The 70,168-nt window shown below is 52.6% G+C and overlaps 1 protein-coding gene across 7 annotated transcripts; it reads left to right on the top strand.

Moving 5' to 3' along the window:
* Positions 1–14,920: 14,920 nt before the first annotated feature.
* PDGFRA (platelet derived growth factor receptor alpha) lies at positions 14,921–66,311 on the top strand. 7 transcript variants are annotated; one of them, XM_075544305.1, is made up of 23 exons: positions 14,921–15,093; positions 26,214–26,274; positions 28,189–28,500; positions 31,137–31,397; positions 33,508–33,635; positions 36,004–36,175; positions 36,268–36,457; positions 39,550–39,665; positions 40,523–40,649; positions 43,634–43,827; positions 44,882–44,976; positions 45,213–45,345; positions 47,940–48,044; positions 49,053–49,163; positions 49,648–49,801; positions 51,773–51,939; positions 55,567–55,682; positions 56,044–56,166; positions 57,019–57,130; positions 57,949–58,048; positions 58,164–58,269; positions 60,843–61,084; positions 63,962–66,311. In XM_075544305.1, exons 2-23 carry the CDS (start codon positions 26,226–26,228, stop codon positions 64,107–64,109), a joined length of 3,261 nt encoding a protein of 1,086 aa, XP_075400420.1. In that variant the 5' UTR covers positions 14,921–15,093; positions 26,214–26,225; the 3' UTR covers positions 64,110–66,311. The 7 variants fall into 7 exon arrangements, with proteins under 7 accessions (XP_075400420.1, XP_075400419.1, XP_075400418.1 ...); XM_075544304.1 differs by lacking the exon at positions 14,921–15,093 and adding an exon at positions 15,123–15,149; XM_075544303.1 differs by lacking the exon at positions 14,921–15,093 and adding an exon at positions 15,453–15,592.
* The last annotated feature ends 3,857 nt before the right edge of the window (positions 66,312–70,168 follow it).

The following is a 70,168-nucleotide window of genomic DNA, read 5'->3' as shown; positions in this document are numbered from 1 at the left end:
GTTGAGCATACATAGAGCCATGTCCTGAGTTAACTCTTTGTCGTCTCGGGGGACCCGGGGTGACGTGAGATTCTCGCTCTGCTCTGGAATGCCGAGTGGCCAGGGTCAGCGCAGTCTTTTATGCCAACCTTGACAACACTTCCAGACTCCTTTCTCCCCATTCCTAACTCTGCCACCCCGACTCGCTTTTTCCCTCTGGTTGTTTCTAGCCACTTTTCAAAACGGAACTGTGTAGCCTTGTGTAGCTGCCTAGCTTGGGGGAAACGCCTGCCTGGGCTTTCCTGGGTTTAGGACAGAGCTTCTCTGTGCTTGCATTTTACCCTTAGCCATTTCACCAAGGTCTAGGCAGGGCGCTGCAAACCGGGGCTCTGGAGTCATATGCGGCTCTTTCTGGAGCAGTACGTGGTTCTTTCAGTTCGGAAGGAAAATTGAAAGTGAAAATAAAAGTGTCCATTTCATCTATAGGCCTTAAAAATTTCCTTATTTGTATAAACGTATTTATGACTCTCAAATAGTTTTTATATTGTTGGGAGGGACAGGATTGGCTCTGCTGTCTTAAAAGTTTACTTACCCCTGGTCTAGATGCTCCGAACAAAGGCTGAGAGGTCCAGGTTGACAGGATGATTGTTCAAATCCACCCAGCAGAACCTCAGAAGATAGGCCTGGCGATCTGTTCACTTCTGGAAGGTCATGACTTAAACACCCCGTGGGGCAGCTCGACTCTGCACACTTGGGGCCACAGCAGGCTGTGGACTGGTGTTAGGTGCTGTCCAGGTGCTTGGGACTCGTCGCAACCCTGTGTGCTCCGGAACAAAACCCTACCTAGGCCTGTGCCACTGTCACAACTGCTGCTACGTTTCTTTATTAAATCGTTTTATTGGGGCTCGTACAACTCTTATCACAACCCATAAATCCATCCATTGTGTCCAGCACATTTGTACATTTGCTGCCATCATCATTCTCAAAACATTTTCTTTCTACTTGAGCCCTTGATATCAACTCCTCATTTTCTGTCTACCCCCCTCCCGCATGAACCCTTGATAATTTATACATTATTGTTTTGTCATATCTTACACTGTCCGACATCTCCCTTCCCCCACTTCTCTGCTGTCCGTCCCCCAGGGAGGAGGTTATATGTAGATCCTTGTATTCAGTTCCCCCTTTCTCCCTCACCTTCCCTCCACCCTCCCAATATTGCCACTCTCACCACTGGACCTGAAGGGATCATCCATCCTGGATTCCCTGTGTTTCCAGTTCCTATTTGTACCAGTGTACATGCTCTGGTCTAGCAGATTTGTAAGGTAGAATTGATATTATGATAGTGGGGTGGGGTGGGGGTGAAGCATTTAAGAACTAGAGGAAAGTTGTATGTTTCATTGTTGCTACCCTGTACCCTGACTGGCTTGTCTCCTCCCTGAGACTCTTCTGTAAGGGGGTGTCCAGTTGCATACAGATGGGCTTTGAGTCTCCCACTTTGCACTCACCCTCATTAACAGTGATATGAATTTTTGTTTTCTGATGCCTGATACCTGATCCCTTCGACACCTCATAGTCACACAAGCTGGTGTGCTTCTTCCCTGCTGCTCCGTTTGAGCCCATGGCTGCCACCACTGTGCCAATTCGCCCAGCACGAGGTCCTTTCCCAGGGACTGGTCTCCCATAACAACTTGTCCCAAATATATGAGAGTGGTGGATCGAAGCTTAAATCCTAAGCACGGGGTTTAGGGAAGGCTGCAGTTTACCATGGGAGCCCTAAATCCATTTTGGGTGATTTGCCTTTGTCTTGTCCTTGTCCTCTTTTCAAGCCAATTCACTGCCGGCCACTCAATACTGACTCGTGGCAACCCTGTAGGAACAGGGGAGACCTGCCCCTGTAGGCTTAAAAGGCTGTAACTCTTGACAGGAGTAGAAAGCTTCAACTCTGGCCTGAGGAACAGCTGGTGGGTTCAAACGAGTGACATGGCAGTCAGCTGCCCCACTGGTCCACGATGCCACCTGGGTTCCTGCATTGAGACATAAGGAATGGGTCTCTGTAAATTTTATTTGCATTTGGGGTCTTGGAACAGTTTTTGTGTTTTTCTCCCTTAGAACCGTTGGAGCGGATTCAGTGGCCATAAACGGCCACCTAGTACAAAACAGGACAGTTCGTAGATGATGGGAACTGCCTGACTTAATTGCACCCTTCCCCACCCCTCCTCCCACGCATAACCCGACTCTTCAGGTCTGCTTGCAGGCACCTCCAGAAATGCCCGCCAGGGTTTCCAAGACTCCACAATGAACCGGACCTCAAGTGGGACTTCAGGCTTGGCTCCCTGAGGGCTGGCCTGGAACTGGATGGCCCGGGAGAGTTTGGGATGGGAGAAGCCCTGACCAGCCTCCGGAACCCTCGGCTGGACGTGGGGCCCGGATGGTGGGTGGTGGTGCGCAGGCGGGATGCAGATTCTGAGCTGGCCTCGCGCGCCCTCTAGTGATAGCAAATCGCAGCTCGCGCCGAGCGAGCAGGGCGCAGACAAGCGGGCTTTCCTCTGCAGGAGCAAGTTCTCCAGGCTGCCACCGCCCAGCCCAGTCCGCCTCTAAATCAACACCAGGAGAGAGGAGATCCCAACCCAAGGCGCACACAGTAAGGAACTGGCAACGTCCTGGGCCATCCTGGAACGGGCCTTTGGCTCTTTCTTCTGGAGACAATTGGAAATGGGCCCTGATCAAAGACAATCACTGCCTGTGGAACATTAGCTGGAGAGCAGGGCGGTGTACCTTCCCTTATCTCCCACAGATAACTCCACCTCCCAGGATGACACAAAAGCCAGACAGGAGCCTCCCATCCAGGACAGACTCGGCTGCGATCTGCATGCCTGGCCGTTTGAAACCACCAGCTGCTCCACGGGAGAAAGACCGGGCTTTCCACTCCGGTCAAAAGTGACCGTCTTGCATCGCTGTGAGTCAGCATTGACTCCGTGGCGGTGAGGTTTATAGGCCAGAGTGGAAATGCCCGCCGGGGTTTCCAAGGCTGTAAATCGTTAGAGGGAAACCGACTATCTCAACCCCCTTTGGCAGAGCAGGGCTAGTAGGCTCCAACCGCTGGCCTCTCCATGCGTGACCCAATGCTGGGCCCACTGCGTCACCAGGGCTCCTTTCTACCTAACCCATCAGTCACACTGATAGGTCGCGATTGCCAGGCCCAGGGGAACTGGCTTGTCTCTTTCGAATCAAGACAATTGTTTATCTTGGGTGTGTGTGTCGTATTGCGAATCAGTATCTGATGTTTGCATTTCCCTTGGAAATGCAAGGAGGAACCCCCAGTGGCCAGCCATTAAGCATGGTGGGGTTCCACCCTGTCCACTGAGGGTCACTATGAATCGGCCTCAGCTTGATGGCAATGAGTTGTTTTTTTTTTTTTTGGGGGGGGGTTTGAAACCCGAAGGGCTCCATTACCCAGGGTAGGCTCATTATTATTTTGCTTATTGTAAACAAACATGGCATTATGATGTTGGTGACCTTCCAGCCAATCCTGGCTGGTGGTGGTCCCGTGTGTGCGAGAGTACCTGCCCCCTGGGGGATGTGACCATTTGGCAGCAGGTCACCAGAACTCACTCTCCTAGAGCATCTGGGTGGGTTTGAACTGACAACCTTTCAACGAGTCCTTTAGAGGTTCACCACTGCGCCGAGACCAAGGCTTTCCGACGGACTGGAACACAGTCGCCCCACAGCTTCTTTGTTCCGTGTTACAGGCAAACTTCACCGCCATTGCCTCAGAGAGGCGTTGTCTAGCAGGAGGCCAGCTCAGATGCCTCACGCTATCTTTGCACAGCCCCGCCGCCCTGCCCTCTGTGTCTGCAGACCACGCATCACTTCTGCCATTTACTCAGGGTCTGGTTTGTTTTCCATCTGGCCATCCCGCCAGAAGCTCAGCCCTGCAGCCACACCCCTGTGGCACCCCATAGTCTAGCACAGTGCCCGGCACAAGAGGCGCACAATAAACATCTGTCAACTGAGGGTCACGATCAAGTGGGGTGACCGCTGAGGAGACAGGCCCCGGAGGAGAGCTGCTTCTGAATCTCAGAGCACGGCTGTGAGGGGATCTTCTAGGGGACAGTGGACTAGGTGATAGTCCTTGGTGAGAAGGGAGAAGCTCAGAGGGTTTGCAGTAAACACGCCAGTGGGGCAGGAATCACGATTCCCTTGTGGCTGCCCCCATCCACTGCTCTCAAGTCGACCCCTCATCATTGGAAGCCTGCGTAGGGTTCCTGAGACTTCTGTCCATCTTTTCAGGAGCAGACAGCCTTGTCTGTCTACCACGTGCTGGCTGGTAGGTTTGAACCACTGACATCACAGTTAGCACTCCAGTGCTGATTCCACAGTGCTACAAAGGTTTCTTGTCTCTAAGAACGGCATGTCTTTGCCAAGGGCTGCTTGGGAGGTGGCTTAAATTCTGTGGCATAACAGGTTTAGCAGAAAGGACCTATTACAACCTCAGAGTGTCGGGACCAAGTCTGCCTTTCTGCAGGCATCTTGAGCCAAACCAAACTCACTGCCATTGAGTCATTTCTTACTCATAATGACCCTATAGGCCTGGTAGAGCTGCTCCTGTGGGTTTCTTTGGCTGTACATTTTTACAGGAGCAGAAAAACCTCTTTCTCCCTTGGAGTAGCTGGTGGGTTTTAACTGCCAACCTTGTGGTTAGCAGTTCAACTCAAAGCCCACCACACCACTAGGGCTCCTACATTGTTTACCAAACCAAACTCATTGCCATCAGGTTGCTGTTAACTCACATGGACCCTGTAGGACAGGGTAGACCTGCCCCTGTGGGTTTCTGAGACTGTCACTCTTTACAGGAGTAGAAAGCTCCATCTTATCCCATGGAGCAGCGCATGGTTTCAAACTGCTGACTTTGAGGCTCAAAGCCTAACTCAGAACCACTACACTACCAGAGTAAGAATAGAAAAATGCCAAAAAATGTACATATATGCTTGACACAATGGATGGCTGTATGGATTGTGATAAGAACTGTACGAGCCCCCAATAAAATGATTAATAAATAAATTTGAAAAGTAAGTACATTAAAAAAAGAATAGACAAATAAAAATATAAGATCAGGTAGAAGGACATGCAAAAGAGAATGAACGCATATCTCCTTTGGGCTCTCTCAGATTTCCTGGTGAGTCACCGACTGTCCAAAGACAAAACAATTTGAATGTGCAGATTATCTGAACCAAGTGTTGTACAACACACGCAAGGAATGCTGGCCCCATGAGGAAAGTGGAAACTAGAGCCCGTCTCTAAGCATCCCTTCAGGCTCAGGAAGTTGCACGAGGCTATCAGGCAGTCTTTTCTGTCCCCAGACTGTTTTCATTGTAAGTGAGGTTGGTTGTATTGGTAGTTAGCGTGACTAAGTGCTTTCTGACTTTATGAGTTAGAATCAAGTTTGGCGGTAAGAAGCAGAAACATTTAAAATAATTGGCTTAACGAAATAGATTTTGGGTTCTCTCTCACTTTGAAGAAGGAAGGAGGTAGTTTGCCAGGGCTCGTTGGGTGTTTCATGTCAGGGTGCTTCTGTTTTATTGTAGCATGTGATTTCCATGTTTAAGATTGTCTTCTAGACTTGATGGCTGCAGAAGGACCAGTCATTGCCACTGCATCCAGCCCTTTACTGGCTATTTATTTTCTTCCCAACTTTTTTCTTATCTCACTTAAAGGACACATGTAAAACATACATAATAGTTACATATTTTTGCCTAGGAGCATACAGTGTATAAAGATGTAATTTATGTGAAAATGATAAGAAGAAAGAGAGGGATGTAAATGAAAAAATAATAAGACCAATTTTTGATACAATTGAATTCTAACTTATGTTAGTTTTTAAGGCCAGGGAAGAAATTTTTGTCATGGAACAAGCAAGAACTACTTACACCTAGAACAAATTCATGTTGGGTCAAGAGGGAGGTCAACTGACCAAGTATCAAGTTCAATCCAGTATAATGATGAGTCTGATAGCCAAGCTATTTTCAACTCTTGCCTGTGGCTAGAGGGGATCTGCCAAAGGCTTTATCTGAAGACCGGAGACACTATTCTGATTAACGGGGCACCGTCTGCTTTCTGCACCACATTTTGCTGTAGCACCCTTACCTTCTGTGATCATTTCATGAAGGTGAGTATTGAGCAGGGCCATGTGATCACAACTAACTATTCTTGGATTGGGGCTAGAGTTAAATGGGGGCCCAGAATCTGTCTGCTAGTCTGTGGGATGTGTATGACTCAGGTTTACTTTTGCAGTTGTATTATGACAAGATGAAAACCCCATAAGACCAACTACACCGCCAACAGCAACAAAGCAACCAGCAAACAAACAACCAAACCAAACACAAAAACAAAAACAAACTAAAGGCAGGAAAACAAAAGCCCATAGAAACAGAAAAGTAAAACGTCTTCATCAGTCATCCCTCTGGGGTTACGGCAATTGCACTGATAACATCATCGATTTCCCCAACGACACAGCACTGTGGACACTGTGGGTCTGAGGAGTTGATGGAAGCACTTTTCTACCGTGAGTCACAACCCATGAGTTGTTGCCCTACACAGTTCCATGTCCCATGTGACTGGGCTCAGTTGAGCCTAAATACAGGGACTGGTGCAGGGGGATCTTCCTGGATTCATTCTTCCTAGGGCAGATCTCTGTCCAACAGATCAAAACCTGCCATGTCACTGTGAGGGGGCAACAGGTACTAAATATATGGTGTGCCCTTTGCTATTACGGACACTTCTTGATAGTTTTGGAGCCCTGATGCCTGGCCTGGCGGGTTATACACTGGGCTGCTAACTGCAAGGTCAGTACTTCGAAACCACCAGTTGCTCTGTGGGAGAGAGATGAGGCTGCCGAGTTGTCTATTCCCATAAAGAATTACAGACTTGGGAACCCACAGTGGCAGAAACCCACAGTGACAGGCCCTTGTCCCACGTGGTTGCTATCAGTCAGAATCAACTTGGTGGCAGTGGGTTTTCTTGGGTGTCGTAGCCACAACTTCTGACTACACATTCTTCAACACCCTATCTAGCTGCATGCGAGCCTGTGAAATGAAGACCTCCTTCAAGGAAGGAAGGATGTGACCATCTAGCTCAGAAGCAACAAAGCCCACATGGAAGAAGCACACCAGCCTGTGTGACCACGAGCTGTCGGTGGGATCAGGTATCAAGCATCAAGGAACAAAAAAATCATATCATTGAAAATGTGGGTGAGTGTAGAGTGGAGACTCAAAGCCCATTGGTAGCCAACCGGACACCCTTTACTGAAGGGTTGTGGAGAGGAGATGAGCCAGTCAGGGTGCAGGGTAGCAATGATGAAACATATAACTTTCCTCTAGCTCTTAAATACTTCCTCCCCTCCACTATCATGATCCCAATTCTACCTTACAAATCTGGCTAGACCAGAGGATGTACATTGGTACAGATAGCAACTGGAAACACAGGGAATTCAGGACAGATGACTCCTGCAGGACCAGTGGTGAGAGTGGCGATGACTGGAGGGTGGAGAGAATGTGGGGTAGAAAGGGGGAACTGATTAGAAGAATCTACGTATAGCCTCCTCCCTGGGGGAGGGACAGCAGAGAAGAAGGCAGGGGGAGACGTTGGACAGTGTAATACATGACAAAATAATAATTTATGAATGATGAAGGGTTCATGAGGTAGAGGGAAGTGGGGAGGGAGGGGGAAAATGAGCAGCCGATATTAATGGTTCAAGCAGAAGGCAAATGTTTTGAGAACGATGATGGCAACAAATGCACATATGTTCCTGACACAATGGATGGATGTGTGGATTGTGATAAGAATTGTACAAGCCCCCAATAAAATGATTTAAAAAAGGAAGGAAGGATGGAAGGAAGGAAGAAAGGGTGATTAGTGGAGTGCAATGAGTGCTCTTTGTTCCTGGAACCAGGGACACTTGGTAATCCCTGAAAAGGAAGTCCTGCCTTGATCGCACTCTGGACAAAATGCATGGGGGGTGGGATGGAGGAGCAGTGGATGACCAAGAGCTGAGCACTGAGTATCCTCAGGACAAAGGTTTGGCTTTTACCTTCCTTCCGGTGTTTGCTGTTCCAAATTGCCAAATCACGGCCGACTTAGGTAATGATACTTAGGTATCGTTGCCCAGTCTTCTTTAATCTTTCTAACAGTTGGTGCACTTCAGTTCCTTGTTGCAGCCGCTGTGTGTTCTGTGCCGCCTTCCCACCCAGGGGGCTCCTCTTTCAGCACTGGATCAGACAGTATCGAGTGGTGGGTTTCCCCGAGCTCCAGCTTAGTTTGGAACAAGCCTGGGTGATGCTGGGACGACCTGGCCTACCAAGTGCATGACCTCAGCAAAGTACTGCAGACACTCCCTCCCCGATCTCCACTCCATGTCTTCTGACTCAGAGAGGGCCCAGCTGTCCTCCCTCAGGCTCTCTGTGCTGGAGTGGACTCCTCGAATTGCTCTTCTAGCCACAGTCTGTGTGCGTTCCAGCAAGTGACGGAGTGGGAGGAAGCAGATGGAGGCTGTAACCCTGGGAGTGGTCAGTTGCCATTCCAAGACTATCAAGTGAGTCATCTTGGAGGCAGCCACAGAGACTCACACCGCCATCAAGGAAGAAGAGCCACCAGCCGAGTGCAGGTGACGTCCTTGAGTGCAGTGATGGTAGTCGCCGAGTTTCAGTTGCAGAAACCCACAGTAGCAGTTGTACCCTGTCCTACAGGGTCATGAGTCAGCATCCACTCCATGGCAGTGAGTCTGGAGTTTGGGTAGCTTTGGACTCCAACCTAGAACTGGAGTTCAAGTTTTGGCTGGTGCTTCAGCCCTAATTTGAGCCCTGGCCGTTGTCTTAGGCCGGCAAAGTCCAAGACCCTGGGCAATGTGGGCACAAGCATGCTTCCCAAACTTGGGACGGTGTAGGCAAGCTCACTAAGGTTGCAGCTGATGGGTCTTGTGATCTTGGTTTTGACCTCATTGGGCCTTCCAAGAGCCTCCACCCATCTCTTCATGGACTTAGTGTTGCTGGGCCCTGCTTGTTGGGTTTCTTGGCAACCTTCCTCTGATTGGGGCTTTCTTTGGGGTGTGGCTGTGCATGCTGTGGTTATTAGACTTGGCCGTGCCTGCACCTTCACCCTAGTGCCTTGGAGTGCCTGGGTCTGGGAGAGGGCCAGAGACATTGGGAAGTAACAGCTGGGAACCAAGATCTTGCCCCACTCACCAATCCAGCCCTCTACTGGGGCATCTGAACTGGCAAAGCAGACCGTCCTTCACACAGTTCTGAGAGTCCATGGGGTCTGGGGCGAGGACTGGGGCTGAGTACTACCAAGCGCCAAAGAGAGGCAGAGAATTTATTTAGCCCTTCAAGGCAGACATTAGGCTCATTTGTACAGATGAGGAAACTGAATTCAGAGACGTGACCTGTGTCTTGAGCAGAGAAGTCAGTATTGGAACTTGGAAGACCGGGGTTAGGCAGATCTGGGAACGAATCCTTGCGCTGTTGTGGGCCCAGGACCCAGCTTCTCTGACTTGATTTTTGTGCCTATAAGTCAGTCTGTCTGTCAGTCAGGGAGCTCACGAACACTCTACAAGGTTGCCTTGAGGATTGACTGAGTGAAGGTCCCCAGCATATCATGTGATTCCCAGGTAAGTGCATGCTAGCCCTACGCTGTATATATTATTAAAGACCACACAATCTGCTTCTGTACAGACCCTCCTGGGAAGTTCCCCTTGGTCCTTGTGAGTGGAAAGTGGACACCAAGGCCCCTGACCACAACAACCTAATTATTGGAACTGTGGAATCCTAAGTCCACGAGCTTTAGATGGCCCAATGCCCGTCTATATGAGGACGTGTTTTTATTTTGTTTTGGCAACCACAGGGCCCCTGCCGTTCCCAGGGACAAGGTCCTGTCTTCAGTCAGGCTGACCCAAGCAGAGCAGCCCCCATCCCCTCCCGGCCACAGCAGTGTGCTGCAAAGCTGGCTGCGAGGCCCCTAATAAAGAGCAGACCTGCATCTCCTCCTTCCCCACCCCCACCCTCCACTCTCACATGCACTTTCAAATTAAAAGCAACTAAAAAGAACCAAGTTCTACCAGAAAGACAGGGCAGGAGGAGTCACAAAAGTATACATCTTCAGGCAAAAGAATCCAGGAAAGGGTATCAATCCCGACCCAGTGGAGGTCCGGTTCTGCCGCATCTGTCCCAGGGCTGAACTCAGCCTTTGGGTCAGTTAGTTGGTGGTGCTGGTGCTGGGAACCCCTCTGAGAAGGTGATGCTGGTCCTGCAGCGTACCCCTGGGTGCTGCAGTCTCTCTGCAGAGGGGCAGGGGCCCTTGGGGCCCTCCAGAGCTGTCTTCAGATCCAGCCGGCAGCCCTGCAGGGGCCAGGGCGTGGGTGGGAGGAGTGACAGCGGTGCTGAGTACCCAGAGAGCTAGGGAAGGGGGCGGTCGGGTGGGGGGCGGCTTACTCTTGCTTACTCATCTGCAGGGCACAGCCTCACAAGTAGTGAAAAAACGTGTGGGATGGTTCCCTACAGATTAGTAGGGAGGCTCAAGTAAGCGTCTGCTTACTTATCTGGCCTCCTGCTCTGTCCCAGTCAGGGACTGAACATTTGAAAGGGTTTGGGTTCTGCAGGAAGGTGCCCTGGTGTGCGTGGCCAGCGGTAGGGGAAGCAGAAAGACAGATGCCAGCCAGCCAGAGGAGCAGAATCCTTGACATGGTGGTGGTGGTGGGGGGGGAGTGGAATTGTTCACAAGATTAAAAAGTAAGCACAAATGAGCACACGCTTACCTTGCTTAGTGGGTAATTCCACTCTGCATCCCAGAGAGCGAAAAGAGAGGAGAGGGGGAAGAGATGGGGGAAGAGGAAGGGAGGAGGAGGAGGAGGAAGGGGAGGAAGAGGAGGAGGAGGAGGAAGGGGAGGAAGAGGTAGAAAGGAAACCCTAACTGCCACCCGGAATTACCCACCAGCCTGCACCCTTCTGGAGGTGGTTTCCCGGCTTTTCCTGGATGCGGGCCGCGCTCCCTTCTGAGCGACAGAGACACCGAGAAAGAGAGCGCGTTTAGGAATGGTAGCCGGGGGCTGACCCAACGCAAGGGCGGAGCCTCCCCCACCCCGGGGACCCTCACATCTGTGCGCCACATCCACAGTGACACTGGTTCTGAGGCTGGCGCAGGCTCCAGCAGCTGGTAACGGTTCTGTTGTCTATTTAGGGCTGCCCTTCGTGGCACTGAACCGTTAGCCAGCTTCTCAGAGCCTTCAGGCTGGGTCCACCGAGGTGGTTCCTTCAAGCGGCTGGCATGGGTTGGAGTGAGGAGTGGGGACAAGAAGAGAGGCAGTGTCGTTTGGGGGGGGGGGTGCAAGCCATCAACGCGTCCTTTATTTTCAAAGGGCCAACCCAGAATCTCGCTCAGGCCGGCAAGCACTTCTTTAAAAATAAATAAATAAACGTCAAGTTGGCTCAAATGTCAAATTCACAACGACTTTGAGAAAAGAGGACTTCCGGGTGGCAAGTTTAAGGGCTGGACCGCAGGGCTGGCGGCTGGAACGCACTCTGGGAGAAAGAGCTGGGGAAACTCGATGGGGACTCCTCTCGTCTGTCACAGGGGGTCTACGGAGCTGGAATCCACTAGTCTGCGCCTGCTGACAATAGCAATCCTAAGCAAAAGCACTTACCAACTCCGGAAGGGGTGGGGGTGATGTGTGTGTGTGTGTAGAACTGGGGGGGGGTGGCGGAGAGTGTGTGTGTGTGTGTGTGTAGAACTGGGGGGGCGGAGAGTGTGTGTGTGTGTGTGTGTGTGGTGTGTGTGTGAAGAACTGGAGGGCAGAGATGGGGCAAGGGGACGGGGAGGCACCAACGACTTGAAGAAGCCCCCCACCCCCAATAAAAAAAAACGAAAGAAAAGTGAACTTAGCGACAACGCCCAAGAAAGCCAAAGGTGGGGCGCTGCTAGGAGGAGGACCCTCGGGCCTAAGGAGGCAGGGCCGGGAGAGGCTTTGCTTGCTCAGAACCCATTTTCACCCTTTCCCCAATGTTTGCAGGGCTCTTTTTGGACGTTCACTCCGCTTCGACCTCTCTTTCTAACTGAGCGACTACTTTCAATCTAGCTTGAGCGCCAGAAGAGGGTGGGGGCGCCTTAGGGGCCGCCGCGCCCCGCCCCCACTCCTTCCCCCAACCCCCTCTCCGCTCCTTTCTGGAGCAGAGCCTCCTCCTCCTCCAGCCCCGTTCGTAGCCTGACTCCCAGTTTTCGGAGAAAAATTTCATTCTTAACCCTTTGCTTCTCTCTCGAAGGGGTGGGGGCGGTCAGCAAGAGGAAACCCGGCCGAGGCTGGGACTTTTACTCACCGTCCCAGGTCGGCTTCCCTCTCCCCAGCTCCCCTCCCCCGTGCCGAGCCGGGGCAGACCCCGCCGCGCGCCTCTGCCGCGCTCTCGGACCACCCGGGCGTCGGGGGAGCAATCTGGGCGGATCTTGGAACCCCTGGGGCCGAGCCCGCGGCTCGCCCACTTCCCAGGCGCACGGGCCCAAGTTACGAGTCCGGCGCGCGGACCCCACTTCTGTGCGAGCCGCCGGCCGGCCGCGTCGGGGGTGTGTGCGGGGACCCGGGCATTCAAACCTGCCCGGGACTCGAGGGAGGGGCGGAGAGCAAGGCTGCCCAGCAGGACTCGGTTTCAAGAACGGTCTGCCGGGTTCCAGGGCCTCCCGCCCCGCGGGGGCTCCTGCCCACTGGGTTTATTTTGCTTTGGCAGAAGAGACAGATGTTGACCCGCCGGTCTTTGCAGGGACCCAGCTCGGCAAAATCTGCCCCGCAACCATTTGCTTCCCTGCGCCACCCCCCTCCGGCGCGTTATCCTCGGAGTCAGCTCTCCAGGCCTTTAAACCTTGGAGAATGTCACACATGGAAACCTTTAGCAAATGTTTGTTAATGATCATAACAAAGGCATCATTCAAATTAGGCAGGTAATTACTACCAGAAGGACAACTGGGCGCTCGCAGGCTCATCCATTCTCTGAGCTTTCAACTCGGAGTTTACGGCCCGGGAGACACCCCAGCCCGGGCCGCTTTTCGGGCCCCTGTAAGTGTCTCTGAAGCCAACTGTGAAGTTACCGTTGGTGGGCGGGGAATCCCGGACCCCCGAGTACTGGAGGCCAGGCAGGGCCCTGCTGGAAGCTTCCTTAGCAGCAAAGCAGGGTCCGCTCCCCACCCCCCAAGGATAAGCTCCGGGCCTCGCCCCTGCCTCGGCCCTCCTGGACACCTGGAATAAAGACAACCCCTCCCCCCGTCTCCACGTGGAAGGGCTTGCAAGTCGGCCCCCACCTTTCTCCCTCCCCCCCCCCCGGCACTCAGATTTTGGGGAGGCCTCGTTCCTCTACTCATTATCTACAAACATTACGGTATCCGTCCGCATTCCGAACAAGGGGCTGTTCATATATTTGCCTTCAATGATTTCCTGAAGAAACATGTGGAAGTAATAGCGGGCCCCGCAGTCACGCGAGCAAAAGGGCCGGGGGAGTGGGGGCCCTAATCCGGTCCCAGGAACCCTCTTCCCTAGCCCGACACCCCGAAAGTCCCGCCGCTAAACTCAGCACCAAGCTCTCGGTTGTAGGTCTCCACCCCCAGCAGCTTGCCGCCGTCTAGGGCTCGCCCTCCCGGCCTGGGAAAAGGTGCCGGCTGTGCCAAATGCCAGCCTCAACCTGGTCGCTCTGAGGGCGTGCGCGCGCGTGTGCGCGCGTGTGCGTGTTGAAGTGGGAAGTGGCGGCCGGCGGGGGCATCAAGATCACCCCAACTCCTCCAACAAAAGAATTCAAAATTAGAGAAAGCGGGGAGGGGAAAGCGCTCCCCTCCCCCTCGCGGCCTCCACAGCATCCCTCCCTCCGCCCAGGCCTGGTTCCTGGAGCGTCAGCGCCCCCTTTCACTCGCGAGCAGAATCGTTCTGCTTCCTAGCGGTCTGTAGCCTCGCGCCGGGGGCGCAGGGGTTGGCTCGCGTCTCAATCGCCGGGCATTCGTAGGGTGCGACTCCTGAAGAGTAGCCCCCACGCCCCTGGTGGGGCCCCAAGCACACCCTCCGCCTGGATGCAGGGGAGCCAGGCTAGTTCGTGGTCCACAGCTTCCCCTTGGTCCAGCCTGTGGCTCTCTGTACGCAGAAAAAGACGCTTGGGTAACCTCACCCCTCACAACCCCGAACACAAAGGCAGGACAAGATAAAGTGGCTCCGTGGGCGTAGAGGTCGTGCTGCGGAACAATATCCAAGCCCACGCAGACCCTCGAGTCTTCCCACCCCTTTCACACCCAGGCTCTTAAACAAAAAACCCCATCGTTGTTACGTTGGTCTCTAGAGTTTGCCTAATCCCATTAAAGGATTATCAATCACTAGGCGCGTTTCCTAAAAAGACCCCAGGTTCAGAGCCTCGGGACCTCTAGGAGACACCCCCCACCCCCACCCCAGCTCTAGCTGGACCTGGAGTTTCTTGGGAAAGGACATCTGTAGATTTCCGATTTCTATTCTCTCAGGGTATTGACCGCACGGTTTTGTGGCCTCCACTTCAGTACAAACTCATAAAGCAACGGAGGTTCGCGTCTCCCAATTCGAAAGCCTAACTCTTACTGGAAATGATGGGCAGTTTGCAGTATCAGGAAACCTCCCCCCTCTCCCCCCTGCAGAGCACCGACACCTCCCCCTTCGACCACCTCCACTCCATCTGGTCCGCTCTTCTCCTCCTCAGCCCACGCCCCCCCCGCCACCCCAGCCCCCAGTTGTTGAAGTCTGGGGGTTGAGGCTGGATCCCCCTGATTGCGTAAGAGCGAAGGCGAAGGACTCGGTCTGGAGGTTGGGAGAGTCAGTGAGTCGGGAATTCGAGGGAACTTTTATTTTGAAGAGACCCAGGGTGGGGGAGGGGCCTTCATTTTCTGACAGCTATTTACTTAGAGCAAATGATTAGTTTGAGGATAGACTCTAACGTTGAATCAATTACAAAACGCGGTTTTTGAGCCCATTGCGATTGGAGCCAGGGAGAGCGAAACCAAGGCGGACACTGCGGGCCGTGGGCACCCTGCGGACTGGATGTGTAGGAGTTTCATTGCAGGCTGACTTGGGAGGAGAAGGTGAGAGAGGGAAACCAGAGTTCTGTTTCTCCGGGAAGTCCTGGATGAGCCTTCGGGTCTGTGAAGTGACTTCACTTAAACTTTGTGGGTCCAGCGGGTGGTGGTGGACGAGGGATGGGGTGGAATTCCCATTGCGCGTCCACAGAATAATTGATTCGGAATTGACTCTCCCTCGACGAGGGGCAGGACGGAGTGAGAGTGTAGAGAAAAGTAGGGTCTGAGACCTATTTTTAAAAGCAGTGTCTTGTTGGACTTCTCCGAGAACTTGCTTGGCTTACATTTTTGAGGTTTCTTTTGGGGGCGGGCGTTGTCGTCGCGGATACCGGGGCCAGCACTAAGTGACCCTGGGGCTGAGGGCAGAGGGTTTTTGCCCTTTTCCTGGCAACGAGTCCTGAAAGGAGACAGGTTTTTAATGAGTATTTTCATTCTTCGCCCGCGGTTTGGCAGGACTGCAGGGCACCCAGCGGCGTGCAGCGCGGCTGGGAGACGCAGGGGAGAGGTGAGGGGCGCGCGGAGGGGCTTCGGGCCCCGAGAGGCGTGAAGGGCTCAGCTGGCGGAGGGCGGACCTGGGATGCCGGCCGGCCGGGTGCACAGGGCCCCGCCGAGCGAGTGGAGTCCAGACTCAGCACAACTGCTGCGGTTAGCCAGACGAGCCGAGGGGGCGTGGGGATTGGGCGAAGGTTTTGGGGGGCGCTGGCCAGCCCTTCGCCCCGGCAAAGAGGTGCGAGGGAGAGCGAGCGCTGGCCCCGCGGCGCGCTCCGATCGCGGGGGCGGCGGCGGCGGCCGGGCGGTCTGCAGTAATGACAAACACATTTGGCCCCGAGTGAAGGAGTCGTCGCCGCCTCGCATTCCAGCAACTGGGATTTGAGGAATTCCGAGCTGCGCTCCGAGGGGCTCTTATTGTGTGCGGTGGTCTCCACCCCCTGCGCGCTCCCCTGCTCCAGTGGAACCGATTCTGCCCAACCTGGGTTTTGCGGCTGGCCGGTCCTGGCCCCGAGAAGTCGAGGGGAAGTTGCCAGAAAAGTACCGAATTTCTTGTGGGGAAGGAAGTTAGGCACGTCCCGGAACGGAAAAGCTGGGTTCCAGGTAAGCCCGAGCGCTGGGAGGCGACTCGCTCGCCTGCCGCCCCCCTGCCCTCGGGGCAGTGGATCCCTGGAGTGCACCCCCCACCCAGTGCTCCGCTGCGCGCCGGATGCGTGGCACTCGCCGCCTGCGCGCGCCCTGCGCGGCTTTCGCCTCGCCGGTCGCCTCCTTTCTTAGTCTCCCAGCCCGTATCGGGGCTTTGCGCCCCGTCGCCTGTAGTCGTCGATACCCGTGGAAAACCGACTTTCCCGTGACAGATGAATTTTTCTGGCCGCCGCAGGGGAGCGGGCGGCGCCCTCTTCGAGTGGAAATGATGGGCTCAACGGCTCGGTTCGGAAAGGGTCACGGCCGGTTTGGGGGAGATAGAGGGAGTGTGACCGGAACCCCACCCCGCGTCGGGCTGCCCGAGGGAGCTGGAGGCCGGGAGGCCTAGCCAGGTGTCGGTTCGCCTGGTTCTGAGTCTCCGTCTGTCTGTCCACTGCCCCATCCCTCCCGCAGCCGGAGCGCGCGCCCCCCACGCCTCGCTTCCCCAGCCCCGCTAAGCCTTCAGGATTTGCCAAAAAGAGTGCCGTCTACAAAAAACTTGCCACCTAACTTCATCTCCCAGGGAGGGAGGCAAACGCGGGCTAAGGAGGGCGCGTGGATTGGCCCCCGTTAGCCCGGGTCGCTGCGCGCGCGGCCCAGATCCTTGGAAAAGCCCTGGGCTGGACGGTATGGGAAACAGCTTTTTTGGCGCTGTGGCCGAATTGCTCAATGTTTTGGACCGGCCCACTTCGCCTCGGTCCTTCCCGATCGCACTAAGCAGCTTTATGGAGCAGTGGGGGGCATCCAGGGTATTTGGAGCACAGCGGTTCTCAGCGCGCGGACCAACAGCCTGGGACCAGGCTGGCCCCGGGGCCCGCAGGAGGGGCCCGAAGGGCGCGGGGGTTTTTGCTCCAAACCCGCGGTGGCGCGGGGGCTGGTTTTTTACCACCCCCCCCAGGTTGGCGACCTGGTCCCTGGTGCTGATGCCTTGTACTCGCTTCCCCCTAGGCCCTCCCCTGCGGTTTCCTCCTTTCCACAATCCGTGCGGGGCCAGGGGCCTTTCCTCGCCTCTCCGACCGGCGGGAGTGGGGAAGCGGACTAGCTTCGTTTTGACTTCCAGGCCTGTCCCGCCTCAGAGCCTCTGGTACAGTGCTGTTTGTGGTTTGCCTCAAGAGCAGTTAGAGTTTAGATCTGGAATATGGAGGGGGAGGGGAGGGAGGAGATAGTCTTGGGGGTAGAAGAAGGCGCCTGTCGCCGAGCCTTGGTGCCTCGGTCTTTTCGCCAGCCCTTGGACCGCAGGGACGCGGTGCAGAATCGGGACTCCTGGCTCTGGGCCCCGAGTCCTCTGGGGGCGCGGGCTGAGGAGGGGTGCGAGGGGAGGGGCGTGGGGCGTGGGGCTGGGCTCTCCAGCTGCAAACGCGTCTGGCGCCGAGGCGGGCGGGTTTTGCGCCTCCTGGGGACGGGACGTGGGCGGCGCGCCGGGCCGGGCCGCGTCCTGGGGACGTGGTGGCCAGCGCCTTCCTGCAGACCCTGGCGGGCAGGACTCTGTCCGGCCTCCCGGCAGCGGCGGTCCGGTTTCCACGTCGCTGGTGGGAAAGTGGCGATTGCGGGGGGGGGGGGAACCCAAAGGCGCGCCTCTTAGCGTGTCCCCGCAAGGACCGCGCCTAGCGCCGGCCGTCGAGGAGTGGGGTGAGGCTTGTGGGCTCTGCCTGGAACTGGGGCACAGAAGTGGTCTCCCGACTGCGCTCAACTTCGTCTCTGCATGGTGTCTGGCTCTGGCTGCAGCGACTCGGCGGCATTTCCTTTTGTTTGGCACTGAACGCCTTGGCCGCGAAAGGTTAGAAAAGTTGGAGAAAGGGAGGATGACGCGCAGCTCGCTTTTCCCGCTGCTTCTAGCCGCAACCCGGGCCCTGCTCGGTGGACGCGGTCGCGGCGAGCGTCGGGCAAAGTGGCACCCGAGCGGGGCGGGCTCTTAAGAGCCGAGGGGGGCGCAGCCAGGGTCGGCGTCCGGCTTCCGCGAGCGGCGGCCGGGCGCCGGTGGGCCCATAGGAGGCGCTGGCGCGCGCCTGTAACCCTAAACCCCTTGCCCTCGCAGCCCGGCCCCTCTCCCTCCACCCCGCCCGGCCCCCGGCCGGGTCTGCGACGAAAACAATGCAAACGCCCAGCGTCTAGTCTCGGCTCGCACCGTCCGTCGCTCGCTCACGAGCCCAGACCCGGATCGCGGCAGGCCGGGCGCGGGGACCCCGGGCCCCGAGCGCGCGTCATCGCCAACACCCGGCGCCCAAAGCGCGGAGGCGGCGGCAGGGGCACGCGAGCCACGGCGTTGGTTGGTGTGAGTGCGGCGGGGCCGGGGGCCGGGCGGTGGCGGGGGTCAGACGGTGCCGGGGCCGAGTCGCCCCGGCGAGAGTTTGCGAGCGGCGTCCTGGCGACGGTGCCTGAGACCGGGCGCCGGAGCCGCGGGCCAGCGGGGGAGGATCCGCGGGGCTGTGGCGCCCTCTAGCGGGCGCTGAGCGAGGTCCGCTGTTAGCCCGCCGCCGCCGCTGCAGCGAGCGCCGGGGCGCAGCGCGGGGCCTGGAGGGCCCCCCTCGGAGCCCCCTACCTGGGCCTCCGTCCCCTATCTCGACGCGTCAAAGACACCGCGTGTCCCCGGGAGGCCCTGGGTGTGCTGGGACCCCGGGACTTGGGGATGGAGGTAGGAGGTGTCAGTATAATTAAATGGGGGAGAAGAGTAGACAAGTGGAAGATAAAAGGTTCCCGAGGCTCTTAGGGGAATCGTGGTCTACTGGTTTTCCAAGTCCTGCACACACTCCCCCGCCGCGCAGGCGGCCTGTTGCTGTTTGTTTGTTTGTTTGTTTTACGATCCAGCGTTATCGTGCCACGGGAGCAGACGTTTGCAATCCGCGTGCGGTTCCCGGGCTGCGGGGCTGGCGCGGCCCCCGCCGGGCGGGTTGATGAGGGTTGGCAATGACGTGCGAACACATTGGGCAGCTCGGCCCAGGTGGTCTCCGTGCACCCGCTAGGCTCCCTCTCCCGAGGGTGCGCTGTCTCCCCAGGGACCAAGGCACGGAACCTTGCACCATCCACCCCCTGCTTGCGCTGCCTGTGCCTGCGGCGTTCACTTGCTTGCCTTGGCCGCCTGAGTAGATAGGCTTGGTGATGATGATGGTGATGATGATGAGGAGGGGAATCCCGCTGCACCCAGCATGCAAACCCCTCACCAAATTCTCCCGAAGGCCCCACGGAGATGTAGGCCTTTCCTTTAAAAAAAATACAAATGATATTTTATATATTTGAGGTGAAACTACATAGCAAATAACGATTTCTGTATAGACGGCTCTGTGCCATCGGTTACAGGTTTGACCAGTGTCAGCAGCCTTCCTGTTTCCACTGGTCTGGCTTCCCTCCTTCCCTTCGCTTTTGGGTAAATGTTGACTGCTCGCCCTCCTGTAGGCAATGGTTTAGAGGAAGGCTTAAGTCACAGTAAGCCAACCTGTGATTTGGCTGGGAGATGGGCCATGGGAACAGTGCCAATTCCAAGTCCAACTGCTACTCTATTTTAGGGCCATTGTCTTGGGGGTTCTCTAGTTTCTGTTACTCCAGCAGGCCTGACCAGTTTTTGCTGTTGTTCATTTGCTTGTTGGAATTTGAATTTTGTGCTACCTTTTGCTCCCGTTTTACCCAGGACTTTCTGTCCTGTCCCTGCTCAGAATGGTCACCGTCAGGCACTCTCTAAGCTCGTCGTACTGGTGGCGAGTTAGAAGCGGTGCTTCTGTGCGCTATTGGTCCTGTGGACCGTGATGATTCTCTTTTGGCTTTGATTTCCTTCCTTCTATTTTGTTGCGTTGGAGCAGAGACCAACAATTGTCTCTTAAATGGCAAATTTTAGCATTTTCGTATTCCTACTCCACAGATTGTGAACTAAGGTCCCCAAACGACACACACACTCCAAGGAAGGACGAGTTTGGAAGTCATGATTTGGAACGGTTTAGTTTTAGCTCAGTGACATTTTGCATGAACTTCTGGGTGCGTGTCCTTGGACCAACACTTCCATCTGCTGGTCACATTTAGCAACTGCAACTCCTCGGTCTGGGACTGCGACTCTGGTAGATTCTAAACAGGTCGTGAGGTCGGGAGGAGGGTGCATTTTCAGACTGATTGGACAATTCTTGCATGGGCCACATGCACTTTGTGGACATTCCTGCAGCTTTCCCCCTCCTTGTTAGCCCCTAGCATTTAGATAACACGATTTCTTACAACTTCTGAATTTTCTATGGGTATCTGCACTTCTGTTTATGCGAGCGGAGACCCCCGGGTACGGGCAGGGGGAGGGGGGCGACGACAAGGGGTGGTCATTTGAAGACTAAAATTGTCACTCCTCAAGTTGTCACACACGTGGTGACCGTCCAAAGGAAATGCCACTTTTGTCTCTTGTGAGTAAATATCTGGCTCAGAGAGGAGAAAGGTTTATGAGCTTAGATTGTCCCATAAAATGTGTCCATGTAAAAACAGCCCGGCCCCTGTCCCCAGGAATGTCTCATGGTGCTTAGGGAGATCAAAACCAGGAAGCTGGTCCTGGCTGGGGGCAGACCTTCCCTGGGGTAGGGGTCAGGGGATAGAAAGGGTCGTTGTGGCCAGTATAAACCCACGGTTGGATTGCCTAGGCGGGAGGCTTGAGATGGAGCCGGACAGCAGAGAGAAGACCAGCTGTGTAATTGTCACAGCTAGAATTAACTCAGGAGAGCTGAAATTAACAGAACCTTGGGAATGGTCATCCGTGGCTTTGGGGAGGCCGGAGTCTCCCGGGGCCTTTAATCATGGCAGGGTGGGGTGAAACTCAATATTCAACAGCTCTACAGCGAGAGGAGAGGCGTGAGTGACTTGGAAGCTGGCTCTCTGTTGACACTGGAAGAGAGCTCTGGAGGGCGACACTCCACGACTGTCCGCTTCTGCTCGCAGAACGCAGGATGGTAACATGCTAAGGAGACAGGAGAGCAGCCGTGTGGCGCTGTCACCTGCCATCTCCAGACTCCTAACGCACAGGGTTGCAGCCGCGACCATTGGGATCGGTCTGGTTTCCCTTGGCTGGTTGTCAGAAGTGGATCGCCAGGCCTCTCTTCCTGGTCCCTCTGAGTTTAGAAGCTGCTGAAGCCTGTTCAGCGCCATACCAGTCCACACGCCTTAACTGACAGATAAGGGGTGGTCGCTTGCCTTTGAGGGGTCCTGCTGGGGCCAAAGTTGGGAATTCTACCACTGAACCACAGCTGGAGGCAGGTCATGGGCACAGGCATGGCCCACGGGCTTGCTGACATCCTCCCTGCAGAGTGATTTGTTCTTGCTGCCTGCTTCTGGCATCCTGTCTGTACAGCTGTCTCCTGGATGCACTTCAGCACACAGTGGCCGAGAGGGAACAGAACTGCCGCAAAGCGGACACGGTGCCGTAGAGTTGAGTCTGACTCATAGTGAGTCTATAGGGCAGGGCAGAGCTGCTCTTTCTGGAATAGAGCGCCTCATCTTTCTCCGAGGCAATTATTGCCTGGTGGTTTCGAACTGCTGGCCTTGAGGTTTGCAGTCCAGGATGTAAGCCACTAAGCCACCAGGGCTCCTGTGAGGGAGGATGAGGGTGAGTATTTATTCCCAGATTCGGGTGGGAGCAGTGGAACTAGCAGCAGATCAACCCTTGAGATCCCTCCTGTACGGTCAGGGGCAGAGAAAAGACTACCTTCTGGGGGGGGGGGGGAGCATGCCGCTGCTATTCTGCGGGAGCCAGCCTGCTTCACAGGCCCGCCTGGGGGCTGAGCCAGGGAACCCCTGCTATCTCTGGTCGGGGAGCTGGAATTCCCCTCTGCAAACACATGGTGATTTTCAGCATTCGCATCATTATCGCTCTGGGGCTGAGGTCCTGTTTGCATTGCCCACTTTGTCAGCAGGGAAATGACCCTCGCTGGCAGCCGGGCCTCCTATCTGGAAGCGCAGAAGGAAATCTGGCGGGACCTGGCCTGGCAGAGCGCGTCCCAGGGCCTGCTGCTGTCCAAGCAGCGGGGCCTGTCTTTCAGGCTGGGGAATGGTTCCCTAGATGCAGCGCTGGCAAGCCCTGCCAGCGAAACTCCATTTATCAGTGGGATAGAATCCAGGGCATCAGGCTAGCTCTGGGCGGTGCCTTTGAAGGTGGCTAAGTGGATTACCAGAGGGGAGCTGATATTTACATGTGCCAACAGAACGACCTGCAACTGCTAATTGCACTGTGTCAGACTGGCCTGCCAGCTCTGGGCAGGAAACCCAGCATTCCCGGGGCGCAGGCAGGCAGGACCCCCGTATTCCATTGGCCAGCCACCAGGGTAGGACTTAGGTCTGCGTTCCCAGCACTGCAGGTATGTTTCCCTGCTGCATGCAGCCTGAATAGTGGGGAGGCAGGACCCCCACTACCTTAGGAAAATAGTTGAGAGAGAGAGAGAGAAGGAGTGTGTGTGTGTGTGTATGTGTGTGTGTGTGTGTGTGAGAGAGAGAGAGAGAGAGAGAGAGAGAGAGAGAGAGCTGAGACTGTAGCCTTCCCTAAGTGGCTTTCCCATCACACAGACCTTGTGTTCGAACCCTGTCTGTGCAGTGAGCTGTGTGTCGGTGGTCAGTGGGTAAGTGGCTAAGCCTCTCTGAGCCTCCAGCAGCACCTGTTCAGATCCAATGTCTGCGACAGCACCGGGGCACTGGGGTTCAGGAGGGTTTGCTTTCGCATACTCTCTCTGGGCGACAGCAGAGCAGTGCTGCTGTGTCCACAAGGGGCCCCTGTTCCCAGCAGCCCTCCAGCAACCCCTCTCTTGTCCCTCTCCCTCCCCCTTCCCAAAGGGCCTCATGGTTGGCAGCCCAGCACTTACCCCTCAGCATCACCAGGGCGCCTCTCTTACAGGAAGAGGGGTCAGGATTGACAAGGAGGATTTTTTTTAAGAGGGGGAGGAGCGGGATGCCCAGCTTAACCCTTAACCTACTGTTTCAGTTCCAAAGCCAGTAACACAACAACTTAAGACCCAGGAACTCTTGATCTCAAGGGCTCAAGTCGAAAGAAAATGCACTGAAAATGCTGATGGCAGCATCTGTCCAATGTGCTCGACACAATGGATGATTGTACGGATTGTGATAAGAGATGTAAGAGCCCCCAATAAAATTATTTAATTAGTAAAAAAAGAAAAGACCGGTGAGCGCACTCTGCGGCATGAACTGGGACTTGCTGAGCAGTGTGTAGGAACCGTGTAGGTGCCGGGCGTTACACATTGAGCTGTGAACCAAAAGGTCAGTGGTTCCAGCCCACCACCAGGTGCTCCATGGATGGAAGATGGGGCTGGCTGTTCCTGTGCAGATCTATCATCTTGGAAACATGAGGGGGACAATTCTATTCTGCTCTGTAGGGCCCAGGGAGGCAGAATCCGCCTGTTGGCCGTGGGAGCAGCTGCCGGGTCCTGAAGTCTCCCAGGGCAGGACTGAGATGGTGATTCCGGGATATCTTAGAGCTTGCCCCACTGCCAAGGCCTTGCAATCCAAACGTGGGCTCTCAGTCGCCCCAGCAGCTGCCAAGGGATGGTTCACTCTTCCTTTGTACTGAGCACTTTGTCCGGGGATTTCACCTGCACGGGGAGGGGAAGGTGAACAAAGGGGAGTGGTGGTAGCACAGGCTGCTAATCAAAAGCTTGATGGTTCGAACCCACCAGCTGCTCCGTGGGAGAAAGATGAAGCAGTCTGCTCCCGTGAAGATTTACAGCTCAGAACCCGCAGGGAGCAGTTCTACTCTGCCCCGGAGTGTCTGAACTGACTGGTGGGTGGTGGGTGCGGCAGGTCTGCACAAATGAGCAAACTCAAACTCTCTGTCATCAAGCCGATCCAACTCTGAGCGACTCCACAGGACAGGGTAGAACTGCCCCTCTGGGTTTGCGAGACCAGCTCCTGACGGGAGTAGAAGCCTCGTCTTTCTCCCATGCAACAGCTGGTGGTTTCGAACTTGCAGTTAACAGCCCAAGGAGCAACCAGTACCACCAACGCTCCCTGTGGACCAGGGCAGAGAGAGGAAAGGTCCCTTTTCAGAGAGCACCAGGGAGGAGCCTGCAGTGTTTTTACCCCCATAGCCAGCATGGGCCCTTCTGATTTCCCTCTCAGAACTTTCACTTCCTGCCCCACCCCCTTCCCTGATGCCTGGCTGTGTTTGAGTCCACGCCCCAACACCCCCCTGTGGGAAAGCAGAACTTAGCATCTTCTTCAGAGCCATTACCTTTGCAAGAACAGTATTTCCTGCTTCTGTGGGGCCTGGCCTGCACCCTGCCTCTGTGTGCGCTTCACACACCCCCTCCCCAGCACATCTTTCTTTCAGCTCATTTCCTCTCCACTTGCACTTTCTTTATTGCTCTGCCTTTTATGCCTGACCCTTGGGTTTTCCACGCCTCATTTAACTCCGGGTGTGAATCAGTATGTCTTAGGAGAGCCAAGGCTGAGTCTGATAGCGCCTCTGATTGGCCAGATACCCCCGGGCCAATCCCGTTGCTGTAGCACCATTCTGACCCTGTGTGACAGAGTAGAAGAGAGCACCAGGCTCAGCTGTGAACTTTATGAATGGGACTTCACAGGCCAGTTTTCTGAGGTGGCTGGGTTAGAACCTTTAGGTAAGTAATCCTCCCCCTGCCACTTCCAGCGCAAACACAAACACACGCGCTAATTCAGTGGTTCTCAACCTTCCTAATGCCTCGACCCTTTGTAGTTCCTCATGTGGTGGTGACCCCCAACCATAACATCATTTTCCTTGCTACTTCATCACTGTCATTTTGCGACTGTTATGAATTGGGTTGTTGGACCCCCAAAGGGGTCGAGACCCACAGGTTGAGAGCCGCTGCTCTAAGTGATGTTGGTTAGAGGGGGAACACCTCTAGCCTCTACACGTGTAGATACCCAGCCATTTCTTCAGGGGTTGTTGAACATGTGACCTCTGCATGCGATGAAACAGGACCCAAGTGAGCACCCTTTTTGAGGGAGAACAGCTTTGTTTGGAAAGTGGAGGGAATGCATCATGTCTTCCATGGTGATGCTCATCTTCATGAAAATGCTCTAGAGCAGCGGTTCTCAACCTGTGGGTCAAGACCCCTTTGGGGGTTGAGTGACTCTTTCACAGGGGTCGTCTAACACCATTGGAAGACATATATTTCCTATGGTCTTAGGAACCGAGACACGGCTCCTCTATCCGTCTCCAGGTGGGTCCGCCCACATGCAGATACACCCACATACGAGCACCCGGCGTGAAGACGGTTACCCAGGCTACACCACGCTTCAAGACAAAATTTCATGTATTTGTCATTATAAATAAACATTTCACAATATATAATCACATATTGTTTTTGTGATGACTCACGATGCTTTCATTATGTTCAATTTGTAACCATGAAAATACACCCTGCAGATCAGATCAGATATTTACATGACGATTCATAACAGTAGCAAAGTGACAGTGATGAAAAGCAACGGAAATAATTGTACAGTTGGGGGGTCACCACCACAAGAGGAACTGTATGAGAGGGTCGCGGCATGAGGAAGGTTGAGGAGCACTGGTCTAGAAGGACATGTTCTCCTGGCCGCCTTGTTGGCCTCCGAGAGCACACAGCTGCCCCTTTCAGAATATCAAAGCTGCGCCCCTCACAGAGGGCTCTCTGCTTACGATGGCTCTCAGGTCTCATGTGCGGCCCCCTCGAGTGATCTGATTTTCTCAGGCGGCTCATGCTTTCTTTTCTGCTTTAGGGTGGTAAATATATAGGTCTAGACACGTTGGACATTTCCACAGTGGTCACACGTGCCATCCAGTGACTTCAGTTGAACTGATAATCAGCTGCCACTCATACCTGCCCCCATTCATTGCCTCTGTTTCACCGACATGTCTTAACTGGGGGTGCTTTTGACTGAAATGATGTTGTGAAGACCCACCCCTTGGGCAGAGCTCGAGGCAGACTGAACCCCCGAGACGTTTCAGTGGCTAACAGTGTTTCTGTTTTCAGTTTTGCAGAGCGATGGGGACCCCCCAACGGGTACTCCTCGTCATTGGCTGTCTCCTCACAGGTACGCATCCCAGGCCTCTCAGGTTTTCCAGGTTCTGAGTTCCACGGCTGGGGGCTCGTCTTTGGTGTCTCACACACTCCCTGCCGTGGGGCCCATTCTGGCTCACAGTGACACTGCAGGACAGATTAGCACGGTCCCTGTGGGTTTCCAAGACTGTCCCTCTTTACAGGCGTTAGAGAGCCAGGAGCGGCTAGCAGTTTTGAACTGCTCGCCTTGTGGTCTGCAGCGCAGTACGAAACCACTAGGCCACCAGGGCGCGTTGCGTCCCGTGTGGACAGTCCGAAAGATGAGTGAGTAGCAGAGCATGATGTCGAGGTAGCTTGAGGGACACACACCAACGTCCAGCTCCCTTTGCTGGAGGGCACTTAGAACATTCTGGAAAGAATGCCCTCCAGTGGTAGTCTGAATCTACGCACATTCCTGACATCGAAAGCCGACAGGTAGCAAGAGTCTGGATTCTCCCACAGTGCCTTCCCCCTTTCCTCTCTGCCACCAGGGTTTCCAGGTGGCTGGGGAAGACAAGAGTATTCAAAGGGAAGACAGAGTAGAAAACTCTGGTTTTAGGAAACCGTGCGGAAGGTGCTTCTTCAATTGCCTGAACCCCCCCCCCCCCGCGACCCCCTCCCCCCAGTGCCTCTTACTGAGGGATGGGGCTCATTCTCTCCTCCCCACCAGCAAGGCCCCACTGGAGGAGCTAAATGACTAATGCATTTCATAACCTCTGTGCGTTACAGATGGCGCAGGGATGCAATGCTGTCCTGCTGTGAGGAGTTAGGCCCATAGCCTGTGACTGTCATTACTGGGCTGCTAACGTAAGGTCAGCAGTTCAAAGCCAACAGTCATCCCATGGGAGAAGGACGAGGCTGTCTACGCCCGTCATGAGACACGGTCTCAGAAAGCCCTGGGAGCAGTTCTACCCTGTCCTATAGAGTGGTTATGAGTCAGAATCCACACGGTGGTGGTAGAGAATTACACTGACTATATATACCCTGTGTAGGGAGTGAGCCCTGGCCACCATGTAGGATTATGCCACGGGCTGCTAACTAGCTGCTCCTCAGGGGGAAAGGATGAGGTTGACTACTCCTGTCAAGTGTTACCGTCTAGGAAACCCACAGGGGCGATTCTCCCCTGCCCGGTAGGGTCTCTATGAGTCAGAATCAGTCCAGCCTTGGGGAAATGCTGGGGCACGGGGGTGGGGAGAGGGGTGTATTTATAGCTCCTGCCTTAGCAAGCAACAGGAATGATAGCGGTCAGACGTGGAGGCCGAGCGTGGGAACCAGCCTTGGGTGGACTGGGGACCACTAAGGAAGAATTCGGTACACTGCCATCGCAAGTGCAGCAGCGATGGCTCCCCAGCAGTGCTGCGTCACTGAATTTCACCCTGTCTTCTTTTAAAAAGCAAACGCTAGTGAAGTTAAAACCCACATGCTCGGCGTTGGCTTCTGGCGCTCAGGACAGGACGTTGGCAGGAGGGCCTTGTGCTCTGTTTCCCGCCCCACCCGTCCAGGCCTGTTTCCCATTGAGCGCGGCCTCTGCAGGCGCTGGGGATCATGGCACAGCCAGATGCACGCGAGCTGGGGCCATCTGGGGATATCTTATGGTTGCATGTGAGAGTCTAAAATATGGAATCCGAGGCCCACGTCCTCTGTCCATTCGAGTGTCTAGAGGAGTCGGGTGGGAGGAGGGCTGGGGGCAAGGGGAAAGGAGGGGGTGGGGGCTTCTTGTGGCCTTCTGAGCATTTGCAGCTCTCCGCAGATGTGGTGGCCGTTATAATGGGGGGCCTTTCATGGGTGTCCAGGCTAGCGGATGTTCACGCAGAAGCAGCCATTGTTCAGATGGCCCCGGGGGCCGGGGGAGGGAGGGGGTGGCGTGGCTGCTGGCCGCCTCCTGTTCAGAGCGTGTCCCCTCTCACAGGGCCAGGCCTCATCCTCGGTCAGCCTTTGCTGCCCGCCATCCACCCCAACGAGACCGAAAAGGTTATGCCGCTGAATTCGTCTTTCACTCTGCGGTGCTCGGGGGAGAGCGAAGTCAGCTGGCAGTACCCGGAGACCGAAGACCAAAACGTGGAAATCCGGGACGAGGAAACCAACAGGGACCTCTTTGTGAAAGTGCTGGTGGTGACCAGGGCCTCGGCGGCCAACACGGGCCTGTACACGTGCTACTTTAACACCACGAAGCTGGACGAGAGTGAGGTCGAAGGCAGCCAGATCTACATCTATGTGCCAGGTGAGTGGGCCGGGCAGTGCCCTGACTCTGCTGTAGGCTCTGTTGAGGCTTTGAAGTAGACAGGTATGTAAATGTTGACTCTGGAAGATTTGGAACTGACCCAGGAGTACACTCCAATGATCCATCACTTCTAACCTTGGTGTCAGGAAATGTCCGTTGTCCCCACACTTTTATTTAGAATAACGAGTGTAAGGGGCCCTTTCCGAAACAGATTGGGGAGTGGGCATGGGGGGTGGTGTCCTGTACTTATGAACACAGTAGAGGACGTGGCTGGTTTCCTTTGGCGAGGGTGCCCCTAGGCTACAGAATATTATCCGTCTTATTTGCTCCTCAAGAGATTCTTAGTGATTTTTTTAAAAGATGGTGTTTCAGGTAAGGTGAGTCCAAAAGTACTGCTATTAGGGTTCTGATTTCTACACGCACGGTGCATTCTAAACAAAATACATTTGAATGCATCCATTTAATCAGGATGCCCATGGGCAAGGTCCCTTAGCAATGCACTTGAGTTTCTATGGCAGGGCACCTGGAAACCAAAAGCATCCAGTCAAAACAGCGGCTTCTGGGAGGATCTGCGGAGCCAGTTCAGTCCAAGACTGAGAGGTCAGGTCAGAAGATGACGGAGACTGGTTTGGGGCCTTCCCAAGGGGTCATCTTGACCGGCTTTCTGGAAGGGTACAGGACAACCCCCGGGGCTTACTGAATGGAAGAAGCTTAAAGGAAATGGAAAGCTACATAGTTGAGAACAAGACCACGAAGTTGTGCTCGGGGAGTTTGTGTGTGTGTGTGTGTGTGTGTGTGTGTACATTGTGTGAGGGTCACAGGAGCTGCCCTGTGAGAATTCCACTGGGAAACTTCAGCCTCTCCACCCCGAGCTGGCCCTGACCTTGCTCCTTCACACTTCTTTCTGCTCCCAAATGCAAAGATCATTCTCCAGGAACATGACTGAACTCCCTCACGGCTGCCCAAACTGCCATTTTGGCCTGGTGTCCATCACAGAGTAAGAGTCCTGTGGAGGAATGTGTGAGACGGAAGCAGCATCTGCAGGGATTGAAGTGACTTAGAGGCTGGGTGTGTTGAGAAGCAGCAGCAGCCCCGCCCCCCCCTTAAGCAGTTTCATTGGGATATAATCCGCAAATCACACAAGTCAAGGGTACAATCATATCCAGAAGTGTTGTACACTCATCACAATTCATTTTAGAATATTTATTCTTCCTCGTACTCCTTGCTATTAGCCCTCGTTTCCCCCACACCTCCCTCGCTTCACCTTGTTGATGTTTTTGTTTACTAAAGGTTTTGATGATTTCGTAAAGAGGCCCAGAGGGTGGTGTAGCCGGTGATGTGTTGGGCTGCCGGCCGGAAGGCTGGTGGTTCAAACCTACTTGCTATTTTGGCGGAGAAGGAGGAGACTTTGTCTCTTTGAAAGGACATACAGAGCTGGAAACCGCGTGGCGCACCCACTGCACAGCCGTGACTTTCTTTCGCAGCCTTACATGTTGACTCACCTTAAATTCTGTGTTGGTCGTTGCTATCAAATTAGCTGTGAGCCATGGCTAACTCAGGCCTGACGGGGGATCGCAGGCCTGCGCTGGGTCATCATCTGGGATAGGCCACAGGCAGCCTCCCGGGGCATTGCTTGTGCTCAGAGGGAGCTGCAGAAGGTTCCTGTCAACATGGAATGAAAGGATGATGGGATTTCCCCTGAAAATCCTTTCTCATTACTTTAATGATACTAACTAGAACTCATTCATCGGGAGGCAAACGAGACGCTCTCCTCCCATGAAGAGTTATAGCCTTGGGAATCCACAGGAGCAGTTCTACCTTGTTCCGTAGGGTCGCTGTGAGTGAATGCTGGTCCAGCCGGCACCACTGTCCGTGAGTGTTTCCTCTCAGCCTTCCTACGCCGGGTTTCCACGCTGTCCACTTTCACAGGGGCAGAGGACTTCTCCTTTGTCGTCCCACCAAGTTGGTGGGGGGAGGATATTGACCTTGTAGTTAGCTGTCCAGTTTTCAAAAGCATTGCATTCTTTCTTAAATAAATCATTTCATTGGGAGTTCTTCTAGCTCATATAATAATCCATACATTAATTGTATCAAGCACGCTTGTGCATATGTTGCCATCATCGTTTTAAAAACATTTTCTTTCTACTTGGGAGCCCTTGGTATTGGCTTCTTATTTTTTTCCTCCCACTCTTGTGATCCCTAATAAGTTATAAATTATTATTTTCATATCTTGCTTAATTGCTTTTTAATGACGAGACTTTCCCTCTTGCTTCTTCCCTCGAAAAGAGTTGAACGCTGTTATGTTGATGTCTATTTTTGTTTTGCATTCCGGTTTGGATTCTAATTTGAATTTCCTGGCTACTATTGCTATTGATCATCAGTTTTTGTTTTTCAACATGTTTATTGAGTTTCAGGCCTTCTGGTAGTATTCTCGCTTTCAGTCACCTTCTAGCTGTTTGGCAACTAAAGCCTGTGGGGGGAGGGGCCAGCAGACTTGCAGAGATGGCGGGGGGGCGGGGCGGGGGGGGTGAAGAGAAAGCTTTCCATCTAGTGGGGATGCCATGGTGACCCTGGTGCATGTCTGAAGACAAGACAATGACTAATGCATTTAAAAAAATGTTTGTTGTTAACCACAGACCCGGACGTAGCCTTCGTACCTCTGGATGCGATGGATTACTTAGTCCTGGCGATTGAGGATGACTTTGCCATCATACCGTGCCGCACGACAGACCCGCAGACCCCGGTGGTCTTGTTCAATGATGCCGGGGTGGTGAACGTCTCCTACGACAGCAAACTGGGCTTTAATGGAACTTTCAACCATGGGCCTTACATCTGTGAGGCCACTGTCAACGGGAGGACCTTCTACACAGCCCCCTTCAACATGTACGCTTTAAAAGGTACTTGTTCCGTCTTGTCTTCCTCCTTAAAACCACAACCAAAACCAACACCGCGTGTCACATCTTATAAACCACAGTTGTCGGTGATGGAGGTGGTGAATTCCCATTTGGGGCGCTGGGACCCTGTGGTTTCCTGTACAACATGAGCTTGACCTTCGGGGCCTTGGTAATATTGAGCGTAAAATTGCTGAAGGTGGGAGAGCTTTCTGCACCTCTGTAAGATTTCATGTTTCATTAGTTGATGTCAAAACACTGTGAAGAATTCCTTTCTTCCGTAAGCCTCTTATGTTCTTGGCCCCCCCATGCTCACGCCCCCTACAAAAACAAAACAAAAACCAAATCCCCAAACAAATATATGTTCCTGGAGTTTGGATCCCTGGATTAATTTTAGTAATTTCAGGTAAGTGATTTTTTTCTTTTTTGCGAAAAGCTTCGCGTCGTCGGCTCCATCCTTTGATGCCAGTGGCCAGTGTGCATGGAGAAACGTTCTTGCAGGTTCAGGTCAGCATAGCTTTCTGGAGCACTGCTTATGAACAGGCGGGAGGGCAGCAGCCAGAGGATGCCAGGGAAATACTACTAAGGGCTTATGTTGTGCCAGGCTGTATGTTAGGCTCTGGGAAAGTACTGGTCATAACTGGGAATGAGGAGGAGAATAAGTGATGGGCGTAGGACCCAAGTGTCTGCAAGATTGTCAGTCTGGAAGAGTTAGCTGGTTGAATAAATGAAGAACTACATCAGCAAAAAGTTCAAAAACTCACTGCCACCGAGTCCATTCTGACTTAGAGCGACCATGTGGGGAGGGGCAGAACTGCCCCTGTGGGTTTCTGAGACAGTTAACTTTTTACAAGAGTAAGAAAGCCTTGTCTTTCTCCTTGGGAGAGGCCGGCGAGGTTTTGAACTGCTGATCTTATGGTTAGCAGCCCAAGGCATAACCACTGTGTGACCAAGGCGATTAGAAACTAGACTCACCGACATCAAGTCAATTCTGACTCATCAGAATCTGAAACAATACTAGCAGCTACACTTAACTCTAGTGACAAGAACATGCGCTTCTGAGCATTTGGATTAATCACGGCCATACTATTTTCAAGTATAGACGCCCTAGTGGCGAAGCGGGTACGCGTTGGGCTGTGAACTGCAAGACCTGTCGTTCAGGCCACCAGCTGCTCTGTAGGAGGAAGATGGGGCTTTCTACTCCTGTAAAGAGTTACATCCCCAGAAATTCACAGGGGCTGTTCTGTCCTGTCCCGTAGGGTTACTCTGAGTCAGCATTGATTTGATAGCAGTGTGTATTTTAAAGTATCAGGTTGATTACAAACAGTATCACCATAATTCATCCTAGTGCTTAGCAGTTTATGGTCTCATAGTGAAGGTGGTCCGCTGCTGCTATCCTCATTGCTCTGTATTCCTCTGCCACACCCACATCACCCACACTCATCGCCACCGAGTCGAGGCCCACTCAGTGACCCTGGAGGACGGGGTAGAACTGTCCCTGGTGAGTTTCTGAGACTGTAATTGTTTAGGGGAGTAGCAAGCCCCATCTTTCTCTCGAGGAGCAGCTGGTGGTTTCAAACTGCAGACCTTGCAGATTGTATCCCAACCTGTAATCACTGTGCCACCAGAGGTCCTGTACACAACATCAACTGCTGCCAAATCAGCTCTGCCCCGAGTCAACCCCACGCATGTCAGGGGACTGTGCTCTCTTGGGCTTTCAATGGCTAACTTACCAGAATTGTATCTCTTGGTCTGTCCCCCACAGATGCTTCTGGGTGGACTGAAACTGACAGCTGAATAGGTTAATGGTTGGTACCACCTAGGGGCTCTGTATTCCAACTACATGCCAACCTGTGTACTCCAATGCCAAATTACTAATTTTTAAAGAAATGGAAGCGTTAAGGGTATTTAAAAGAATTCCTCTTGAACAAACTGGTCTGCAAATTATTTTCCAGGGGTTTCTTGAAAACAGACACAACACACACACACACACACACACACACACACACACACACCTTATAGCACTTACTAAAAACAATAGCAATAAAACAATCAAAAACAAACACACCCCAAAGCCTTCAGCGAGAGCCATAACAATGTTCTTCTTGTATCGCAGCATCAGATCTCGACCTGGAAATGGAAGCTCCTAAAACGGTGTACACGGCCGGGGAGCAGATTGTGGTGACTTGTGCAGTCTTCAACAACGAGGTGGTGGACTTTCAGTGGACTTACCCTGGACAAGCGGTAGGTGCCGTCTAGGCCCGTGGGGGCGTGGTGCGGGGCTGACTCACAGCACGGGTTCCTGCTCTGTCTGTTTGCTTTCTTTTCTCTTTTCCCCTATGGCCTTTCGAGACCTCAGTTTTCCATCTCTCAGGAGCACGATTGACCAGGGACTCTTTCCCTTCTTGGGCCTGTCTAGCAGAAAGAGCAACCCGTGGGCGGCTTCAGAGAACACACCAAGTGGGGCTCTAGAGGTGGCTTCTTCCTGGCCTCTTTCATCTTGGGCAGTTTAGGGTTCCCAGTTTGTGCTCACTGGGTCTCTGAACTTAGCATCACTCAGGAGTGATTAAAGGTGGGACACCCCTACATTGATAGGACCTCATGAACAAGGAAACCCCTGTTTCCAACTAGGATGATAGCCATAGGCAGAGATTTCAGCTCCTATTTTGGTGGAAGACACAGCTGAACCCCTAACAATGACCGGTCCGCTTCTTGGATCAGGGCAGGGGTCTGAGGTGACTTGCTGGACCGGGACCTTCAGAAAGCCTGCAGATGGGGCACCACACGTTCTGCCCAAGAGCCAGAAAGAAGCAAGAGGCTCTGTGCCCACGAGAAAACAACCGGCAAGTTTGAAAAGCTGCAAATAACCAGGGGCCCTTTGATGTCCCCACGGCTGAGACGTCCCAGGGGGAAGTGAAATGATTGTGGCTGCTTTTGCCTCCTTTACTTGGGTTGTGATGTAGTTGTGCTTCTTGCCTTTTCTTGGTTTCACAAGGCACTTGATGGCTTTCTCTCCTGTTTTCCTCTTCTCGCCCCCCTTTGAGCTGTTTGTCACCTTCACTCCTTACTGGGGCGCTGGCCTGAGGGAGTGGCGGGCATTTTCACATCTAGCCACATGGAGCTTATTGCAAATGTGTGTGCCTCTCTCCTAAGACATCAGGCTAATTAAAAACATATATATACTTGTTCTTCATATTTAATGGCCTTTCACTCTTAAAACATAGATATTTTTCCTACCATTTATGGGTGGTAGATATTTTTTCCAACCCAAAATACACACCACTTGTCTGCCCCCCCAACATGTATCTATATATTAGAAAACAACCTTATTTTCTATTCTGATGAAGGTATACTATTGACATTGTGTAAAATAAAGAGAAGCTGAGGACAAGCTTCTTAGAGTATCACCATTAAGATTTTGGGGAGATGGATTCTTTGAATTTTTTCCCTTATAGTTTTAATAAAAAGAAAACCAACAGCTCCTCTTTGGGAGAAAGACGAGGCTGTCGCCTCCCGTAAAGAGTCGAGGGGTGACGGTCTGGGAACCCTGCAGGGCGGTGCTGTGCTGTCCCTGAGGGCGGCTGTGCCTCCGCATGGACTCAGGGCAGTGAGTTTGCTTTTGTTGACTGTATACACAGACCCCCCAAACCAAGCCAGTCGCCCTCAAGTCAGTGCTGCCACTTGCTGACCTCGTATTGTCAGAGTGGAATGGAACCCCAGCCTAGGGAACTTCAGAAATTTGTGGGAGAGATTCCATTATATTTTAAACTTAAGGTTCTAGGTCACGTATGTCCTATGCCGTCACACTGGACAGAACTAGCGCTTTGTACACAAGAGACCCGAGATGACTGTGCGGTGTGCAGGAAGCTAGTGTGCTCACTGCATCCCGTCCTCCCGCGGGGGTTTCTGAATGCTTAGAACCCGAAGGCGCTCTGGTGGCCCAGTAGGCTGCATGTGGTCAGCAGTTCCAAGCCACCAGCCCCTCTGCAGTAGAGAGATGAGGCTTTCTTCTCCTGTGAAGAGTTACAGTCTCAGAAACTCACAGGGCAGTCCTACCCTGCCCTGGAGGGTTGCCATGAGTTGGAATCTACTTGATGGCATGTTATAACCCTTTGAGACCTGGGAGGTGCAAGCAGTTGGATTTTGTCAGCACAGCTGTCATGATGCCGTTTGTGACCTTCACACTCCAAACTCACTGCCACCGAGTGGATGCTGGTTTCTAGCGACCCTCTAGGGCAGGGTGGAACTGTCTCTGTGAGTTTCTGAAATGGCAACTCTTCACAGGAGCAGCTGGCGGCTTGGAACTGCTGACCTTGCGGTTAGCAGTCCAACAGGGAACCCGCTGTGCCCCCACCGTGCCCATGACCATAGCAGGTTGTCATCTGTGGCTGATTTTCCCTCAGCGCGACTCAAGGCACACCCTTTCCTGGGTCATGAAATGCCCGTCTGAGCGTTACTCAGCCAGCTGCTTGTTTGTTTTTCTTAATCATTTTATTAGGGACTCTTACAACTCTTATCACAACCCAGCCATCCGTCACTCTGTCAAGCACGTTGGTACCTTCATTGCCCTCAAGCTGTTGTTTTAAAGCCTTTTTCCTCCCCTCTTTTGTAGCGCAAGAAAGGCCTCATACTGCTGGATGAATATAGGGTGCCCACCCTGAAGCTGGTGTACACGCTGACTGTCCCTGAAGCCACGGTGAAAGACAGCGGGGACTACCAGTGCACGGCCACCCAGGCCACCCGGGAGGTCAAGGAAATGAAGAAAGTCACCATCTCTGTGCATGGTACAGGCTGCTTCCTAACCCGTCCCTTGCCCGCGCCGCCCGGAATCCGATGGGTGGTAATCATGATCTCATGGAAACCTCTTCCCATACAGAGAGAGGATTCGTTGACATCCAGCCCGACTTCAGCCAGTTGGAAACTGTCAAACTGCACAAGGTGAAGCATTTTGTGGTGAACATAGAGGCCTACCCTCCCCCGACCGTCTCCTGGCTGAAGAACAACCTGACGCTGATTGAAAACCTGACGGAGATCACCACCGACTTGGAAAAGGTTCAGGAGACAAGGTAAAGACGGGCCCTCCCTTGGCGTGGCTTTGCTGCTTCTGGCGGGGCCCGCAGAGACCAAGGCGTGTGCGTTTGCCTCACCACCCAAACCAGAAGCCATTTCTGCCGGGTTCACAATCCAAGCTAGGGCGTGGTTGAAGTCGGGTCTCTGGAAAACTAACATTGCCGTGTGGTGCCGGTTGTGTTAGTGTGGGATGATAAAAGCAAAGAGAGGACCGCTGTGCGCGAGGCCGCCCGCAGGGACACATCACCCCGGCTTCAGCGAACAATGGGAGCAAGGCTTTGAAATTGGACTACCTTGTTGTCTGTCCGTCAGACCCCTGAAATCACTGTGGTTACGCATTGGGCTGCTAAGCGCAAAGTTAGGCGTTTGGACCCACCAGCCAGCTCCAAAGGGCAAAGACAAGAGACCCTCCTCTCCTGCAAAGAGTCACCGTCTAGGAGAGTCACAGGAGCCGCACTGTCCTGCCCTGTCCTGTACGGTTGCTCGGGGTTGGCATCGGCTTGGCGGCAATGATTTGGGTTTGCTTTGGTTGCCCATACCCGGGCGTAGAGTGGTGATTGCAGTTGCCAAGGGAATTATCACATAGACAGTGTGTGAAACGAAGCTCTGTGGATTTAATGGGAAACGCGCTTGCTCCCATCATGGCCGGTGTAGGAAAGAGGAGAGCCTAGTGAAGTTCCTGTAGGCGAGAGCACACAGTGGTTCATTCCCGCCCCAGCCTTTTGTGCCAGTAGACGATTCTCCACATCTTAGCAGGTGGTGAAAGTCTGAATGAGTCACTACTCGGCTTCCATCTTCTCTTCTATAAGGTGCGGTTCAAGAGACCTATGTCCTGAAGACAATGGATTAGGCCCGATGCTGTTGTGAGGTCTCATATGGTTGTCAGTCATGGTTAGAGCCTGAGCATCGGAAGTCTCTCTCTCTCTCTCTCTCTCTCTCTCTCTCTCTCTCTCTCTCTCTCTCTCTCTCTCTCTCTCTCTCTCTCTCTCTCTCTCTCTCTCCAGCCACTGTAGCTGTGGCTCTTGGCGGGAATCTCCAAGAGGTGGAAGTTACGGAAGAGGAGTAACACTGCTCTCACAGATCACTTCACCGCAGGGTTTGCTTGCTTGCTTTTCTGGATGGAATTCCACGAGTCATCGTGGAACAGCACCTGAGAAAAAGGATTCTCTGACCCGCGTGAGAACAGTGGTGGAAAAGGGAGCAGAGGCTGAAGCTGGAAGGCCGCGGAGGAGCTGAGCGGCGAGGGCACACGGAGAGGTGGGCAGTGCCAACCCTCCCACCGACCACTGTGAGACGGCGAAGGGCTGGTGTTGCTGGCACAGCCCGCTCGGCAGACGCTCGGGTTCACGTGTGGCTGCAAGTCGTCATAAGCAATTGTGAAAAGACAAGCTCGCCAACCGAGGGCTTCTGGGAAAGTGCCGGTGGAAAGGGCACAAGAATTCCTTCAGCATCAGTTGGTCCCATTTCCCTTAAGAACTGGGAGGCGACCCAGGACAAGCAATATGGTTGGGGCCCCGCCTTCGTGGAGTTCAAAGCCATTCTTCCCAAGGGCCACCTCTCCGCCCTTCTCCTTGGCATTCAGTTCTTCTGTCACACAGTCCAGCAGTTTGATTGAAGAGCGTTGTGCAGTCGTCACCATGATCGACTGTGGAACATGTCCTTTTTTCCCACACCCATAGCTGTTAGCCCTCCAAGTCCCCAACCTCCCCTGCCTGTCCCTAGGTAATTACTAGTCCCATCCTGGCTCTGTGGACTTCGGATACTGAAGAAACATACAAAACAAAATCAAGAAACGAACCCCAAACAAAAACAAACAAACAAACACAACCCTCACAACAAGGACAAAAGAAAACGGAGGAGAAACCTTGATTGAAAAGAGATCATGAAATATTAAGAACTAGAACAAATCCAGAGGAGGTCCACAGGGAGATCCAATGACAGGCATTTTAACCTGCGCCTGTCCCCGTGGCCTCTGTGAACCGAGAGGAGGGCAGGACAGGACGGGGCAGTCTGTGCAGTTGGAGACCGCGTCGGGGAGGCACTTCGAGGATGCTCAGGCCTGCAGCGTGCTCAGTTTGGCGTTGCAGAGGGAAAGCCAGCCCACTGCGCGCTCAGCTTGGATCCCAGCGCCTCGGCCTCTTGGGCACGATGCTTTTCCATTTCCAGGTGCTTCTCAGTTGAGCCTCCTCAATGCGCTCACCTGCAGTTCCGCTTCACTCACGTCCATGCAGCTGATTGCGCCTCCTCGTGACTGTGACCGACGGTAGAGCAGCGCCATAGGCTTTCCCAGGCCGTCAATCTCCACGGCAGCACACAGCCTCCTCTTTCTGGGAGAGGCTGGTGCCTTCAAACCGCTGCCGGCTGTTGGCCTGAGAGCAGCCGCTTAACCACGATGCCAGTAAGGTTCCTTAATCTCACAGAAATAACCACCAGCACGTCCTGTGCTATCCGTACAGCTGTCCGCGTCCGCACATAAGGGGTGGACGCAAAAGGGCGTCGTCAGTCAAAGCCTTAGTCGACCCCTGGACCACCGCTCCAGCCCCGCGCCTCTCTACCCCCCCCCCCCCCGCCCCCAGGCCAGCCATGCTTCCCTTCGTTCCTGTGAGAGCTGCCAGAGTTTCCTTTAAGTAAATGCAGCGGGTGGAAACGCCCCGTCACCAACCCCGCTCCGTGTCCATGCCCGTGTGCCTGTCTCCGGGCCGTCCACTGTGGGACTGAGCCGCGCCTGCAATGCAGCTCTGTGGGGACCCAAGTAGCTCTTTAAAGAGCAAACGTTCCGAGTTTTGCAAGCGGATAGCACGGTTTTACTGTCACCTGGAAGTCAGAGCCGATTGTTCTTGGAGCTCTGCCAGCCGTCCTCAACTCCTGTCTGCCTAGTTTTCTGTGGTTGTGACTGAAATGTCGATAAGTCATGTGGGAAAGGTGCTGAGACTCTCCAACAGGAGACGCGGTGTCCCCGTCACCCCCTCCCCCCGCAAAAGTGCAGGGGGAGTGGGTGCTTTTTGACTTTTCACAAAATGTTAATGCCATCGTTGTTGCGATGTGTTTAGCTAATACTTGTTGAAGCAAAACGTTCTTTTCTTTGAAGGTATCGAAGTAAGTTGAAGTTGATCCGTGCGAAAGAAGAAGACAGTGGCCATTACACCATCGTGGTTAAAAACAAAGATGATGTGAAGAACTATACTTTTGAACTAATAACTCAAGGTATGTAAAGGCCATGGGAAGACACCTGGGACTTGGAGAACCAGCGCTTTTCTGTTAGATTGAGGGGAATACAACACGGTAGCGGGGGAAGCGAGGATGTTGACCATAGCACTCTTGAATTTGTGACTTCAGATAATTCGGGGAGGTTCTGGGATCCTCTAGAACTGCCTGGGTGGAGAGGCCTCGTCTCTAACATCTTCCTCAGCACCCATGTCTCAGGAGGACACCTCTCGCTCTGGGATGAGTGAAGGGAGTGCTTATTGATCTTGGTGGCCATAGATTGTTCTGGAGAGTTTGACCTTTTGCTTAGTTTCCCTGGTAGACCTTGTACAGTGGCCCTACCCGTACGGAGTGTCCAAGCCTATTTGTGTGCAGGCTTAGCTTCTGTTCCTGAGTGCCTATGTGTGCCGAGGGCTGGGCTCAGCTGCCCATTGAGCGTGCCCCTCACGACCTTGACAACTGGTTTTAAACATACTCTTTAAAACTTCACGTCGTTCCACGGATCTACTTCAGTAATTGTTGTGTCCTTTTATACTTTAGCTGAATCCCTTCATTGAATCCCAAACTGTCATATTAAGATTTTTAAGAGCCTCCTTGCCCTGGAGCCGAATAACCACAGAGTTTTTCCTTTCCTCACTCTGGATTTGAAATATCTCAGGGCACCCAGTCCAGAGGTGGGTCTGTCCTGGTTAGAGCAGCTTTCCCCACGCAGTCGCTTTCTGCCCCCTTAGTGAGGTTCCTTCGTCTGTAGGTTGGTCTGACACACGGACAGGGTCTGAACTGGGGCGCCCCATTTGCAGTCGCCGGCGTTCTGGGGCGTGAACGCTTCAAATCTGACTTCCTTCAACCTCTTCCAGTTTCCTCCTCCATTCTGGACTTGGTTGATGACCACCATGCCTCTACCGGGGGACAGACTGTGAGATGCACGGCTGGAGGAACCCCTCTTCCTGACATTGAGTGGATGATTTGCAACAATATTAAAAAGTACGGAAACCACCTTTCTTTACTCCTTTTGCGGCCAGAACGCTTCTCCGCGGACAGGAAAGATCTCAGCTGCGCTTTTTCTCTTTGGCTGCTCCCCTTTGGTGTTCCCCAGCACCGCTCCGTTGCGATAGAGTCGACAAGCTGTGTGGCTCTCCCTTTTAAAGTCGACCATTCCCTGGCTTCTAGTGTATTATGGAGTCGCACAACCATCACACAACCAGGTTCAGAATACTTTCATCGCTCCCGAAGACCCCCTTCGGCTATCACAGCCCCAACCAACCCCTCAGCCGCTGTAGCCATCTCTATTTCTCTATTACGACTCTTCCTATTAATCCACCTTGAGTCTGTGGTCACCTGTGAGTAGCTGCTTTCCTTTTCCACCATGTCTCGAGGCTCACTGCTGTTCTAATATATACCAGTGTCCCCTCCTTTGTCTGGCTCAGTAACATTCCATTGTACGGCTATACCACATTGTTCATGGACAACTGGGCTTTTGGATTATTTCTACCCTCTGGCTATCGTGAACAGTGGTCTATAAACCTGTTTTCATTTCTCTTGGGGATGTTTTTAGGGGCGGACTTGCTAGGTCATATGCTAGGTCTATGTTTAACCTCTTTTAAAATGTATCATTAAAAATAATGGATTGCGCATCAAGAGCAAGCTCCCCGAGCAGCCGTGCTTCCCCTCTGGTAGTGTGTGCACAACTTGTTCCGTGGCACCAGCTGCATTTCCCCGGGGCGTCAGCGCACTCCTGCTGCCTGTCCTGGGTTCCGCAGTGTCCCTGTGTTCACCCACGTTTCCTACCCAGCCTGCCTTCTCAGTTTTGCTTTTGAGCAGACACTGCCCTTTTGATCTCTTAGTTGCTCAAGGGGCATGCTCCTCTTGGACTTGGCCTGCAGCTCCCATTACTGCGGCCTGAGGTGGGGTGCGGAACACTTTCAGGGAGCTGGTGTCAGCATGAACAGGGTGGGGAGCAGGTCTCGAAGGATCCTCTAGACCAGGGGTGTCACACTGGGGCCTGCGGGCCACACGCAGTCCCCCAAGGTAATTTTTTGTGGCCCACGATGCTCTGAAATAATATGAAAATAGAAAAATTTGTTATGAAGAAAAGAGGGCATAGGGGAGATTGAAGCAATAGCGTACACACAATTCCCCATTAACCCTTCAGCGACTGAGGTGGCCCTTGTGAATCTTGCCTGTTGCACCAAATGGCTGCGTTTTAATTGAGTTCGAGTTTGAATTGATGGATTTTAAGGATCCCTGTTCTGAGACATACTATCACCCACATTTTTAGAGGTGTGGGGATGGGTTGGGCTCCTAACTACAAAGCCAGTAGCTCAAGCCCACCAGATTCTCTTTAGGAGAAAGACGAGGCTTTCTACTCCCTTAAAGACTTACAGTCCCAGAAACCCACGGCGCCCGTTCTGCCCTGTACTTTAGGGAGGCTCTGAGTTGGCATTGACCCGATGGCAGTGGGTTTGGTTTTTAACCCATATTTTTACCTCACATCCCCCGGCGGCAAACACCTCTGCTTCTATTCAGAGTCGTCACTAGACTGGCCTAGAGCATCAAGAAGAGGACCTGTGTACCTGCCCACTAGCTCCTGGCTCCGCCCTGTCTGGGCGGGAGTCTGCTTCTTCCCTTCCCATCCCTCGGCCTTCTCGACTGGGCGGGGCCGGGCTGCAGCGTGGTCAGTCCTGCAGGCTGACAATTGGCGGTGTTCACAGCCTTGACTTACTCCTCCAAAGGCTGAGTGAGCCTCCTCCCAGAGCTTAAAGGGACAAAAAAGACCGAAGTTTTTATTGTTTAACTTAAAAAAATTATTTTATTGGGGGCTCATACGACTCTTATCACAATCCATCCATTCATCCATTGTGTCAAGCACATTTGTACATTCGTTGCCACCATCATTCTCAAAACATTTGCTTTGTACTTGAGCCCTTGGTATCAGCTCCTCATTTTATCCCCTCCTTCATGAACCCTCGATAATTTATAAATTACTATTATTTTGTCATGTCTTACACTGTCCGACGTCTCCTTTTCCCCACTTTTCACTGGGAATCAGGTGCCGGGGTGCAGAAGAGGTTATCAGTTTTATATCCAACAGTTCAAAACACATTTTGTTTCAGAGGGGCACCACTGTGATCCCCCCTCCAAACCCCCCCACGCCCCCCCTGTGCTGCCTGTTTCCAGTCCTTCCTTCCTGATCTGAGCTCTGTCCTTGAGCAGAGGCTTCTGCTAAGCTATGTCCTTATTTGAACACGGGGGTGAGTTCCCTTCCAGACCTGAAGGTAGCTGAGGATGTATGTAGGCGCCGTGGGCACGGGATGGCGCTGGAATCTAGGTCTTATCACTTTGCCAGAGGACAGCTCCAGTCCAGGGATGGGGGGTGGAGGGGAGAGGGATGAAGGGAAGTGTCCTGGGTCAGAAGAAAGGGTGCCAGGCTTTCCCACGTCCCAAGCAGTGGGGACATGGTCGGTAGCTAAAGTTAACCGTTGAAATGTTCCGTTTGGCGACTGGGTTAAGACTTTGGGTTTTCAGTGTTCTTTTATTGAACCAGTCTGTCTTCATCTCTTGTGCATTAAGTCACAAACTCTGGACCGCTCACACGTAGCTTATTGGTTCTTTGGGTGAAGGACCAGAAAAAACATGCACAAAAAGTATCTTTCTCCTGTTTACCAAGATTGCTCTTTAATTCTTTTAAAAAACAAAATGGTTGTAGATATAGATGTCATAAAATTTGCCATTTTAACGGACATGCAAGCGTACAGTGTAGACTTCTGTGACATCAATTACGCTTGCAATGTGTGACCGTCACCACTCTGTCCCTGACATTTTCAGTAACCAAGTAGAATCCCAGTCTCCCTTAAGCAGGAACTCCCCACAATTCTGTTCATCGCACCCACAATGAGAACGTGAACCTGCCGCCACCCTCAGGTTCTCGATTGTTCTCACCTGACGTGGACGCCCCTTTCCTCCCCCAGATGTAATAATGACACTTCGTGGACCCTTCTGGCCAATAACGGGTCCAGCGACATCAGCGAGGTCCGCTCTCCAGACAAAAAGACCGTGGAGGGCCGAGTGACCTTTGCCAAAGTAGACGAGACCTTCGCTGTGCGGTGCTTGGCTAAGAACCTCATCGGGAATGACAGCCGGGAACTGAAGCTGGTGGCTCCCAGTGAGTTGTTCGATGGCTGAGTCTCCAGCCAAGTCCCGCCACCCTCAAGTGGAACCTGGCCTCCCCACCAGGGGGCCAGACAGGCATGGGGTGCCCCTCTAGGGCCCACTCTGGGCATCAGGGGTCCAAACCGCCTCTTGCAGGGGCTCCTTCGTCTCTTGACCATCGTATAGCCTGTTCTCTTCAGTCTAGCCTTCAGGTGTGTGGAGGAGGGGGATGGGAAAATCAGCACCCCAGCCTGTGGCTCTCCACAACCATAGAAACAGGTTAAATAGTCCTAGAGGAAAAAAAAATCGTGAAAGTCCACAGCAGCGTAACCACAATCCAACCTCTCCAAATAATGGCATGTATAAAGCCGAGGCTTCTGAACTTGTACAAGCCATCAAGTTGGCTCCCCTCTCCAGCTGACTCCGGGTGTGTCAGGGCAGAACTGCACACCACAGGCTTTTCAGTGTCCGACAGTTCCTCAGCCGATTTCCAGAATTTTCTTCTAAGGTACTTCTCGGCAGGTTGGGACCTCCATCTCTGATTAGCTGCTGAGCGCATGAACCATTTGCACCTCATAGACACTCCTCCGAGGAGCCCTGTTGGCAGAGTGGTTACAAGTTGGGCTGCTAACTGCATGGTCAGCAGTTCAAAACCACCAGCCGATCCATGGGAGAAAGAGGGGGTTCCTCCTCCTGTAAAGAGTTAGAGCCTCAGAAACCCAGGGGCGGCAGTTCTCGGCCCTATTGGGTCACCGAGTCAGCACTGAGTTGATGGCTGGAGGTAGACCTCTTTTTAGAGCCTACGCTCAAATTCACATTTTGTCCCAAAGGTGCATTTTCAGAACTTGATGAGAGAAAGTAAGGAGATCCTCTGGGCATCTGGTCTTTTTCTGAAAGCAGGGCGAGAGTGGAGGTTTCGTGCAAACAGCTGTTTGAGCGATGGCCTCACCTGTCCCTGTAATGAGCCAGGCTGCCCTCCCCCAGCCCCCCACCTCCATCAGTGAGAGGGCCCTGGCTCCCCCACGAGGCCCTTCCCCCACCAGCTCTCTCTCTCTCTCGCTCTCCAGCTCTGCGCTCGGAGCTCACCGTGGCCGCCGCCGTGCTGGTGCTGTTGGTGATTGTGGTCATCTCACTCATCGTCCTGGTTGTCATTTGGAAACAGGTAGGTCTTCTCTCCAGGAACTCAAAAATCCTTGACGTCCTTGAGGACAAGGAGACTGGCGCCTAGGTTAGGGCTTGGCACAGAGAAGGAGCTAGTTTCACGTTAGATGTGATTTGTTGGACGCATGTTGTTCAGTCCTGCTGGGCCCACAAACTTGGCCGATGCAGTTAACTGAGCTTCGGTGCCTTTGAATTTTGGTAAAACTCAGCAATGTGACCTGTCTTGATCATTTCCAGAAGCCGAGGTATGAAATCCGTTGGCGTGTCATTGAATCCATCAGCCCTGATGGACATGAATATATTTATGTGGACCCCATGCAGCTGCCTTACGACTCAAGGTGGGAATTTCCAAGAGATGGACTAGTGCTTGGTAAGTTCTGATTCAGTTTGCTCTCCTAAGACTGCCCCCAACCTCTTTAAAAAAAGGAGGGAAAAAAATTGTGTGTTTGGTTTAGATGACCGCTCAACAAGGCCACAGGCCTTGTCCAGCAGCACTGGTTACCTGCTCCGCAGTGCATCACAGCCTTCTATTTTCATCCTGGTGGTTCTCTTCCTTTCAACTAGTTTCCCTCTCACTGACCATTGTCTCAGGTAGATTCGTTTGTTTAAAGGAGCATCCTACTCAGAGATGGTATTTTTTACTCTGTGAGTCAACTTGCTATATTTAGCTAAGAGGTGATCTCGAGGGCTGGTTTCAATTCAAGGCTTAAAGAACCCCAGGGCACCAGTTTTGGGGAGTCTTCCCATCTCAGCTGGTTCAGTAAGTCTGGCCTGGTTTTGGATGCTGCGGAGAATCTGATGTCTGTGCCACATTGCCACGTTTTCCTCTCATTCTCTCACGAGTCACCTAGTGTGGCCCTGAGCAAAATGGCCAAGGGTTCCTCTGGACGTGTACGTAAGTGATGGCAGTGTGTGTGAGCCTGCAGAGGAACCAGGACTCTGAGCTGTGCTTCTGAAGAGCCCAGCCATTGAAGTACACTCAAAGAAATCAGTTTCAGTCTTAAAGATGAGTTAATTGGCAGAAAGAGGATATTGGGTTGAACACACACACACACACACACACACACACAGAATCTGAATAAAGTATGTACTTGAATTAATTTAAAAAACAAGTTTGTTGGATCACTGCAGGGATTTTTAAAAAACAATTCTGCTCCATAACAAATTATAGTGAAAGAAAATTAATTGCACAAAGAGAGAAAGAGATGAGGAGGCAGCCTGGCAGAGGCACCCACTGAAGTGGCTTAGCCTTGGAAAGAACACCAATGGAAATGAGATGCGTATCTGTGACTAAAAAGGAATGGATAATAAATGAATGAAGACACCCACAAAAGATTCTGATCCAGCTTCTTTAAATCTCTCGCTCTATATTTAGAATGTAGAATATAAAAAGTACAGGAAGATTCGCAAAGTTTACAAAAAATAAAGTCAAAACAACCAACACTATTCATTACAAACATTTTCAGTATGTCAATCATGGGTGGAGACCAAGTGCGAAATACTTTTAGTCCAAGGATATGAAAGAAGTATATATTATTATGATTTTCCCCATTGCTTGGCTAAGACAGGTGCACGTTAGCGTGAGAGCTTGTGTGCCCATGGCTCTCCTAACGGTGTGCACTGGGAAGGATGCTAACTTCTCTTTCACTCCAAAGTAGAGGGGAGCTGGAGTTTAATTCTTCTCTGAGAGTTAGTTAGGGGTCCTGGTGGTGTACTGATTATGCACTGGGCTGCTAAGTGCAAGGTCAACATCACCAGGCAGCACCAAGGGAGTAAGATGAGGTCTCTAGTCCTGTGAAGAGTTGTGTTCTCGGAGCCTCACACGAGCCATCTCAACCTGGCCTATAGGGTTGCTAAGAGTCAGAATAGACTCAATGGTGGTGAGGTTTTGGGTTCTTGGTTTTGGTAGAGAGTTAGTTAAATTGAGCAGCCCCCATCCCCCAGCAAAAAAACAAAAATCATTCTTGCTGCTCCCAATTTAAGATCCTGATCCCAGGGAACTATGTCTGCTTTCAGTCATCGCTACCCACCCCACCCCCCCCCCACACTCCCATCCCCCTCTGGTTCACAACCAGGAATTCACTTAGAGGACTTAAGATGCAATGCACCAGATGGCAAGAAAGGAGAGGACTCCTAATACCCCAATAGGCACTGTTACATCATGCTGAGCTTGCATATCTCCTCTAGAGTCCTGGTAGCATAGTGGTTAAACATTGTACTGCCATCCGCTTGGTCGGCAGTTCAAACTCACTGGGCTTTCAAGGGCGGTGAGTTTGGTGTTGGTTCTGTGTATCCCCAGGTTGCAGTTACATCTTTCCAGGTTGCTTTTCCAACAATGCAGACAAGCAAGCAGAGGCCATGTCACCCGCCGGGGTCCCTTCCAAATGGAGTCTTTCCCCAGCCTGTCAGTGCCCAGTGAGCCTCAAGGCAGGAGACAGCAGTTGGATTCGTTTAGTACCTCCCATCAGTGGCTCTGGTGGCCTCCCTGTAACGCGCAGCACTTGGAGTCAGCAATGTTTTGAATGGAAACATCTCTCCAGAAGTGAAGGATACAGAAAGATGCCTCCATGTTTGTGACAAACCGAAGGGGGGGGGGCAGGGGGCGGGGCTTGGGCCAGAGCCACAGAGAGTAAATGCCAAGCAGCCAGGATCTGGCTCAGCCGGGAGATAGTAGAGGGAGTGCTCACACCAGGGATGGGCTCGCATCGCCCCCACTCCCCGCTTCTCCGTCCGTGTTTGCCTTTCCCTTGCAAATGTTATTTGACAAAAGCAATTACACTAATTTCCTTCCCTGTGGGCTCAATTCTGTTTTTGACATGATGACTTGGAGGAATAATTATGCTTACTCAATGCAGGAAACACACCCACCCCAGCCCAGCTGTGCGCCCAGGAGTGCGGCAAGGGGAAGCTGAGGAGAGGAATGGAGGCGTTGGCTCAGGCTCATAATGGTTCTGTTTCCTGCAGGTCGCATCCTGGGCTCCGGTGCGTTTGGGAAAGTGGTTGAAGGAACAGCCTATGGGCTGAGCCGGTCTCAGCCTGTGATGAAGGTAGCAGTGAAGATGCTAAAACGTAAGAGTCTCTTTCCTGGGAGTTTGGAACTGGGAGACAGTAGAGCAAGCGGTTTAAAAATCCCATTCGAGGAGCTGAGACCAAGGGCTCAAGTTCAAAGCGAATGTTTTGAGAATGATGATGGCAACATATGTACAAATGTGCTTGATACCATGGATGGATGGATGGATTGTGATAAGAGTTGTACGAGACCCCAATAAAATGATTTAAACAAAAGAAAAAAAGGTATTTGCAATGAACGTTAAAAAAAACGATATAAAAATCGCACTGTTCCCACAGCTGAAATAATAAATGCCAAATTTAGGCAAATAATAAATGCCAATTTTGACTGGAGAGTTTGTGTGTACCTAGGCGGCTTTGTCACTTAGGATCTGGGAGTCCTGGTTGTCAGGCGGGCTGCTCACTGCAAGGCCAGCCAAGTGAAGCCACCAGCCACCCCAGGGAGAAGGATGAGGCTCCCTCCTCCGGTAAAGAGTTCCGCTCTGGGAAACTCACAGGGCAGCTCTCCCCTGTCCCAGAGGGTTGCTGTGAGTCCGCATGGGCTCAGGGCAGGAGCCACGTTGGATTATTTAAGACTGTGCTTCTTGCTCTCTTGTTGGAAAGGCAAGGCTTTGTGCTTTCCATGACTGAAGTTTTCCTCAAAGCAGTGCTGTCATATTGACTGCCCACTTGTGGCAGCCCCAAATATCCCAGGGCAGAACTCTCCCCTCCCGCAGGGGTTCCAATGGCTGGTTTCTCACTCGTCCAGCATGGCCTTGCTTTGGGCGGACTCGAACTTCCAATCTTCAGGCTAGCGCTGGCTGAGCACATGAATTGCACATGAACGGCTGGGGACACCACCCGGAAAGACTTTTTTGCTAGGGGTCAGACTCAGTGCCGCCTGCTTCTTTCTATAGACTCTTGGTAAATAAAAGGATGTCTAACAGAATCAGCCACCTTATTGGCTCTTCCTGAGAATGGGACACAGGGGGCTCCGCTGACCCTAGGGCGGATCCGTTTCTTCCACAGCCACAGCCCGAACCAGTGAAAAGCAAGCTCTCATGTCGGAGCTGAAGATCATGACTCACCTGGGACCACATTTAAACATCGTCAACTTGCTGGGAGCCTGCACCAAGTCAGGTAAGCTGGCAACCCCCCCGGGGGGCTTTTCCGGAAGAACCTCTGCTTGTGCCCATCATTGAACAGGTTTGTCACTGCCGCTCGCTCTCCTCCCCTGAACGTGTCCGTGGGTCGCGTGCTCCTTGAATGGAGTTCACTGACTTCCATGGAGCTGGTGGAAGCTCTTTTTAAAAATTAACATCGAAAGCGATTGTGCTTTCGGTGAAAGTGTCTAGAGTGAAGGAGTTTTCCACTCAATGATGTGTCCGTGTCACTGCTGTGTCATGTCTCACAATGATGTGTCCGTGTCATGCCTCACAAGACGTCCCCACTGCCACCCTGGGCCGTCCCTTTGTCCAAATTGGTCCCCCTTCTTGCCTCCTCTATCTTTCGCTTGGGCAAGTGGAAGCTCATGTTTTGGAGCGACATTTCCATGCATAGCACCCCGTGGTTTTTGCTCTTCATTTTCGTAACTCATCCCCAAATTGGTTTATGGTCCCCGCAGGGCCTATTTACATCATCACCGAGTACTGCTTCTATGGGGACTTGGTCAACTATTTGCATAAGAACAGAGACAGCTTCCTGAGTCAGCACCCGGAGAAACCCAAGAAAGAGCTGGACATCTTTGGCTTGAACCCGGCTGATGAAAGCACCCGGAGGTGAGTTCCCAGCGAGACCCTGTTGGGAACCACTAGCTCCTGGGTCTTCCGGTGGGGAGACACCGCGACCTGGCGGACTCCATCCTTGTGGGCGCAGAGGGAGGGCGCAGCAAGACTTAGAGCCACGCCCCCCTGTCCTCTTGTGACCTGGGGCAGCCAGCCTTGTACGTGATGTGTTTCAGGTATGTCGTGTCGCGGGGCCTTGCTGATTAGTGTGAGTGAGGGTGAGAGTTGGGGGAGCTTGGGAGCCGTTCTGCTACTTGCTGTAGGTCATCCCCCTGGGAGGGAGGTGCTCATTGCTCTCCAGCTGATGCTGATGCAGGGTGGCCTTAAGTACAAGACAGCCATGGCCAGTCGTGCCATCTTTGTACCTGTTGGGATGTTAGAGTGTATTGTGGTGGCTCTTGGATGGGACCATTGCATGGAGGGTGTCCTCTGTTTGTCCTGACCTTTGCTTTATCATACATAATGAAGGGCCTTATCTACTGCCCGGGCCTCTACCATCCTCCCAGTTGGTCTCCACTGGTGATACATAGAGTGAGTGAGCAGAAATTTCTGTATATTGCTTCTAAAGAGCCTCACGGTTGTACTTCTTCTCAGACTTTTGGTTGTTGGTTCTCTTGCCCCGCAGTATTCTTCGCCAACTCCACCGTTCATATGTTTCAATTCTCTGGTCTTCCTATTTCATGATCCAGGCTTTGTGTGCATTGAAGGCAAATGAGGAGACTAGGGCTTGGGTCAGGTTTGCTTTAGCTATCAAAGTGACATCTTCTCCAAGGCAGTCTGTGGTTGGAGTTCTTCACTGAGTTCATGGCCGTTCCCTCAGGAAACACAGCTCGGCGGATGGGGCGCACATTCTTGTAACCCACAATGAACTGTTTGGGTCCCTGTCACTCTGAGATTCTAGCCCTGGCTGAACCTGAAATCCACAAAGGGTTCAAAAGAGCTCTTTAGATTTTCAAATCTATAAAGATCTGAAAGTACAATGAGCTCACTCCTTATTAAATTAAATTGAGTAGTTGTAATTGGCTGCCCAAGCCACACGGCTCAAGTTTTGGTGACCTATGAATTGCAAACGAGAGAAAGAACAAAGACAAGGCAATGAATTCCCTCAACCTAAGTGTGGGAGACGTGCATGTTGCAGGAGCACAGCGGTCAAGCACTCAACTCCTAACCAAAAGACCCGCAATTCACTCAGCAGCGGGTCCATGGGAGAAAGACGAGACCATCTGCTTCTGTAAAAGATTTACCTGGAGGGCCGTCCTACAGGGTCACTGTGAGTCAGAATTGACTCAACAGCCCTGGGTTTGATGGGTGCACGGCCACCCTGGCGTAGAAGTAGGTACTCAGGTTGCCAAGGTTTCTGCAGATGAGGACTTGAGACTAGCACGGAAATAAGTAGATTGATAAGTAAATGGGCACTGACGGCTATGCCACCTGGCATTAGTTGAACCCTTCATGTGGATCAAGGACCACCCAGAGCCCCACCCCCACCCCACTCATTCCCAACGTGGTAAAGGTGATTCCTTCTGTGTCCTTCCTGATCCCGCCTCTTCTCCCTCCCTTCCTTCAGAGCATACCTGAGCCTGAGCCCAGCCAGGCCCTTGTGTGATTATTGGATTCCTGCCCATGTCCCCGTAGGAAGGGCTCAGGTTGTTTGTGTCTCCCGGCACATCGCAGGCGTCCCCCGAGATCCCAGGTGGTGCCCCCGGTTTGTGCAGTACGACTGCCCTAAAGGCTGCAGTCCAAGCCCACCAGTGGCACTGCGCAAGCAATGCCGGCTTTCTGCCTCCCTCGCGATGATGGCTAAGAAAACCCTCGGGAGCAGTTCCCTCTGTAGGGCATGGGGTGGCTGTGAGTGGGCATCGACTCCCTGGCAATGGGTTTGGCTTTTGTTTCTCAGCGAATTTCACCTTGAATGCTCCCTCCAGAGGGCAACCCTGGCTAAGGTTTCCCTTTCTGTTCCGACAGTTACGTTATTTTGTCTTTTGAAAACAATGGCGACTACATGGACATGAGGCAAGCCGACACCACCCAGTACGTCCCCATGCTGGAAAGGAGAGAGGTCTCCAAGTACTCGGACATCCAGAGATCGCTGTACGACCGCCCAGCCTCGCACAAGAAGAAGTCAATGCTAGGTAGCTACTGCTGGGTGTGGTGTCCTTCCCGGGTTTCTTGTGCTTAAGGTGCTCAGACGAGGGAAGGAAGGAGGGGGCGGTAAGTAGATTTCCCAGGCCCCAGGGTCGCTGAGACAGGTTTGCATACGGGTCCTGGTGTGGGACATGTTCGCCTAGGAGTGTGGCGTTGAATCAAAAAGAAGGGGACAAAGAAAGACGCGCTTAACGTAATGACGTTTTTGAATTTCAAATATGATTTTTTAAGACGTGTCTTTTTTGTGTTGCCTTTTTTGGGTGTTAATATCCCGCTTTAAAAAATGTGTGCGTGTGTGTGTGTGCGTGTGTGTGTGCGCGCGCATGTGGTTGTCAGTTGTCATCGGGCCGGTTCTGACTCACAGAATAACATACAGCCCGGTCCTGCGCCAGCCTCTCCCTGGTTCCTGTGCCGGAGCTCATGGTCACAGCCACTGTCAGTCCATCTCCTTGAAGGCCTTCTTTTTGCTGTCCCTCCACTTGACCTTCCCCAGGGGCTGCTCTCTCCCGGCAACCTGTCCAAAGCACGCACGTGAGACGATGTCTGCCCATATTGCCTCTCAGAAGCCCCTGCTTCCTCCAAGGTGGATCTGTTTGTTCTTTTGGAAGTCGGGGGCACGTGCAGCAGTCTCTGCCAGCACCACCCTCAGAGGCACTGATGGTGCTCCAGTCTTCCTTATGCAGTGACCCGCTTTCACACGCATGGGCGAGCGAGGGCGTGTGCGCATGTGCACACATAAATCTATAACTCGTTCGGTAGTTTCAAACATGCCTTTGAGAAATAAGAAAGCATGGTGATATTTACTACTTCTTTTGTCTGCATATCGATATAACATATGCACCCATTTTACATGTGTTTACACACATACATATATGTATGTACATAATTTTTGGTGACAACACACAGCAGTGCTGTCGCCCCCCCACCCCCCTCCCCAAGTTCCTCGACAGGATCATCCGCAGCGCCAGCTGCGCCCTTCACATGGTGTCGACATCCTCACTATTTCTCTCCTGGTTTCCTTCTCGCTAGCTCCCGCCCCGTCCCCCACCCCCCAGTCTCCACCCACCCCCCAGTCTCCACCCACCCACCGGTCTTCTCCCATCTGCTTTAGAATCACTGTTGGCTGCGTTGTCTTAGAGAGACTGGTAAAGAAGCATACTCTAGGGTGGCCATCTTTCCTTTTTTGAACCCAATCAATACTTTGTTGAAAGATTTTGACTGCAGGGGATAGTTTTGAACGTGCCTTTTTTTAAAAAGCCAGGAGACAGACACACACACACACACACACACACACACACACACACACACAGAGAGAGAGAATGAATAATGCTCATTGTTATTTCTTTTGTCATTGCATGCCCTTACTTGAAAAATGGAAACTTAGCCATCTTCTGCTGGTTCTTGCTATGTTAAATAACAAGGCATGATGCAATACTCCTGATTGCTACATATCGACTGTTAGCTAAATCGCCCCTCTAACGGTTCCATGCATGTTAGGAACCAGGAGTGGAGGATTTGAGGTGATACTTCCTGACAAGGAGGGACTGGGTGCTTCAGCTGACGGGGGTTTTCAGGCAGGGATCATCTGTTTTGAAAGCCGATGAACATGTGGCAGGGCTGAATTGATGCCCTCGGGGGAGCTGAGACCCACACCAGATGGACCCCCGCCCCCACTCTCTTCCCCAATCCGGGCTGGGAGGGGTCCGCTGAGATTCTAGCCTCATCCCCTAGGCTTAGAACGGAGAAAGGAAGGTGACACTTCAGCAGAGCTGCCTGCCATCGCCCTGACATGTGAGCCCAGCCACCCTGGCTCTACTGGGTGCAAACTGCATGGAGCAGCCTTAGAACTTGTTTTGAGAGCATGCGTGTGCTTGGAACGCTTTCAGGGTTCTTAAGTGAAAGGCACGATCCATTATGAAAGAAAGAGAGAAAGAAAAAAAGAATGTGCTTGTCTTACAAAGCTCGGTCAGTACACCATGATACTTTCCATCTCTGAAGTTCCAAGTTCCAGTCACTTCCCCCTGCCAAACGGGTGGGTGGATGGGGGCGTCGTCCAAGTACTCGTTCACGATTAGCCAGTGGGAGTCCTTGGATCCAGTGCCTTCCTCTCCTTTGCATACAGTTAAAAATAGATTGCATGGCTTCCCAGGCTGCGCCCTGGACTTGGCTCCAGAAGGCGGTGTTCCTGATTCATGCTGCAGCCGCTGGAAAACATGTGAATGACCGGAGCCACTCTTGACGTGTGCCTGAGAACTTTCTGAAAGGACTGAGGACTTCTGGCCTTCGCGCCTCCTTCCTCGAAAACTCTGGGCCCCTGCCAGATGGGATACCCGGGGCACGTGGACGAGTTACCAAGTGCGCTAGACCCAGGCCTTTGGCACGGATCTGAGAGTGCTAGCTCTTCTGATTAGTGCTTGACTTTTTAAAAAGGAAGTTAAGTGTTAGGAAATTGGCTTAAAAAAAAGTTAATTTCTGGGAGCTCCTCTTCGTGGTTACACTTGGTTGGACTATGATGTGCATGGTCATCGGTTTGAAACCACCAGCAGCTCCTTGGGAGAAAGGCTGGGCGTTCTACTGCTGTAAACGGTTACAGTCTCAGAAGCCCACAGGTTTTGCTATGCGTCGGCATCCACTCGATGGCAGTGGGGTTGGTGTTTTTGGTGTAATCCTTTAGACGGGGGTCTAATGTAAGTGAAGGGAGCCCTGGTGGCATAGTGGTTATACATTGGGTTGCTAACCACTAGGTCAGCAGTTCGAAACCACCAGGCACTTCTCCAGAGAAAGAGGAGGTTTTCTATTCTCATAAAGCGTGATAGTCTCAGAAGCCCCCAGGGGCAGTTACACCCTGCCCTATAAGGGTCATGATGTATCAGCATCATCTCCATGGCAGTGATCTTTCAATACTACTTTCCTACGAAATTTTTGACATCTTGAAAATTCAATCTGGAAGGTGTGTGTGTGTGTGTGTGTGTGTGTAAAGGTGACTAAGATGATTTGCTAAATAAGATTGAAATGAAGCAATGGGAGGGTGGAGAACCAAACCAAACCAAACATCAGAAGCATCAACTTACATCGGCCCAAATGGCTATGACTACACAGAGAGACTTCAGAAAGTTTGTGGGAAAATTCCCGTATCTCCCTTCCATTTTCAATAAGCTTTCTGAAGCGCCCCCTCATGTGTAAACCAAAATCAGACCTTCAGGTTGATGCCGACTCAGGGAGAGTGCAGGCGTGCGGAGTAGAACTCTCTTCATAGGGTGCTCAAGGCAGTGGACTCAGTGGCCACGCTCGTCTTTGGAGGCACACTCTGGATGGGTTTGAACTGCCAACCTTTCAGTTAGGAGACAAGTGTTTAATCGTCTGTGTCACCAGAGGACTCTAACTACATGTACGTTTACCCACACATATACATGCAAACACACAGACATCACACACATCGGTCGTTGTGTAGGCTGGATATATTTCTGTAGGAAATAGTCCTTTCCAGAAAGATCCTGTGCGTGGTTCAGCAGTCCACCCGTGTGATGGAGAGCGTCTTTGTGGCTGTGCTCTGGGGCGAGTGCTGCCCAGTGCAGAGGGGGCGCCCGCATTTACACGTCCTTACTTCTCTGCAGAATCAGAGGTCAAAGACCTCCTTTCGGATGGTAACTCGGAAGGCCTCACCTTGCTGGATTTGTTGAGCTTCACCTATCAAGTTGCCCGAGGAATGGAGTTTTTGGCTTCAAAAAACGTAAGTTGATTTGTTTAAGTAATTCTATTCAAGGAGCAGGGTTCCATCGACCTGAGCCACAGAGTCCCGAGAGAGCATCTGTGCAAGGAGAGGCCGAGGCCAGCAGCTACTGCTGCGTCTCGTGTCCCTCCCTCTCTTCTCCCCTCTGTAAGGCAGGAGGCGGCACCAGCTGGTGTCCTCCTGCTCCCCATGTTCGCTTTGGGGAGTGGCTGGGAGGGCCAGCGCTTTCTGCCCTGGCAGCCTTTCCGAGGTGCTGTGCCTGCAGCTCCCCGGGCCACCAGGAAACACCCAGTCTCTTAGGAGTGATGTTGGACTCTGTAGCTGGACTGACTCAAAGCCACGTTGTCCCCTCCCCCCACAGTGTGTTCACCGGGACCTGGCCGCTCGCAATGTCCTCCTGGCTCAAGGGAAGATAGTGAAGATCTGCGACTTCGGCCTGGCCAGAGACATCATGCACGATTCTAACTACGTGTCAAAGGGCAGCGTATGTACTCCTGCTGCGTGGTGCCTGCTCGCCTCACCCCCTCATTTGCATCTCGGGCATCCCATGTAGCTTAGGACCCTTTGGTACCTGTGTTCTGAACTGGGAACCCTGTGAGAGTTAGGAATGGACTCTTGGGGCACCACAGGGGAACCCCACACTCCACCACCTACAGCCTACCAGCGATGGAATTGGGGCCAAGTTACTTGTCCATTCTGTGCCCCGGTTTCCCCTGTCTCCTGGGTGGTGGGTGTGGCGAACAAGATCAGTTAAGTTGTGTCATGCATCTATGACAGTGCCTGGCACCCACAGGCACCCACTGAATGTTGACCATGAATATGACTGGTGCGTGGGTGCATGTGTGCGTGCGTGCCTGTGTATGCACAGACATGTGCTTCTGGGAACAGCATCACCAGCAGAGCTTCTGGCGGGTTCCTTCACACCCCAGATATGATGGATCAGAATTGACATTGTCACAAGCCCCTTGGGTGAGGTGTACCACCCCGGGATTCACAGTATATGTGTGTGTGGAACCCTGGCGGTGGAGTAGTTAAGCATCGGGCTGCTAATCTTAAGGTCAGTGGTTCGAAACCAGCAGCCTTTCTGCAGGAGACAGACAAGGCTTTCTACTTCCCTAGAGAGTTACAGTCTCAAACTCACAGAGGCAGTTAGTTCTACCCTGTCCCCTAGGGTCGTCAAGAGTCAGAATGGATTCGGTGGCAGTGAGTTTGGCTTGTTTTGAGTATACAGTCTGCTCGTGTGGGACATGGTTATCAGCAGGAGTGTATAGTCGCAGAGAGAATGGCTCATCAGCGTGTAGACTGGGCTCAGTTTCCACTCCCTTTTCCCCTGCAGACCTTTCTCCCCGTGAAGTGGATGGCCCCTGAGAGCATCTTTGACAACCTCTACACAACCCTGAGCGACGTCTGGTCCTATGGCATCCTGCTCTGGGAGATCTTCTCCTTGGGTACGTACGACAGCCCACTCTCTCGCTCTCTCTCTGTGCTGGATGGGGCTTCTCTGCAAGCAGGAGAGCAGCCATCGGCAACCCTGGGGAGCACTCTTGTATGTGACACACACAGGGTCACCATGAACTTGAATCAACAGCACCTGGCTTTTGGGAGACCCAGTCGTCAGCAGGGGCCCTGGGTGAGACAAATGGAGGTTCAAAGCACCATGGGAGCAAGGCCTGGGGACCTGCTTGTGTGCAGATGAGCCAAGGGAACCCTGGCGAGCAGGTGGCACCTGGGCTGGCCCCGAGCCAGGCAACTCAGCCACATGGATTTGTAGACTTTTCAGCGTAGTCAGAGACATGGAAAACACCCCGAAGATGGAGGATTTTTGCCTAGGGTATTGGTCCTTGTCTACCTTAGGGGCCCTAGTTAAGTGTAAGTTTCAGGCAGGTCTGGGGGGAAACCTGGTAGCATAGCAGGTTTCACACTGGGCGACTCACCTCAAGGTCAGCAGTTCAAAACCACCAGCAGCTCTGTTGGAGAAAGAGGAGGCTTTGCACTCCCGTCAAGAGTTAGAGTCCCGGAAACGCACAGAGGCAGTTCTACCCTGTCCTGTAGGGTCTCTATGAATAGGCATCTCCTGACGGCGGGGAGTTTGCTGTTTGGTTATTGAACAGTCAAGGAGGTGAGGCCGTCACTTAGGTGAAAGAACTGGTCCTTCCTGGCCTTCAAACTCCCGGCGGCTTCTGAGGATACTGTCGCTGCTAGTGTGTGCGCTGGGTGTCTTGCTCACTTGTGTTAATACCAGTCCTTCCCACTCTTTGGCTTTCAGGCGGCACCCCCTATCCTGGCATGACGGTGGACTCCACTTTCTACAACAAGATCAAGAGTGGGTACCGGATGGCCAAGCCCGATCACGCCACCAGTGAAGTGTGAGCCCCTCTCCCGCTCCTGTGTGCCCAGCGGGGGTGGGGGCGGTCCTTCTGGGAGGGGACTTTCCTCTGCTCCTCCCTGGGCACTCCCTGAGTGAGTTCCGTGCCTCTCCAGCTACGAGATCATGGTGAAGTGCTGGAACAGTGAGCCCGAGAAGAGACCCTCCTTCTACCACCTCAGTGAGATCCTGGAGAGCCTGCTGCCAGGCCAGTACAAGAAGGTGGGTCTGGGTTTGTCGAGGTGGGTGGGAAGACACAGTCAAGGTAGGACAGGCACTTATGCCAGGGAGCAGAGTGGAACCCACCCAGGTGGAACCCACCCAGAGGTGCCTCGGAAGAAAGGCTTGGCTACATACTTCCACAAGGTCCCCGCCATCCAGACAGGGAGCAGCTCTGCTCGCCACACGCAGACTGGGTCACCGCGAGTGACTGGTGTCTGGTGGCTTGCTGGTTTATTTAATGCCAAGGAGGCTAGCACGGCTGGGCACCAAGGGCAGGGAGCATTTTCAAAGGAGGAGAAAGGAGGAGTGTTTCTCGATGCTGACGCGGCTCTCCTCTCCCGGGCCCCCATCCATTCTGCTTACACGCGTGGCACCTGCAAGCACTTTATTCTCCAGGGGTTTGCGTGGCTGCAGCTACTACTGTGTGGGCCGCAATCTGCGGACCTGCAGGGCCCCTCAGCCGTTTGGGTAAACGCACCAAAATCCCTGCAACCTTGGCTTTGCCCACGCGCACAAAGGAACGGCTGAGGCTGTTATCTGTGGCTCCAGCTGGTTTGGGGTCACATAGGGAACATTGTCCAAACTAACAAAGGCCGTGCCAGTGTATGCAGATGGCTCAGACAGCTCTGCGGCTGCGCCAAGGACACCCAGGCTGCCAACAACAAAAACAAAAACCACACACACACACACACACACACACACACACACACACACACACACACACACACCTTGCCGTCAAGTTGATGTCAACTCAGCCCCTCTACAGGACAGGGTGGACTGTTGAGAGTAGCAGGCTGGCCTTTCTCCCGCGGAGCGGCTGGCGGTGTCGCCCTGCTGGCCTTCACCCCTGGGGCTCCTTCCTCCCTTGTGTGCTGCACCCAGCTTTTTAGACTCAGATTAGCCATTGGGGAGACTTCTCATAAGGCGGCCTGGCAGCTCCATGGTTCTGGACGGGTGGCCTGGGTGGGAATATGAACCCACCAGCCGGTCCAGAGGGCAGAAAAGACCAGTGACCCACCCCGTAAAGCCCGTTTTTTAGAGGCCATCGAGTTGGCTGTGACTCCACGGCCCTTTCTGCGACAGAGGGGACACTTGCCCGGTCCTGTGCCATCCTCCCAGTGCAGGCTCTGTGAAGCAGGATCGAGGGCTCACAAGCACAGCGGAGTTTTCCTCCTCATTGCTCCCCTCCCTTCCTTTCGCGAAGGAGCCACTCTAGCAGGTGGCAGGCTGGGCTGGCAAAGACAGACTTTTGTCTGTCGATTACCTCGCTGCCCATTCCAGCCCCGTGAAGTGAAGGAGACATGTTAACCCGAGGCCAGCCAGAGCTGCTCTGATTGGGAAAGATGGGTTGAAAGGCAGAGATGGGAAAGATCCACCTCCACCCTTTCTTTTATTGACTTTTGAACTAATTTACTTGGCGGCTCAAGGAGTCCAGATGGCATAGTGGTTATGTGTTGGGTTGCTCACCAACATCAGCAGTTCGAAACTACCAGCAGCTCTGGGGGAGAAAGATGTGGCTTTCTGCTTTCTTGGATAGTTAGTCTTGGAAACTCACAGGGGCAGTGTTACCCAGTCCTAGAGGGTGGGCCAGTCGGGATCAACCCGAACGCGGTGCGTTTGACTGAAAAGCTCTTTTTTGGGGTTTGTTTGCTCAGGGCTGGCTCTGATGCAGCCTTCTCATTGGGTACTGCCCTGCTCATGGGGGACCCTTGGGACAGAGGCAAACTGGCTGCAGGGTCTTAAAGCTGTAATTGTTCTAGAAACAGATTGCTGGGGTCTTTCCTGAGGGTGGGACCACCAAACTTTTGGTTAGCACTCTGGGGTTCCTCCAGAGGCCCCTACATTCCACGTTGGAGTCTCTCCCACCACTTGGTAAGGCAGACTGTCCCAGGGAGAGCCCTCGCCGCCGCTCAGTGGGACTCCTCTGGTGGGGTAGTGGTTACACATTGGGCTGTGACCTGCAAGGTCAGCAGTTTGAAATCATCAGTCCCTCCGCAAGAGAGAGACGGGGCTTCATGCTCCTGCACAGTCCCAGATACCCACAGGGGCAGTTCGGCCCCATCCTAGAGGGTCGCGCTGAGTCAGCATCGACTCCACGGCAGTGCGTTTGGTCTTGAGGAAGTTGAGCCCTGGCCCAGAGGGACCAGTGGATCCGAGCTAGCCCAGGGATGGTTATATCTCCTGCAGGGCTGCATGAACCCAGTCAGCAAGATAAGCAGAGGCTTCCTTGTGCTTACTTACTAATCGGTACTGACCAGTTCAGACTACTGCAGATAAGTAAGCGAGCACAGACAAGCCCGTGCTTATGTTGTTTATTGAGGAGCCTGCCCTGGGGCCCCTGGTACCTTAAAGGAAGCCCAGCCCTTGGGAGAGAGATCTCTGCGGTCGCTTGGCCTCTTCCCTCTGCATGCATCTCTCAGGCAGGATGGCCGAGGACTCTCCTTTAGTTGTCTGCCTCCCAGCCTGGGAGGAGGTTTGGGCGCACATGTCGTTCGACGCTAGCTCTGTGCTCCTGTCCTCCGTCCTGTGTCTGGCCGGTGACCCTGGATTGTGTGTTGAATGAATGTCTCTAGAGTTACGAGAAGATCCACCTGGACTTCCTGAAGAGCGACCACCCCGCCGTGGCCCGCATGCGGGTGGACTCTGACAGCGCGTACATTGGCGTCACCTACAAGAACGAGGAAGACAAGCTCAAGGACTGGGAGGGTGGCCTGGATGAGCAGAGACTGAGTGCTGACAGCGGCTACATCATCCCTCTGCCCGACCTCGACCCTGTTCCTGAGGACGAAGACCTGGGCAAGAGGAACAGACACAGGTAGAAGAGTGCCCCCCACCCCCCCCCCACCCCCCTGCCCCACACCCTGCCCCAGGCTTCCAAAGGCGCTTCTCAGTCCACTGTGCTCAGACGCCCCCAGGGAGCAGCCTCATTGACACCAGGCTGCCACTTTCAGTGATTCCAACAAGCCCCATCCTATAGCGGGCCACAGGGAGGGAAGGAAGGGTTCCGCGGGTAGGATACACCCTAGGATCTGGTCAGAAGCTCAGTCCTAGGGCTGGCCTCCTGCGTGTGAGGCTGAGAAGGGACCCAGCGGCTGGGCAGCTCCCTGGCTCCTAGACATTCTCCAGGGTGGACTGGCACAGAGCGGACTTCGAGAGACCAGACTGGCTTCTCTGCTGAGGTCCCTGAATGGTGAAGGGCCTGGTTACTAAAGAGAAGTTGGGGAGCCGAGCCGACTCAGAGGGGCCTTTCTACCCTGGAAAGGTGCACGGTCACCAAGGGGAGGGAGTGGTTGGCCAGTGCTACTGGGAAACACACAGGGGTCGCCACGAGTCAGCATCGCTCCAGCGACCACATGTTGCCTTTTGTGGTGTGTTGTTTTCTGCTCCGGAATTCACACGGGGAGTTGAGAGAGGACAGGCTAGGCTTGACAAGCAGGAAGGAGCTGAAAGCTCGAGCAGAGCCCTGGTGTGCGTGTGTGTGCATGAGTGTGTGTTGTCTGTGTGTGCGCACATGCTTGTGTACCTGCACATTTGTGTGCCTCCTCCCTCTGACCAGCCAGTATTCACTGTTAATGTGCTGGGGCGCCAGCTTCCTAACTGGTTAGGAAAAGTTTGCCAGTGAGAATCAGCTTGGCATGGAAAGATCCCACTGAGGTTTAGATAGCAATTAGAGACAGGCTGGTGATCCAACGATGATTAATTAATTCAGAGAAGGGAGGAGAGAGGGGGACTGTCCCAGGCTGGAGGTTTTAGGGGAGGATATTTTCCCCAACGATGCATTTTTTAAAAACTCTACAGAAAACATGGGAGAATAATAAACCCATGTAGCCGTCTACCACTGTGATGTACTAGTTGTTAACATGTTGCTCCATTTACTTTTCCTACCTGGATGTGTGCCCTGCATTCTCAATCTATCACACATACACATAACCCTTTCTCTCTCTCTTTTTTAACAACCCCCCCCCCACTGCCCAGTCTGCAATCTCTTTTTTTTTTCCCACGAACCATTTGGAATGAAGTCAGAAATACCAAGGCAGGTCACGTGACCTGCACTCCTTGAGCAAGCATCTCCTCGGAGCACGGTCAGGACAGCATGATCACCTGTGAGAAAAGGAACCACTAGCGTTCTCCAGGACCCACTCGAATTCAGCGGAGAATTTGAGTGTAACAGATAGGTTGTTGCTAGGTGCCTGCAAGACCGTTCCCACTCCTCTCCACCGTGTGCTCCCCAGAACCGAACACTGCCCGCACCTGACCTCTGTTCTGCTTGAGCCCATGGTTGCAGCCACTGTGCCACTCCATCCTGCCAAGGATCTTTCTCTTAACTCACTGCCCCTCCACTCTACTAAGCATGGCGTCCTTCTCCAGAGACTGCTCTCTCCTGACAGCATGTCCGAAGTATGTGAGGTGGAGCCTCACCAGCCTTGCCTTTAAGGAGCACTCTGGCCGTACTTCTTCCAAGACAGATGTTTGTTCTTTTGAGTGTCCGTGGGACTCTCAATAGATAGAGCTCCCTTGATTGGACCATCAGATTGTTAGGAAGTTCTTCGGGGAGGCCGACAATGTTGCTAACCCCAACACTGGCAGTCCAGGTGTGTCCTAGGTGCCTTGGAGGAAAGGCCTGGCAATCTGTTTCTGGGGGGGAGGGAAATCAACCAGTGAAAACTCTGTGGAGTACAGGCAGGTCTGCCGTGACATACCTGAAGCCACCATGAGTCAGAGTGGTCCCGAGGTAGCTGCTTGGTTAGGGTGCCCAGTGCTTTGTTGGCATTGCCCTATGGACTCCCCTGAACAGCCCTGTGCATTAGCGGCACTGGCCTTTCCCCTGATGGGCAAGTCAACAGGCTGAGGGAGGGGTGGTAACTTGTGTGACATCACTGAGTGGGAGGGTCTTGCGCATTGGACTCTAGAATACCCCCTCTTAACCATCACCCTATTAAGAGCGGTCCCCTGAAATTAGAGACTCAGGAGGCACAGGGTCTAGCCATAAATGGGAGGAGACAGGCCTGGAAGTAGGGTGAATCCCTAAGGTCCAGCATGGACACATGGGAGGTCTCAGCAGGAGCCAGCCACTGGCCTGGCTGCTCTTAGCAGCTGCTGTACTCCCTTGGCTTTTCCTCCCTCCCCCATTCCTTTAGACCACCCATCCCTTGCTTATCTCCTCTTTCCCTTGGAGCGAGTAGGCAAAGCAGAACTTGTGGTGGTGTGTTAGCAACCTGGGTTAAAAAGTTAGCAAGAGAAGGATAACTGACAGGTCAGAGCAAATTTCAAGACTACCTGTGACCGAAAGGAGCCCCGGGGGCTTACTGGCTGTGTGTTGGGCTGCTAACCACAAGGTCAACAGTTCAAAACCACCAACAGCTTCTTGGGGGAAAAGATGAGGCTTTCTGCTCCCATGAAGTTACAGTCTCAGTAACCCTCAGGGGCTGGTCCATGCTATCCTGTGGGGTCACAATGAGTCTGAATCTGCTCGATGGCAGTGAGACCTGTGGACTGGCTATAGTGTGGTGGATGACCAGTAGCTCTCTGGCCTGGTGGCTAACTTGGAAACCCTGGGTCTGCACACCAGTGGCTCTTGTAGTAAGGGCTTTCCATGGGAGGGGCACCTCCCCAGTGTTGCCCCAGCCTTGGTTGGTTGTCTGTGTCTGCACGTAGACAGAAGCTCACCTTTCCCATCCGATGTCTCCTCCAGCTCACAGACGTCTGAAGAGAGTGCCATCGACACAGGGTCCAGCAGCTCCACCTTCATCAAGAGAGAGGACGAGACCATCGAGGACATTGACATGATGGACGACATTGGCATCGACTCCTCAGACCTGGTGGAGGACAGCTTCCTGTAACTGCTGGATTCTGGGGGCATCTTTCCGCCAGGTGCCACCTTGGGATCCTGTCAGAAAAACCACTTTAATGCAATGCAGAGGTTGAGAGGAGGACTTAGATGGTGTGTGAGGAGCGATTCCCGGCCCAGGGCCTTGGGGAGCCTTCTGACGCTGACTGGACTGGACAGCTAGAGGCGAACGTCTCCCTCGTGCGTCTCGGTAGCCTCTCAGTGGTGTGTGCAGTCTGGAGGGAGATGGACAAAGGGAGAGAGAGGCCACAGAAGACAATCTTTGTGTCTCAAGGGCATTGGTGAGATTCCCATATACACAATTTCCACAGCGATGAAGCTCCAGCATTGTAATTATGTAAATAGCTCTTAACCAAGGACATGCTTAGATTTTTATTAATGGTCTTCCCTGGGTTTCTGAAGAGACCGCACCAGCCCTTCATGTACTTCTTGCTGGAAACTCGGTGTCCGCTGCTGTTGAATTCTCCTGTGAAGTACACACAAAACCACTTTTTGAACCCAAAAGGTACTGCGGCTGTAGCATTTTCCTTTAAAAACTTTTAGTGTTAACGAGAGAACGGATCATCATTAACCAGCCTCCTTTAATCAATTTGGGTCCTTTAAAAGCCCAACAAATCCTTTTCATATTGTAATCTAGGTTTGTAATAGTAACTACTGCTATCGGTACTGCTAATGTGTAACCTGTAACACGTTTTCCCTCCTGAAAAGCACAATTGAAAAAAAAATCCTGACTTACCAAGTAGGTGACAAGTTTGCTGGGTTTGGGGCTTGTATATTAAATAACCCGTGTTTCTCTGTATGATAAAGTGTTAGCATTAGCGGATTAACTGTAGTTGAGCATGGAGAACAAAGCGCAAGTCAGGAGTCTTCCTGAAAGTCCATTTTTGGGTGTCCTACTAGGTTCCCTAGTCAAGGGGACTCCAAGGCCATTAACTGCCTGTGAGCTAGCAGAGTGCAACCGACACAAGGACACCGTCACTGCTCACAGTGAAGGCGCAGACTTTCCGTGTCTCCTCCCAATGGCAGACAGAACCACCAGCCGAAACCCTGGGTTTGCCGAGCCTTTGGTCGCTGCATGGTGCGAACAGTGATGGAGCCCAGCGTTCACGTGTCCCTCCCACAAAACCTACGAGAATCAGGAGGGTTACTGCCGCCGTCAGCCTCGTTCCCACAGTTCTTACCTCAAAGAGAAGCAGTCTGGACCTCTGAGGCAGAAAGGCATCGTGTCGTGACTGGTAGCCGGAGTCACTCGACCCCTGTTTCAGAGCTTCAGGTGTATTAGGTCTGGAGGGAGCTCACTGCCGTCAGGTTGATTCTGATCCACAGTGACCCTTAAGGTCAAGGGCAAGGTTGGGCTGCCCCTGAAGGTTTCCGAGTCTGTAACTCTTCACAGGAGTAGACTGCCTCATCTTTCTCCTGCAGAGCGGCTGTTGGTTTCCAACCCTTGACCTCGTGGTTAGCTGATCAATAGGGAGCCCACTGTGCCCTGAGGGCAAGAACCTGATTTTTCATAAACAAGTTCTGATCAGCCACCTTTGGGTCCCGGCCAGCTTAGGTTACCATGTGGGGGAGGGGAAGAGCAAACACCAAACAGCTCGCACCTGGAACTGGCCTAGAAGTCAATGGCTCAGGGCGCGGACTGCTGCAGCCCTCAGCTGTGGGTCTGTTACATTTCATGCCACGTCGTCAGAGTGTGGCCCTTCATTTAGTCTTTGTTTTTGCTGAGGCCGAGAAAGCAGACATCCTGGCCACGGCCTGGTCTTCCCAAAGTAAAGCCATTGGTTCCTTGAGGGTACTGAGTTTGAGGCCAAAAAAAAAAATATTCCAGGGAAAGCCTGTTTGCGTCAAATTTCTGTTGAAGCAGGTCGATATTTTGGTGGTGGGGTGGGAAATGCAGATAATTGACTGATTCCCTACCCCCTTTAAAGTTAAATGGAAGGATGAATTGTCAACTCAAGCCAAATTCTTGACCTCTTGGTTGGTGTGGGCTCCCTGGGCTTCTCTGTGGTCCTGCTTCTTGGCTGACGCCTTGGACATGAACCGTGGGCTCGGAAGGCTGCAGTCACTGTGTGGGCTCCTGGCAGGGGAAACTTTGGAAGCTGAAGAAGCAATAACAAGGTACGTGACTACCTACTGGTGTAATCTTAATGCAGCCCCAGCTTTCGGATCCACCTTCCCTCCCCACCCCCACCCCTATGGTCAATGTGAAAACCGAACTCAATGGGCCAGTGAAGGGAAACCGGACTAGACTTTGGAGAGCCAATTAGACTTGAAAGACGTCTGTGCTTCTGGACCGTCCGCTCAAGCGTTCGGGTTTCCTGTCTTTCCTGGTGCTGTGCATTTTCCTGTGCCTTGGGGTGCCTTGTCTGACGGCCAGAGGCTGGAGGCAAACTCTCAGACCAGCCGCATCCAACCTGACAAACGCTCCCACCTGACGGACGTGGGGACCCCGTGTTTGTACAGTGTGTCCAGTGTATCCCCCCAGCCTGCCCCTGCCTTTTTTGTGGGGGTAGCATGGGGGACCCCCCGAAAAGTCCCCAGAAGGAAATTTGCCAATTCTTCTGTTTTCTGCTTCTAAGATAACAATCAAAGCTAGCCCGAGAAACACAGCATGGGGAGTTTCTTCGTCTTCAGTGCCCGACGATGTCCTCAATGATGTGGTCTGCCGGTCTGCACAAAATGGGCCTGTTTTTGTGTGCAGAGGGACGTGTGATAACATGATGTTATACATCGATATGTATATATGTATTTCTATAGAGACTTGGAGAATACTGCCAAAACATTGATGACAAGCTGTTTCACTGCCTTTGTTTATAGATATTTTTGACTGTGATATTCCCCACAGGCACATTGACTGTTGCACTTTTGAATGTCCGAAAGTTCTATTTTAGAAATAAGGAAGAGAAAATACTTAAGTGTTTCCCCTAAACAATGGTGTGGTGGATGTGTGCAAATGACTAATTGGATTGGGAGGGCCCACCGGTACAAGATGTATTATGAAAGCCCCCAAAACCTGTAAATGAAGATCTTTATATTTCAATAAATGATATATATATATGTTAAAGCTATGCCGAGCTCCAGCATGTTTATTTTTCATTGGATTGTGGAAGTCATAGCTAATCTATTCATAGCTAAGCTATTCTTTCTTAGCGACATTTCACTAAAACTATATCTTATGAGTCAGGATCGTTTACAGAGCAGGGCATCAGTTTTCCATTCAGCAGTTGGTACGCACTGTGCCTTCCACCTCGTCCCTGGCCATCCCCTCCTTGCCCCCTCACGAAGCCCACTCTCTCCCAGCATTTCCCCTTTCCCTCCCTCCTCCTTTCCTGGCCCTTGGAACCTTGTCTTAGAACCTTGTCATGGAGTAGACACTGCCCTTCTGATCTTCAACTCTACCCCGGCATGAGCTCAGTCCCATCTCCAAGGGTGACTCAGGGCCAGTAGGTCTGGTCTCATTGATGGTTCTGAGATTTGATCGGCATTTTTCTCCCATTCCCAACAGGGCTGTACCCATGTGATCCTTTCCAGAGGAGTTGGTAGCTGGGGGGAAAAATAACATGGTAAAATATGTATAATAAAATCTTTGTTATTTTAGCCATTTTTACAAGTATAACAGTGACATTAATTACACTCATCATGACGGTAGCGCCATCGTTACCAGCCAGGTCCAAGTTTCCCCTCACCTGTAACACACATGAAGTGCCCCGTAAGCAGCTTCCCCTGATTCTCCCACCTCTCCATCTTGGGACACTGAAGAAACCAATAGGACAGAGACATGATTTGCGCTAACCATCTGCTGACACAGCACAGGCCTCATCCTTGATTCGGTCCCTTCTGTTTCTCTTTCTTGAGTGGTGTGGCTCTCCCCACTGTAAGCACTACTTGTCTCCTTTTACTCCACACACATGCAAGCAACACAGACGTGTGAGAAGCAAAATGTCTCCTTGCCACCATGTCTTCTTTCCCATCCTGCCCTGTTTCTCGGCCACAAAGCTGGCCCTTTGACTGCATTCATCCCGTCCCCCATTCCCTCCCCTCTCTAGGCCTCCGTCAAGTTCAATTCCAACTGGTGGAGACCCGTGCATTCCAGAAGAGGACTGTGCTCCAGAGAGATGTCTTCAGGAGTGGACCACCCTGGGACTCATACAACTGTCCAAAAAACAACCGAACCCAGTGCCGTCAAGTCTCCGCTACCTCGGACAGTGCATAGGACAGCCCCCTGGGGGTTCTGGGCTGTAAGCTACATAGGAGCAGATAGCCAGGCCTCTCAGGTAAGTTCAAATGACTACTCTTTAGGTTACTAGAGGAATGCAAAGTGCTTACATCAGCCAGGATTCCTTTACGTGTCTGTGCTGTTGCTGATGAGCCTCGGTGGTGTAGGGGGTTACGTGTTGGTCTGTTAACTTTAAGGGCAGCGGTTCAAAGCCACTCGCTGCCCCAGGAGAAAGGTGAAGCGTCCTCTTCAGTAACACGGTACAGTTTCCGGCCTATGCTGTCCGATAGGGTTGCCACGAGTTGGAGTTGCCGCGATGGAAGTGATGTGTTGAGTTTTTGGTGGTGATGTGCGCTGTTAAGTGGGATTCCAAATCAGCAGCCCTGTAAGACGGCGTAGAATTGCCCATGGTATTTTTTTAAAGATCATTTTATTGGGGGCTCTTACAGCACTTATAATAATCCATCCATCAATTGTATCAAGCATATTTGTACATACGTTGCCAGCATTATTTTCCAAACAATTACTTTCTATTTGAACCCTTGGTATTAATTCCTCTTTTTCTCCTCTCTCCCCCACTCCCACCTTTTTGACCCCTTGATAAATTATAAATTATTATTATTTTGATATCTTATACTGACCACAGTCTCCCTTCCCCCCTCGGTTTCTGTTGTTTGTCTCCCTGTAGGGGCTGGTGGGGGTGGTTATGTGTCAATCATTGTGATCGGTTGCCCCTTCTTCCCCTCTTTTTCCCACCTTCTCCCTGCCCTCCTGGTGACGCTACTCCCTTTTCTCTTCCTGAGGGGTTTCTGTGACCTGGATTCCCTATGTCCTAAGCTCTTATCTGTACCATATGCACATACACCAGTCTAGCCCAAAGTGAGAGGCAGGACTGAGGTCATGATAGTGAGAGGCGAGGAGGCTTCAAGGAACCAGAGGAATTGTGTATTTCATCAGTGATATACTGCGCCCTGGTTGGCTCACAACTTCCTGGTGACCCTTCTGTGCGGTGATATCACATTGGCTCCAACCCCTCTAGTTTTCTCAACAATATAGTTTTTTGTTTGTTTTGGGTCTTTGATGCCTGTTACCTGATCCTATCGACACCTTGTTATCTCACAGGCTGGTGTGCTTCTTCCTTGTGGGCTTGTTGCTTCTCTGTAGATGGCTACTTGTTTATCTTCAAGCCTTTAAGACCCCAGGCACTATATCTTTTGATAGCCGGGCACCATCAGCTTTTTTCACCACATTTGCTTGTGCACCTATTTGTCTTCAGCGATCGTTCCTGGAGGGAGAGCATCACAGAATGCCAGGTTGTTAGAACAAAGTGTTCCTGTGCTGAGGGAGGGCTTGAGCAGAGGCCCAACGTTCGTCCATAACCTCAAGTATTGCCATATAAATATATGTACATAAGCCAATACCTCTATTTTTGTGAATGAATATATTTACATATGTGCATACCTATGTTTATACCTCTATCCATAGCTGTACTTCCTAGATCTTTCCTGTTTCCTTTTACCTTCCTCCTGCCCCACCATCACTTTCGCCCTTCTTCTGCCTCTTAGTAATTTCTCTCAGCTAGATTGCTGTTGCTCCAGTGTCCCCAGGATCTCTATGTACTTGTCATCGTTGATTTGAAAATACTAGTTGTTCTCCTGTCTATGATGCTGTTGGCTCACCACTCCCTCCCCTACCCACCCCCTGCCCCCAAGTGCCTCTGGAACTGTCAGTCCTGTTGCTTAATCCTCAGGCTTGCTTCTCATGCCTATCTTATATGGTAAGCAAACCAACAATAATGCAGACAATACAAAAAGAAAACAAAAGGTTGAATAAAG

The sequence above is a fragment of the Tenrec ecaudatus genome, chromosome 3 (genome assembly GCF_050624435.1).
Source record: "Tenrec ecaudatus isolate mTenEca1 chromosome 3, mTenEca1.hap1, whole genome shotgun sequence".
NCBI lineage: Eukaryota > Metazoa > Chordata > Mammalia > Afrosoricida > Tenrecidae > Tenrec > Tenrec ecaudatus.
This window is presented reverse-complemented; position numbering and strand designations above follow the sequence as displayed.

Coding starts and splice junctions, on each gene's coding strand:
- PDGFRA (XM_075544303.1), top strand. CDS start 15,506: ATGAGTATTTTCATTCTTCGCCCGCGGTTTGGCAGGACTGCAGGGCAC. Junction 36,176..36,267: donor AGTCACCATCTCTGTGCATG/GTACAGGCTGCT, acceptor CTTCCCATACAG/AGAGAGGATTCGTTGACATC. Junction 51,940..55,566: donor CAAGAAGAAGTCAATGCTAG/GTAGCTACTGCT, acceptor ACTTCTCTGCAG/AATCAGAGGTCAAAGACCTC.